This window comes from Alosa sapidissima, chromosome 22 (assembly GCF_018492685.1).
Source record: "Alosa sapidissima isolate fAloSap1 chromosome 22, fAloSap1.pri, whole genome shotgun sequence".
In the NCBI taxonomy this organism is placed as follows: Eukaryota; Metazoa; Chordata; class Actinopteri; order Clupeiformes; family Clupeidae; genus Alosa; species Alosa sapidissima.
The window spans coordinates 20,599,294-20,656,793 of NC_055978.1; the positions used below are offsets into that span (position 1 = coordinate 20,599,294).

The 57,500-nt window shown below is 41.1% G+C and overlaps 1 protein-coding gene and 1 long non-coding RNA gene across 6 annotated transcripts; both read right to left on the bottom strand.

The window, feature by feature from the left end:
- Positions 1–4,580: 4,580 nt before the first annotated feature.
- On the bottom strand, positions 4,581–30,659 carry LOC121697720. The gene is made up of 5 exons (XR_006026535.1): positions 30,115–30,659; positions 16,741–16,747; positions 13,049–13,059; positions 5,149–5,150; positions 4,581–4,591 (listed from the first exon to the last, which is right to left on the bottom strand). It is a non-coding gene; the product is annotated as an uncharacterized LOC121697720 (long non-coding RNA).
- A 1,221-nt stretch (positions 30,660–31,880) lies between these two features.
- Positions 31,881–43,583, bottom strand: LOC121697718. Of its 5 annotated transcripts, none has more exons than XR_006026532.1 (8): positions 43,391–43,476; positions 42,923–43,000; positions 40,750–42,802; positions 40,582–40,617; positions 40,336–40,383; positions 39,784–40,242; positions 32,259–32,360; positions 31,881–32,161 (listed from the first exon to the last, which is right to left on the bottom strand). XR_006026532.1 is itself a non-coding variant. In XM_042079357.1 (7 exons), exons 3-7 carry the CDS (start codon positions 42,356–42,358, stop codon positions 31,947–31,949), a joined length of 2,010 nt encoding a protein of 669 aa, XP_041935291.1. In that variant the 5' UTR covers positions 42,359–42,802; positions 42,923–42,982; positions 43,391–43,583; the 3' UTR covers positions 31,881–31,946. The 5 variants fall into 5 exon arrangements, 2 of the variants coding, with proteins under 2 accessions (XP_041935291.1, XP_041935290.1); XR_006026534.1 differs by having other exon boundaries at positions 40,582–40,642; XR_006026533.1 differs by lacking the exon at positions 39,784–40,242 and having other exon boundaries at positions 40,582–40,642.
- Positions 43,584–57,500: the final 13,917 nt, after the last annotated feature.

The following is a 57,500-nucleotide window of genomic DNA, read 5'->3' on the forward strand; positions in this document are numbered from 1 at the left end:
AAGAGCAGAGATGAAATCATATTGGGCTTGTTGTGCCACCTCAGGTTGGGCTTCAGTGAAAGTGACATAACACACATGCACGCACACAAACACACACACATACATACACACACACACACACACACACACACACACACACACACACACACACATATACACATTACACACACACACACACACAGGGAGAGAGAAAGAGTTGGGAGAGTTGAGAGCTAGAGATAGAGAGCGCGGCCCAGTGCTTCACCACGGTGACAAGTTATTTGTTCACCAAGACATTGCACACACACACACAAACATCCACACACACACACACGCATTACACTTAGTCTTCCGTTTCACCTCACACGCGGCGAGGCAGCGACGTCCATGGATATTTGCGCAGTGGATATCACCGTCTTGTATAACGGGGCTGACCACTTAACATGATTTCATCTCGCGTCAGTTTTCATACATGCAGTGCTTCTCTCTGCCCCATTTGGCTAATATGATGGATATCAAAGTCATTGCTAACCCTGGTGGGAAGAGACACCCAATTTGCTGAATGCACCACACTCGTGGAGAAACCCTTATATCATTTATTCGTCTGCACTATATTTATTTATTTATTTGTCTGTTGTTGATGCTGATATTCTTTATTGCTTCTGGCGGTGGTGAGCAATAGCATCTTGGCTAAAGCCCGACGGCATATTTCCAGATTTCCCATTTACACAGCGAATGAGGAACCAAAGAGAGTTCATCTGACGAAGAGAGTGCACCTACGCTGGAGATATAGTAGTGAAATGTTACACTGGGGGCCGAGAAATGGAATCAAAGGATGGCATATTTTACCTCCTTACTGGGATTGCAGTATGCTTCACTTGTCCATATTTACCAAGAATCTATCTATCTATCTTATTTATGTTTTTTTTTTTTTTTTTTTTTGCTGTATCTGCAGTAATTATTCTGGTAAGAGAAACTGATTGGTGTTTTGGATCAGTGGTAAAACAGCTGTTGTTCGCTGAATAGGCACACACACTTCTAGAATCTAGTTTTTACACAGTGTGTCATGCCCCAAACACCTGTCTCTGTATAACTACCTGTAATGTACATATGCTGCAACCTAATTGAAATGGTTGGTTTTATTAGCCTTTACTGAGGATGTGAAACACAGTTATGTCATACTTTGTGTTTCCAGGCAGATGAAACAGAAGTGCTTTTTTTCCATTGCAAACATCCCTTTGTCCAATCTATAGTCACATTTTCAAAGCTCTAAACACAGTTACCACAACATTCATCCATATTTGTAACACAGTGTTGTTTTCAAACAGTATCCAGTCAAATACGTTTCTAAAATTATTACATTTCCTTTTTATGTACATGCTTACCCAATACCAAAATGAAAGATCTTTCTTGTCGTGTTTACAAATGCTTGTACACAGCATGCACTGCCAGAAATGAAAACCTTACATACAGAATAAAGCCTCTTTTTTCTATTTTTGAATGAACAGATCATTGAAACCTTACATACAGAATAAAGCCTCTTTTTTCTATTTTTGAATGAACAGATCATTGAAACATTTTGAATGAACAGATCATTGAAAGAACTAATTGAAGTTGTGTAAATTAGACCAACCAAAGCATATTTCAATCGCAATCACAAACAAAGAAGGGGGACTTCTGAGATTGATTTTTGTTTAGATTTTTCAGTCTGGAAAGACAACACGAGAAACAGAGTGAGATCATGTCTGGACAAGTTAAAGTGAGAGGAAGAGTTGGACGAGGAAGTTGACCAGGGAGAGGATCAGGACTAGAGAGAGGAGCGGCTGGACCAGGGAGAGGATTAGAACTAGAGGACTTAGGACTAGAGAGAAGAACAACTGACATTAGTCGAGAGACTCGACCCCCACTGAGGAATTATTGCTGTGTTCTACATGTTTAAATGCCACTATTCTCCTCAATGCAGTGGGGGTATGAGGCAGTAAAGACATGGCAGCGGAGGTCTGCCAGGGTTGGATGAGGCACGCCACGTGTTTTAGTCCCAGGTCCACAGCCAGACATGGCTTATGTGGGGGAGAATGTGTGTCCTCCTAATGCTGAAGATCTCAGAGATTAAGAGAGGATTGTTTGTGTCCCTTCTTAGAACTTTGTTTACTGTCTCTGTGTACTTTAGTTGTCCACATTTGGAACATGTTTCATTTATTATCGCTAGCAACAATTTCATAAAGCTTTGACTGCAACATTTCTGTCACTTCCTACATTTTTTTGACTCATTTTTAGATGATGCCAATGTTACCAAATACACACATTTGACACTTAATGAAAAATGTAGTTTACAGTCAAACTGAATTATAAAAAAAGAAATGGATTGGATTTTGTATACTATGCAGGTACGTGGAAAAGTAATGCAGTTTTTGCAATATCATCAGCTGACAGTTGAAAGTTGCTGTGCTCTGATTGACAGTACTTTACACATAAATAGAAAACGTGCAAGTGTTTTGAAAGATAAATTGTGCATTGAGTTGATTTTGGAGTGTTTCAATGAAGTCAGTAGGGAAAGTAGACAACATGGATAACAAAATGAGGTTGAAAATGAATCCCTTGGCTAATTATGTGAAATGTATTGCTGTGGTAAGTGAACTGATGCTATATCAGTAAACGGATGCTATTTTCACATCCAAAGCCAGCTTCCCAGTCTTTGAGTGTTTCTTATTGATGTAAGAGCAACTCTTACATTACGAAGGTAATGTAATTTGACACACACGGATCAACTCACTCAAAGCACCTCACACACACGTACACAGCATTAAAGCCAGTCAGGAAGATAAACAAATCACCCAACGCTGTGAGTTGAAATCTATGAGCAGCGGGGCCTTCCTCACCATGCATTCCTCTGGGCCCTCTCTCACAATCCGTCTCTCTCTCTCTCTCTCTCTCTCTCTCTCTCTCTCTCTCTCTCTCTCTCTCTCTCTCTCTCTCTCTCTATGAGCCTGCTGGGAGATGGATGGCAGGAGACAGAGGCTGATTTCAGAGCGTCGAGGAAATATGAGGGCCGTCACCCCCGAAGCCAGCGCCGACCAGGGTGGAGGTGATGGAGGTCACGCGCTGTGGGAGTTGGCTGCTCCATTTCCCCCCTCACATGCCTGCCAGCGGAGGGCTAGAGGGTGGCGGGTGGGATGGATGAAGGAGGACGAGGAGGGGGGGGGGGGGGGGGGGGGGTCGTTGGACCGTATAGCTCTCTCATCCATCGTCCGCATGCCCAGGCCAATAAGTCACTTTGCGTATACACTAATCTCATCAGCGTATGTGTGGTACGGAGCGGCACAGCGCGGTCTGGTGCAAGCGGTGCTGATTTCTCATGCGCCAGGTTGCTCGTGTCAACCCTGCCCACCACCACCACCACCACCACCACTATCAACACCCACTGCCCTTGCGTTACGTGAGTGTGTAAGTGTAAAGGTGATGTCAGCCATGTGATGACTCACCCCACTGCTTCACATTAGATGTTCACTTTATTTTTAAAACAGGTGCCATCGCGGGATTGTTGCTTTGACTGGCAGTTTTGAGTGCTGCATGCTTCAGTCGTTAAAATGCACATGCCACCCACAAGAGTCAAACACAGAACATTCAAAACATTTTTATTTATATGATAGCTTTTCTTAAGGTCATGTTTATCTCAAACTCATTGTATCTCTTTAGTGCCATTTGTCACATTTGTACACTGTCCTGTGTTGCCATAGAGGAGATGTTTTAAAAAAGTTAATAACATAATTATAATCAATACCCGCAAGGCACGGATCTTTGAGCCGCATTAAGCCAGGATAATAAAGTTTGTGATGCATGTGAGGATGTCCTGGTAAAATAAAAAATAGATGTCCGTAAATGAATAAACAGCTTGAACAATTATTTGTCATTATATTTCCATCCGTCAGAGTAGAGTGCTGCTGACATTTGGTCGTCACTTTTGTGACGACGACTTTTGACAAACTATAAATCACGATTGTTCTCCGATAAATTAATCTTTCCTCTTTTCCCCCCTGAGGCTTGGTTCTGGTGGCGATTACTTTCGGGGCCCGTGGCCGTCAACGTTTAATTGCGCTGATTTACGGCCTCCGACGGCCGGCAAGCCTCTCGATCGGGGGATGGGAAGTCATTAGAAGAGCGAGTTGTTTGAAATGAGCTGTGACCCGCTCGAGTGTTCACCATAAACTAGCAATTAGACACCATAACAAATGTCGAATTGGAACAGCAGGGACTTGGGTTTTGCTAATGCAGCTGAGATACTGTACAGTGATGGATCTATGGCGAGCCCAACTGGGTTCAACTGGATCCTCTCGAGATTAGGAGGGCAGATTGCGTAAAATTCGTGAACGCTTTGTGTGAGAAAGACTATGCTGATGATATCATCATGAGAATTGCTTAACCTTTTCCCAAGCATCTTACTGGGTTCATAATGTACTGTTTCCTTATATTTAGTGCATAAAAAACAAAAAGAAAACACTCACGCACACACACACACACACACACACAATTTACAGTTTTTCTCTATTGCTAAAACGCATTTCTTGAAATTATGCTTCCACTTCCTAAAACTCAAAAACCTAACACACAAGCCCTCAAAAACACATACACCACATAGTCTACGAAAGATCAATTCAGAACACTGCCACAAAAATAAATGTTACTATAATGAGTATATGTTGTTTTTGCAAAATTATTGTAACTCAAATTCAGTGTCCTGCAGTACTGTAAATATATTGTAGAAATATGCAACTGATGCATAAAGAATGTGGAAAACAGTAGCAATATCCAACAATGGGAAAAAGCTATTAATGCACAAGAAAGATCGGTTACACTTGAAGGTATCTACATAAGAGTGACATGACACTGTCATAAACATTATAAATAACGTGTCATAAACATTATAACGCTTGTTTGGTTCAGCAGGAGAAGTGTGAGCTAATTGGGTTTGAGTTGTGGTGACTTGAGTTAATGATATTGAATGTTAGTGCTTTCTAAATGAGACCACAGTGCAGAAAGTTATAAATGGAGGGATACGGGATCAAGAAAAACTGTAATTCAGTCGACCCATAAAAAATAAATCAAAAAAGAAAGAGGAGTGACCAGTGTGTCCTGTGGTTCTCTGACCGGATGCACAACTCTGCATCTCACCACTCAGATGGAGCCCTTTAACCTAGAGCCCCAATCCGCTGTCATGCTGAGCATACAGTGTGTATGGTGAATTCTCTCAGCCGATAGAATCCATCAACAGGAGATGAAAACTTAAAATAACAGAGGAAAAAAATATCAAACCACAGTGTGTGACAAGTGAAGACACACATCTCATTCCAGTCTCATTTTAGCAGGTAATAGACCAAGAGAAGAGGTAACAGTTTTGGAGTAGGGTTCATTTGACTCAGTACAAAGTACAATAGATCCACTCAACAGCATGGCCCGACCGCACACAAACAATGCTTACCCTGTAAGGCTGTGAATCCTAAAATACGACACAAATACACTGGGTCTGAAATTGGATTTATCATGGGAATTTGATCTTGCTCACAAACCTCATTTGTAAGTCATAAGTGTCCTGCCTTCGCACCAAAAACATAGTCACCCTTACTCGGATATTAGTACACTCAATTTGGTTGTGTATGGCTAAGCTTTGCTGTAATAACCGCACAATGGGACAAATTGAGCCGTAGTGACTGTGGGCAACCCAACCCATATGGAAAAGTGAGCGAGAGAGAGAGAGAGAGAGAGAGAGAGAGAGACAGAGAGAGGTAGGGATAGCAAACCATGAGCTGAATCACATCTGGTGGAGCCAAGAGCAAAGGCAATTACATTTTTATGTTAAATCAGCTGCACTGGTAAGTCAGTGATCTATAGGTAATGCCTCTGTGCGTTCCTCCAGCTTTGGCTTCCGGCTGAGTTATCGCCGCAGTGAAAAACCAGGCCATGCTTAAAATGACTTCCAAAGGAAGGAGGGGAAACCATCTGAGGCCAGGTGTTAAGACACATAACAGGAGAACAATCATTAATTATAACTTTTATTTTCGTAAGGACGAAGAAGCCCTTCCTTAAGGATAGCGTCTGGGTTAGATTAAAGGGGCGTCGCCAGAGTGATTGATTGACAGGTGGCTATGTCTGTGTCCCCAAACTGTCAATCATCATAGCCTTGAGGAATGAGCCAATCACAAGATGTCTCTCTTCTTTTTTCTAAAAGGTGAAGGAGAGTGCAAACAAGGGGAACAATCAAAGGCCGACTCATCAAAAGAACTGAGTTCATACACTCTCAAGAAAAAAAAAACAGAAAAATAGATGAGAGGAGAGGAAGAGAGGGATTTAAAACATGAAAGAATCAGACATCTCTGGACTGCTAAAGTTGACTGTTATAAGTACTGCAATACTTTTTTTCTTTAATATAAGAACAATGTTTACAGAGTTGAATGCTGACAAGAAACCCTGTGAACGATTTTGGTTCATCCGAGGTCCCTGGCTAAAACACTATCAAAATGGCTTTGTGGTAGCTTTATTTAGTTATGTAGCTTTATGAAAAGATATTCTTATTATTCTTATTATTACGCAGTAGTTTTATGAAAACATATTCTGTCATAACTGTCTGAGGTCCATGTGGTGAAACAGCAGGGGGTTAATTTTAGCTAAGTTATGCAGCTAGACATTTACCTATAAGGACATGTATGCCTAGAGACACTGGTCATCCTAAGCGGCTGTTCAGCAGGATCAGAGGTAATTAGAAGGAAAATACCTAGGCACATACTGTATGTACTTCCTAATGTGGTAAAAGACGACACAGAATATATTTTCTATTCTGAGTTCACACAAACAAGTGACGACATGAGAAGGTATAAGAACTATGTACAGAGAGTCAAAAGCAGCTTGCTTCGCGAACCAATGCTCTGGAATGCATTAAAGCCATCATCTGCAGTATTCATCTACGTTGTTTGGAATTCTTTTGTGTTTGTATTATTTGATTAAAATAAGCCACCGCAGCTTTTCCAGAGATCTATCTATAATAAACAAATTAAGATCATCCATTGGTATGACTTGATTGGTAGTCTTGGCAAGCACCCTGTTAATATGTTTTGTCTCCAACAATAAAGGTTGGTAAACTGTGTGTCCTACTCCATGGTTTCTGTCGAGACTATATATGGGTTTCCTGTTCACCAACACTACTACGTCTACTACACTACTACTACCGTTTAGAAATACTGCTGTGTCAAAATAAATCACACTTTAAAGCCATTTGGAGCAATGTAGCATGAAATATGTGCTATCCTCTTATCATCAGTTCCTGAGTGTGGATTACATCATTCTAGATAGTTAAAATAAAAAAATATATATATATATTTTTTTTTAATGATAGGCATCAAGCTTGGCTGCAGGTAGAACTGACTTGATGATATTATTAGAAAACATGAGCTTAATGATCAGAAAAGGAGATTTGATGGTGAAGGAGGAACTGCCCTTGAACCCAGCAACACCCTCATTGGGAAGTGTGTGCGTGTGTGTGTGTGTGTGTGTGTGTGTGTGTGTGTGTGTGTGTGTGTGTGTGTGTGTGTGTGTGTTTGTGTGTGTGTGTGTGTGTGTGTGCCTGTGTGTGTTAGGTGGGGGGTTATTGTTTTCCTGGAGGGCCTGGCAATATTAATTCACCCGTCAATCATCCCCAGGACGGTCGGCCACTTGGACGCCCTGTTTGTCATAATTGGAGAGCCGTCACATTCCGCCGCAGAGTTGGAAGCATCACAAGACAATATCACCAAAGTAATTACCATGGACGCCACATATAGTCCGGCCTTCAAGTAATTACCCAGGGTGATTTGTTCTATTTGCGTGTGCGTCTGTGTGTGTGTGTGTGTTTGTGTGTGTGTGTGTCAGTGGGTGGGTGGGGGGTGGGAGTGGATAGTTAGCGATACTGGAGGTTTATTGAGGGCAATTTGTAAACCAATGTCATTGGCTCACTCTAGGTGTTTCCCAACCTTATGTCCATGAGTCCATTTATACAACGACAAAAATGGTCAAGTCAGTGAACTATATGAGACAAATAGTAGATAAATTGTTTGTTTCCTGTGATTTTACAAAGAAAGAAAGACAGAAAGAAATCTTCAGATCATGGCAATATATTCACAATGAATTGTATAGACACACATATACTTAGACACTTAACTGTCCACTTACCTTGGCTGGGATAAAAAAAATATCAGCAAGCGATAATCCTAAACCACCATCACTGAGTGATTGGTGGCCTGGTGACAATATAATCTGTGGTATTTTAGATTTACTGGGAAAGTTTTATTCTGGACATGTTCTGTCCTTCCCTTTTTGTGACGGCCAAATGTATTAAAGGAGAACTCTGGTAAATTGTGTAATGATATTTTGAACCTAGTCAGTGGCTTAAAGTAGCAATTTACTTTGTCGTCGTGAGCTTGCCCTCAGGGCTATGCTATATGCTATTTCCTTGCAAACCCGTATTTCAATCTTGCACAAAACTACTCTGATTTAGGCATTAGAAACGGTTCAAAGAATGAAAACTGGAAACGAACTCAAACCCCGTATAGGATGAATTTAGTCAGATTTTATGAATCAGTGTCTCCCCTGTATAACAGGCTAGACCTACTAGTTGATAAAAAAAAGGATTTTCATATCCAACACTATTTAACCACCTTTTCCAAGAGTGTAGCCTAAATTACTGAAGCATTGTGTGAAATAACATAGGCTACCAGAGACTCTAGGAAAATATCTATAGGCCTGTCATGCAGTTGGTAGCACCACACATAGGTTAGGTTATTACAAGGCTTGAAGAAAGGACATTTTCTGTGCCTGAAGTTTTTTTTAATAATTACAATATATAGACTAATTGTCTCCTTTCAAATCTTGCTCCACGCCTGAGTTCAGGCACGGTGTTTAGTTAGCCTTGATATCTAATGTGCTTTGATTTAAGCTTTAAGGCTGTTGGGCAAAAAAGCCTACTGTACAGTATAGTGTTGTGCCACTGGCCATAAATCAATGCCATTTTTATTTATTTATTTAGTTATTAACCGTGTAAGGGATAATGTATAGAACGCCTGTCATTATCGGCAAAATACTGTAAGTCCCGACAGGGCGAACCGGACCCCGTTTCGTCGTGGCTTTTGCTGAGAAACAAATAGTTCACACCACACGCTGAACCTGAATCAAACATTCAACACAGCTGATCAACTGTCTGCTTTCACTTTTAAATGAAGTTCCATTGCAAAAAGTGACTACTACTTGCGGAGTGATATGAAAGAAGCACAAAACTCGTTGCCAATGACAGCGGTCATTATATACTTTGCAGCGGTAATATATAGTTTTAACAGATCTCCGAACGTTGGGAAGGCCCATTCATGTAAATGGAACTTTTTGCAGCACTCTGAAGAGGCGTGTAATAATCTTCTATAATGTTCTAACCGTTTAGAGCAGAGGCCTTGGAACACAGGAACAGGAACAAAAATATTATGTTTTTGCTCAGAACGAGCCAAAATGAAAATCATTCTGATTTCAGTCCCTGCTCTGATTAACGTAAATTTGGTCACCTAAGTTTGCACTCCATCATTATCCAAAAATTGACCTAAGGTTATTCGTAGACCAGAGTTCTCCTTTAAATTATGTTGCATGCCCCATTTATAAATGTATGAAACTGGCAGGTGTCCTATTTTGGAGGCCTAATTTATTCATGTGGACACAAGTACCCACCCTCCAGTTGAAAAGTTCCAGGGCGATTTGAAAGACACTGAATGTCATCAGTCACAGATGTTTTCAGCTGTGTGTGTGTGTCCAGTCAGGCACCCAGTCTGTGCCATGCCAGTGCCCATGCCCAGATTAGTGGGTCTTGGCAGGAAAAGTGGGCTGCATTCCTCACGGGTTGTAGCCTGCCCCAGATGATCTTTGAAAATAAAGTAAAAATAGTGATGGGTCATTCTGCGCTGGGCTGCATCGGGTGTTGCTGGGTCCGGTCTCTGAGGGGAAGGTCACTAGTTTTCCTCGTCTTTTAATATTGAGTCGATTAATTAAAGAAAAAAGGAGGATCTTTTTTCCAACTTTCCCTTTTTGTCTATAGCCGGTATATACATGGGTGTTAGATTGGTTTGAAAAGTGCTGGGGACATACTGTAGATGAGATTTTACTTTGGCCTGATACTCCCGCATGTCTCCCTGTACTATCATGAGAAGTGTTAGCCCACAAACACATGCACCACATTTTAAATTGAGATTGTGTAGCATGTTGAAAGATGCTAAAGACTAGTAGGATAATTAAGGTGACCATACGCCCACTTTTGTCCAGCCGAGATATCTAAATTGCCTGAAATGCAGGATTCGCTTTTCACTTTTCTGCAGTTGCCAATTGATTTATGCACAGGGTGATATTCCATCATGTAGGCTATGTTTTATATTTCCCTTAATTTACCATTATAAGATGGACTATGTCAAAATATGTTGGCCTATCTGGAAATCAGTGCTTCTTTAAATTCCCTTAAAATGTTGGCTTGGCAACAATATGAAATACAAAATGATCTAAATGAACCTGTCTATTAGTGTGAATGTCTTCTCTCCTGAAAACTTAACAGTAAGAGTCACGCTAGCAAGATTTAGCAAACCGGATGGGTCTTGGCATACTTATTAGCATTCCCGCCTGTGGACTCTGAGGGTGCGGGTTCAAGCCCAGTGCAGAACTGTGCACACTTATACAGTGACCTTAGATGTGGGGACCTTAGATGTGATGACCTTAGATGTGATGACCTTAGATGTGGTGACCTTAGATGTCTTGAGTGTGCATTATGCAGATGGAGAGCAGCTGAGGTCTTGGAGCCTATGAGGTGATTGTATGCTCTTACCAATGAGAGTGCAGTTAGATCATCGATCATTTTGTTGTTGTTATTTTTGTTTTGTTTGTTTGTTTACTTGTTTGTGTAATGAAGCAGGGGAGCCTTTTGGCTGAAAAAGCTGCAACATAAGCAGTAATGGTGGGTCTAAGGGTAAACAGACAAATGAGGTGTAGCTTCAGGCACCCTGTCAGGAGTCAAAGCAAACAAACTAAACTGGCCTATGGTGTCGTTGCTGCAATCTAACCCATGCTGTACTGTAAGGGATTGAGTCCAAATTAACTCTTTGTGTGTGTGTGTGTGTGTGTGTGTGGTAGTTATACAATGTTATTGTTCAGAGGAGGCAAATAAGTGAATTATTACTCATAAGTTTGGTGGTTGTTACAAACATATTATTACACGGCTCTTCATAATGCTGCAGAATGCTCCATTCACTCGGTTTTGTGCTTCTTGTTCACATCGTTCATATCACGTTCGGACTCAATTAGTCCGGTCACTTCTTGAATTGGAACATCATTCAAAAGTGAAAGCAGACAGTTGATCAGCTGTGTTCTAAAGAATGTTTGATTCATGTTCAGTGTGTGTTGCAAACTATTTGTTTCTTAGCAAAAGCCACGATTAAACGGTAAAAAATAAATGTAAAGAGTCATATCATGTGGAGTTTATTTTCTCGTTTAGGCAAGTAGCCGTGTAATAAGCAGGATAATGTGAAAACAGCAATTCTACAACAAAAACACACACATTCTAAATCCTCTCGAATTAGTTTGCAGGAAATAACAAGCCATCCCATAGCCAAGCCACAGGTACACACTAACCGAGGGAGATGGCATTTACATTTGCAACCAGTAGTCTGTCACTAAGCCATAACTTAAACTGTTCTCCAACATGGATGTTGTTAATTCTGTTTCTGAGCGCTACATAGTCAGTCAGCCTTCCCTGGCTCTGTGACTTTAACCAACATCAACAGGTTGTTTGTTTAAGCCCCTCGTCTCTCTGATTTGTTTCTTTATTCCAGGCACTTACCAAGGCTTTTCTGAAAGATTTTCCAACTCACTGTCAGAGACTCCGTCATGTAGATGTTCACAGCACTCCTCTGTGAGAACTGAGAAGCATGAGAAATGTGCTGTGTTGCTATGGACACAAGCAGAGAAGGAACTGATGTGGCACGTGGCAAACCCAGAGATGTGATCACAGCCTACAGGGAAAGGGCCTAAAGAAGGTTTATTTTGTGATGAAGATGATAATGGTAATTGTGATGATGATATTGATAATGATGATGATGATGATGATGATGATAATGATGTAATAATGTTGATCAACCATATCATGCTCCTTGCTTTTGTGTTAATCAATGGAAATCAATCTGACAATACTCTTCTGAAAGTGTATTTCTTTGATTGGGGACGCGAAACAGGCATTTAATCTCCTTGGGAACCACAGATAGAGGCGAATAATCTCACCGTGTTTTTTTTCACCGAGCAGAGGAGACTTGATCCTAATCAAAAAGATTCTCTGGGATTAGCTGCATAATGAATGAGATTAGATAGTTGCCCATGGTGCCTCATAACCCAATCCCCCCACATGTACACACACACACACACACACACACACACACACACACACACACACACACACACACACACACACATACCTTAACTGACAGGCACTCACACAGTCAATCGCAAACAGATACACAAAAACTCACAGACAAACATAAACAAAAACTCACAGACAAACAGACATGCATAGTTGCACAGGCACACACACACAAATGACATTGACTAGCTGTAAAACAATCTGATTTGTATGTGCCACTAAGTCCATACTGATATTTTGAGGCAGAGCATGTCTGTCAGGATGTCTGTCAGGAGAGCCCAGGACATCTGGATTCTTTTCCCAGCCATTTATTTTTGGGTGCTGCAGTAGTACTGTAGTAGACATTTGCATGGGACACAGATAAGCTTTTCCTTCATTAGAGTCTATTTCACAACACTGCAGAAAAATATACTGGCTGCCCTTTTTTTTTGGGGGGGGGGGGGGGGTGTCAGGGGGTTGTACACGAAAGCTACTTTGTTGGTGATTTTGTTTTTGATGCTTTTTTTTAATGATGTTCTTTGGTCTTTGGTTGGGCATTCAGGCTACTGGCAGTGCATGTGGTACCAGAGGAGGGCCTTTACAGATCCTGGGTAAAGCATACGGTGCTTTTGCAACTGCCCAGCCAGCTGTGCATTGTTGTTGTAACTTTCTGCATCATGTCGTGTGAAATGTTAAATAGGTTTGGTTGTTGATTGCCCACTATGGGAACCTATGGGAAACTATGGGGAACCTACAGCGCAGGGAATTTGAAACTTCTCCTGTGTATACTGTATCTGAAATTAAATTAATATGGACGAGTATTACATACATTTTGGCAACAGTATAAAGAGGAGTATTGGACAGACAACAAAAACAGTAAAAGTACAAGTTTTTTTAAAAAATACATGTTTTCTTGTATATTGCTTTAATGGATCATTTCCAGCTCTCCACAGTGACAATATCTGGCAGGGACAAACTGTCTTTGTGGAAGAGAAACACCGCAAAATCAACAGGCCTTGTAATCTGTAAGCACACATACACACAGACACATACTGTACAGACAATACACACACACACACACGCACACACACACATACACGCGCACACACACACACACCCACACACACAAACACACACACACACACACACACACACACACACACACACACACACACACACACACACACACGCATACACACTGACAGCAGCCAAGGTTTTAAGGTCCTCAAGAAAGATCTGGATTTGTCAGTTCATGCTCTCATGTTCTGGAAGAGCATCTCTGAAGTCCAAGGACTAAAGACAAGACGTCACACATGGTGGGAGAGGCATGTGGACCAGGGCAGGGCCAGATCCAACCAAGATGGCAATGATATAGTCACAGCCATTACTGAAGCGGGAAGCTGCATGAGTCAAAGTGAAAGGCACGTTACTGGATGTTCTGAGCAGTGATGCCAGTAACGCGTTACTTAGTAACGCGTTAGTCTATTTTGACCACTTTTTTCGGTAACAAGTAATCTAACGCGCTACTATTTACAAACCAGTAATCAGATTAAAGCTACTTATCTAAATCACTGTGCGTTACTATTTTTGTCATTTTCCTTAGTAAAGAGATATATTCTTTGCTTTCTTCTTGTCTCGGAGGAGTGGTACGTGTGTGCCTGCAAGCGCATCCAAGACAGAGAGCATCCTGGTCTGTTTTGCTAAATCAACCAATCAGTTTTCAGTGTAGGTGGGCTTATATCTCTTTTCTCCCGAACTTAATTAATCAGTAATCAGATTACTTTTTCAAGGTAACTGTGGCAACACTGGTTATGAGAGATCAATGACGGGTTGGTGGGTCTGCCGAGTCTCTGGCTAAAGAGAGGAAAAGAAACAAACATGGCCGCTCGTTTCCTCTAACTCTTGTTTAATCCATCCTAAAGAAACGTATGGTGTGACTGGCTTTCTGAAGCTGTCAGATGTCATTAAGTAGATAAAGCATCTCGGATTAGCAAATGTTTAGTGGTTAATTTCCTCGTCGAGCTGGATGTTGTTTCTTTTTCCCTCCACATCTCCTATGGTGAACAGACTGCAATTTTATTCCTAATGGGACAGCTACCCCACGAGAATACCAGGGGCCATATTGTCCGCCTGCAATAAAATGTAACTGTAATTGTCAATTAATCTCGCCCGCGTTAGAGTTGATTATGCTGCACTTAGGACAAGCAGCTGAAGTAATCGCCAGGCGTCGCATAACAAGCCAGAATGGCTTCATTGGCGGCACGAGTCACCGAGCACTGGTATGCTATTATTCTCCGTTATTATCTGTTTGGCTAACGCAATCAACTTGACGCCATAACAGGGGACCTCCCTGCACTGCCTGCTAACATATCCCTCTCTTGGGATAGCAGTGCTACGTGTCAGATGTAATACTCCATCAACATTCCCCAACAGTAATACAGGGATCAGGAAGATCAATAATATCATATAAGCTATGGTTGGTTTTATGTGATCTAACCTCAATTTGCGGCAATGTTTTAAATCAGATAAGGGTGTGATTCAGACATGTCAAGGCCAATTTCCAGATGTTAAAATCAGTTACAGTAAACAGGGAGTGAAAGACAGATACAGACAGACAGGTCCTCTGCTGCAGTTTGTCCCGAGCATCAGTCACCAAGCTAGGAAACAGCAGCCGGGTTGCTAAGCAACACCTTAAGGCTAGTTCCCCCAGCATCTGACCTGATTAGTTAAGTGTGATGAGAGTAAACAAAGTGATGTGAAGGAAAAAATGCTAAACATCAAAAACGCTGTCTGTTCATGATGGTGTCCTGCAGGGGCGTAGCACAAGATCCTGGGCCCTATGCATAGGCAGTCCTGATGGCCCCCCATAATAAATATAATAAAATATATTCCAGACTTTTCAAGGGCCCTCCCTCCCCTTGGGGCCCTAGTAATCAGTACTGGTTTTACCTTTACGCCCCTGGTGTCTTTTTAAGTTTACGCAGAAGTTAGTCTATTTTTATTTTCCTTTTTTCCCTTGTAGTTGTAGCTTATAGTTAGGGAAAGTTAGGCATTTTTTTCGCCAATCTGCAAAAAAAATCTTACCAATAGCTTTTTTTACTATGTGTTCCTATAGGTGTCTAGTAACACCTCCCAATTTATCCACGGCCAAATCCTCGGGGAAATTTGAGGATGCCCCACAGATGCTCAAAAGAGTTTAGGTCTGGAGACATGCTTGGCCAGTCTATCACCTTTACCCTCAGCTTCTTTAGCAAGGCAGTGGTCATCTTGGAGGTGTGTTTGGGGTCGTTATCATACTGCCCTGCGGCCCAGTTTCTGAAGGAAGGGGATCATGCTCTGCTTCAGTATGTCCCAGTACATGTTGGCCTTCAAGGTTCCTTCAATGAACTGTAGCTCCCCAGTGCAGCACTCATGCAGCCCCAGACCATGACACTTCCACCACCATGCTTGACTGTAGGCAAGACACACTTGTCTTCGTAGTCTTCACCTGGTTCCCGCCACACACGCTTGACGCCATCTGAACCAAATAAGTTTATCTTGGTCTCATCAGACCACAGGACATGGTTCCAGTTATCCATGTCCTTAGTGTGCTTGTCTTCAGCAAACTGTTTGCGGGCTTTCTTGTGCATCATCTTCAGAAGAGGCTTCCATAAGGGACGACAGCCATGCAGACCAATTTGATGCAGCGTGCGGCATATGGTCTGAGCACTGACAGGCCGACCCCCCACCCCTTCAACCTCTGCAGCAATGCTGGCAGCACTCATACATCTATTTTCCAAAGACAACATCTAGATATGACGCTGAGCATGTGCACTCAACTTCTTTGGTCGACCATGGCGAGGCCTGTTCTGAGTGGAACCTGTCCTGTTAAACCGCTGTATCTTGGCCACCATGCTGCAGCTCAGTTTTCTGGATGTTGGTAATCTTATTATTGCCTAGCCATCTTTATGTAGAGCAACAATTATTTTTTTTCAGAACCTCAGAGAGTTCTTTGCCAGGAAGTGCCATGTTGAATTTCCAGTGACCAGTATGAGCATACATAATAAAGGCTAGATGTCTTATGGCGGAGTCTCTAACGGCATCACCAGCGGCCATCTTGTCACAGGCAAGCTATCTGGTGGGCTCTGTGGTACCTGATGTAAGGTATATCTCGTCTTCTACTAAAGGCAGAACATTGCCCCCAGGCTATAACAATGACACCTTCAGGTCACTACCTGTCATTACAGTACACCATTGAAACACAATGTTATGAGTTAGCGAGCTGACTGTGGCAAGATGGCCGCGAGGTGTGGACGTTGACCTCCATTGGCCAGCAGTGAGGACGAGACATCTAGCCTTTATTATATATATCTATGAGTATGAACGAGAAAACACCAAATTTAACACACCTGCTCCCCATTCACACCTGAGACTTTGTAACACTAACGAGTCACATGACACCGGGGAGGGAAAATGGCTAATTGGGCCCAATTTGGACATTTTCACTTTCACCTTAGGGGTGTACTCACTTGTGTTGCCAGCGGTTTAGTAATAGCTGTGTGTTGTGTTATTTTGAGGTAACAGTAAATTTACACTGTTGTACAAGTTGTACACTGACTACTTTACATTGTAGCAAAGTGTAATCTCTTCAGTGTTGTCCCATGAAAAGAATATTTACATAGTGAGGGTGAGGGTGTATTCAGTTTTGTGAGATACTATTATAACTAGTATCAAGCCTGAGAAACTGCCTCCGACTACAAGAGCTGCAGCACAGCACTGTTTGCGAGCATATCTCCAGGCCAGAGATTGGCTACTGCTACAAAGTCCATCACTGGTTGCCCTTGAGTATGGATGGAAACAAGGACAACCCAGTTATGCAGTCCCTACAACAGATCCTGGACTACCTTCTGAAGTTTGTCAGCTGCAACTGTGCGGGGAACTGTGACACCCTCAGGTGTTGCTTTAAAAAGCAAGGAGTCAAGTGTATTTCTGCTTGTTGGAACTGTCATGGTAACTATTGCCAGCCATCAAATAGCCAGATGATAACAGGAGTGAGGGAGTGCAGGGGAGTTGGATTTGGATTACATTTTAAACTGATTAAGGAAGTTTTGTTTTGTAATTGTTCAATAAAACCACTTGTTTTTACACAAAACTAATGGCTGGGATAGATTCAGCATCCCTAAAAACCCCTAGATAGACATCTCAAAAGCTAATATTGGTTTAAAAAAATGTTTTCATTATTTCCGCCCAGACCCTCTGGGCACCCCAAACTTGATGGGCTCTCCAGGTGTTTCCCCGAGGATTTGGCCGTGGATAAATTGGGAGGTGTTACTAGACACCTATAGGAACACATAGTAAAAAAATGCTATTGGTAAGAATTTTTTTTGCAGATTTGTGGGAAAAAAAAGCCTAACTTTCCCTAACTATTAGTTCTTGTCAAGTCTCAAAAATTGTATCAATTTCTCTGTAAATCCAGAGTTGTTGTCTTTACTGTAGATAACTGGAGACACTTTTGGACATTCTGGTGAGCAGCAAAGCTCCACAAATAAGCTAATTATACTTTATGACATTTCCATGATTTTTCATAAATGATGTTTCTTGTGCATCAATCACTGAAGTTGATTGTATGATGCATATGATCATATTGAAAATATATTTACAAAGTCCAAAAGATTATTTGATCTGCACTACTAAGAGATCAGGACTGATGTGTACAACTGCACCTCATACTGCCAAACAACAACTACAAAAACAAACCAATATTAATGACATACTGTACGTCCCACAGGATCAACATAACAAGAAATAATCACTAGTCCACTCTGTGATCATGCAAGTTTCTAAGCTTTCGTTCTTTCCCTGGTAGATAAAGATGAGACTAACTTCAAAAAAATGAGCCAGACCGGGTCCAGCATGCAAAGAAAAATATGGGGCATCGCACTGAGAGACATTCACCAAAACATCCTGTTACTTTTTTTTTCCTTTCTCCTAAAACTGCTCAAGTAACAATGCGATAATGGCTAATGAATAGCAGATGGCTCACTGGTGCTTGTAACACATCTTAATTCCCATCATCTTGATCGAGCCTCTTTCGCTTCTCTGAAACAACTCGAAATACCCGAAAGACTCATCATTAATGTGAGACAGTCACGCACAACAGACTGGTTCCTGCATTGGGCGGTTCACTTCTCCAGATCCAAAGCAGACAATAATTTATGATGGATCATGTTACTACACAAATGAGAGATTATTTTCAATATTGTTTGGCTATTGAGGCTTACTGTTGGTGGCCAGTTGTATTAGTACAAGGAGTGATGATGCAGTGAAGTTAATCGACTGTGTAAGCCAATTACCACGGTGTCCTTCAATGACAGCTTTGCTGAGAGAGTGTAAAAAAAGTGTTTTGTAAATGTTTATCCCTCTCAGAGATGGCCTAAACCCAGATATAATCTTGAGTTCACTGAGGCTATATACAGTCAACTCAATCTGGCCAATACATACAGACACACAAACACATACACAAATACAAACACACACTGATTTCAAATACAAATACAGTAGGTGAGACTTTGCCTTTAGCCATTTCATGACCTTTCGGATAGAGAGGAAGGAGAGGAAAAATGTTGAAGAGAATCTTTGGTAAGTTAATTAAAAGGACATGTCAAACAGATCATTATGGCTTACAACCATCCCATGGCCCCTGTTCAGATTGCTGGATCAGTGACTATGAGATCTTCTCTACTGAGTTTGGGGTCAGGGTGTAGAACCTAATTTGTTACTATGGGAGCAAGACAGGACAGTTCCGGTCTGCATAAGTGGGAGTGTCACCTTACGTCATTAAATAAACTTTCTCTGTTAATAAGCAATAAGAGCAGATAAACATAATTGTGTTCACAGTATTATTGTCTATAATCATGTATGATACCAATGAATCATTCTTTAGGACATGATATGATTCTGACCTTACCACAAATGTAAGGACACAGAGAATTCTATAGCTAAAATTCATGGTCTAAGCCATGAACCCTTGCTGACATAACTGACTTCAAATGTTACATGATTGAGGTTGTAACGGCTCAAAGTAGCAGAAATAGGAATTTCAACAAATGAATTTTACCGATTATTACGTTTTTTGATGTTATGGGGCTTCGTCTGGTACCTCTGTGTTTTGATCTCCAATGTCAACAATGTCACATCACAACTCTATGAAATGTGTGATAGAGCTCAAAAAGTCTATGAGAGAGCCACATGCACATTACAATAAATTGAAATGTGCATTTGGCTCTCTCGTAGACTTTTTGAGCTCTATCACACATTTCATAGAGTTCATAGACCGCCCTAAACCCCAACAGACTTAGCAGAAAAGTGCCTCAGCAATAACAATTGGATTGTGTTGTGCTTGCATGCCGCTCTGTTGAATTTTTGGTTGTAGTAAGCTATTCAATGAGACTCTCCACCTTTATGATCTTTTGAGACTGGGTGGCTTTGAGGGCAAATGGTGGTTGGTGTCTGGTGCGGCAAGGATTGAGGCCCTGAATAGGGCATTGGGAAACTGATGGGAGGGAGGTAACGGTGGCAAAGCCAGAGACAATCCTGCAATAGCAAGACACTAACACCATTAAGACCCTTAACTGTCTCAAGTTGCATGGAACCAGCCAGTCACACACAGCCTCCGTCTTCTTGTCCTTAGCAGCCACCCCCTCTGCACTCATATGATTGCCATGAAGGAAAGTGACTTCTTGCGGCACCGGGGGGTGCAATCTCAGGCCAGTTTGGACTATTCTCATGATGACCAAATCAAGGTTGCTAAGAGTAGACTCAAGCGCTTCTTATGGACTAACAGGTCATCCAGGTGCATCTGCTTTCAGAATGCCTTGCAGCATCCACTCCATCAAGTCACTCAAACATTGCAGGGGAGTTGCAGAGCCCATAAAACATGGTTTTGAATTGCCACAAACCCTTCTCAGTTGTAAAGGCTTGGCATCAGCAGTAAGGCCAATAGCCACTCTTTTGAAGTTGTAGTTGAAGTTATCTATCCACAAGAAACCTCAATGAAACAGTATCCTGACAAACAACAAGTAGCATTTGAATGCCTCTCAGGTGATGGGTGATAGCTGTGTCAAGTGAGAGAAATTACACTGCTTTGATTTTGCTATTTCAAAAAAAATTTGCAATACTGAGACACTCATGTAACTTCTCAGTGGTCATAGAAAGTGCACTTATATCGTAAATTGTTAATTCAACATATGCTCCAAGAGCTTTGATGCCCATGTGTGCCGACACATTTGAAGGAAAATCACAATCTTCTGGTGGAGTTCACAGACACCAAAAAGTCTTTCATTTGCTTAGCCATCTGACATTGTTATGGACGAGTAGATCAGTGTGTTCAGGATTTGTGTCAGCAGTAAAAACTGCATAACGGTAGCCAGCTGGTACGTAGCTGTGCAGTATGTACATTTTTTTTTTTTTTTGGGGGGGGGTCCTTTTTTAGCTCACTAGGGCTATGCATTACTTATGCATTACTTATGCATTACTGAAATACACTGTCAAAAACAGCACTGTTGTCAAATGTAAACGCTCATTGTGTTTTAGAATTGTTGAGTTAAAATAAAAAAAAAACCTTGGATGAAGACTTCATGGAACCCTGACTGAACTACTAAAGTCCATTAATTAGAATGCATGTGTATTTCTTATGATCAAACCATTCCTTATACACTGTACATATAGTGTACATACATATATTTCCTGATAATCCCATATGTATATTTTTGCATGATTGTATTACTTTGTAGGGCTCAGTTCAGTGTAATTTAAGAGCATCATCTGAAGCACTAGACAAGGCTTCACATGTCCTGCATATCATCCGATGTAGCTGCACAATCATGTGCATGCACACACTAGGCGCCAAACATGGTGCCATTCTTTGAGGACTGCCCCACTGGGACAAATAAATAAATAAGCATTTCCACGCACAGATGGCCACACTCATGGCATTCTCCACTGAGGCAGATGGGCAGCCTCGGCTTCACAGCAGTAGGGCCTACCTTTATTTTGCTTCTCCGTTCCAAGTTTTATGTCTGCTTTTGATATTTATTCTCTCCCCTCATCTGACTGTTCAATAGTCACTGGCTGGGCAAGCTCGCATACATTTAAAAATCAATATCTTTAAATACTTCAAAACTACTATCATATATACAGTACATCCTGTTATTACTGATACTGTGCTATAGTATATAGTGTGTGCTGTATGTCACAGTAGGTGCAATGGTAAAATGCCCAATTTGGCTCCGTTATTAATGATATGGGTTTATCCATTGATTTTCCACTGATTTTGCAGTGATATTCTGGATGCCTTTTTTACTGAGCTGTGTTTTGCCTTATTTACTGGGCTGTGTTTTGCTATACTTTTTTGTCTATGTTCTTTCTACAATGGCATATTTTTTGCAGTAATATGCTACACAGATCCCAAAAAAGATATATGAACTGCCAGAAATGATATATGAACAAATATATATATTTGAACTAAGCAGTTCAATCTGCTGGCAAATGACAGGTGTCAACATTTAAACTGTGAATGAGTCAAATGAGCCAATAAATTAAATGCATCCATTTCCAACAATGCTATAACTGTATAATATTGTAATATAATGCAGATTAATGATTTTGCTCAAAATGAGTTTCTGTCATAAAAATGTAACTGTAGTAAGTTGTCGTAAGCTATTTCTCTTTCTAGTCACATCCAAAAATTCTTCTACAACATCTATCTGAATCAATTGATTTGAAAAGCCCCCATCTCAGCACCCAGCAGTCATTCATACTCAATTCTGAAACTCTCTGAAGCTAATGTGAACTTGACAGGAGTAAACTTGTTCTCACTCAGTCTGCCTCTCCCAGGAGTATGTCCAAAGGAACGTTTTCTTAAGAAGGTATCAGTCAAAAAGCCCAGACAGACAGCCCGCGCGTCTTAAAGGAATGCGGGGCTCTACAGGGACAGGCTTGGATGCTAAGCTAAGCTAAGCTAAGCGACAGCCTCACCCCATCACTGCTTCTCCTCTCTCACAGCACACTATGGAGCCATTTTCAGGTTTTCACCTCAGAAAATGCTACTCCATGTTTGACCTTAGAAATGTTAGGAATGCATTTTCCCCACTCTCTTACGGATTATCTAGTCCATTATAAAGTGAGATTGAGCATTAAAACATACAGACTCATCTCTTTCATGTATCGCTGCTATCTATAATTAGTTTTTACCTACATACTTACTTATACTATACTTATACTTATACATTAAAACATACAGACTCATCTCTTTCATGTATCGCTGCTATCTATAATTAGTTTTTTTTCCTTTCTCTGGCATATCACCAGGAAATGGGAGTCCATCTATGGTAAATGAGTGCCAGATCTCAAACTGGAACAAAAGAAACAATTTTAAGCGGGAAATTTTTATTTTCTTATTTTAGAACTCTAGATATGATTTCTGGAATCATCTTTATCTTTGTCTTCATTTGTCTTAACGTGACATCTTCCTCTCACTTCTCACTTTACTGTAACAGTCCCCAAGAGCCAAATTCATACAAATCTGATTTTTTTTTTTTTGCTGTTCATCGTTCAGCACTAGTTTTACAGTAGCTTTCACTTTCCTGATATCTCGAGTCTCACAATGTATCAGCTCAAAAGTCAAAAGTATTCCTGCTGTTGTCTGTAAATGAAGAATAAAAAAACGTCTTCGTTTTCTATTTTTTGTTTTGTTTTTCCCCTCTTTAAATGCCAAATAAACGCAGCTGGAGGGCTTTATACAATACCCATGATGCCGCAGGCTTCTACTGAGTGACAGATGCTGTAATGTTGGCTGAAGTTCAGCGCAAAGGATTAGAGTTAAGGACATTTGAAGCCTCTCTTCCTCCCTCTCGCCCCATCTCTCTTGCTTTCTCGTTTCCCCCCTCGCTCTCTCTCTCTATCTCTCTCTCTCTTTCTCACTTGCTCACTAACTCTCTGTTTTAATTAACAGATACCTCTGATAAATATTTAAACCCACGGCAATGACATTGCCTTGGAAAAGGAGACACTGAGAGGGCCAATTAATCTAGCCCTGAGCCATGGTTTCATACTCCCTTAAACCTCCACTGTGCACAGTAAGACATTAGAGAGATGTCTCTTTCTCTCTCTCTCTCTCTCTAGCTTTTTCTCTCTTTCTCTCTTTTTCTCTTTCTCTGTTTGGTGCTGCAGTGACACACACTTTGGCAAAGAAAGGTGAGGACCTTGGCTTGTGGCAGTAAGCGTGCATTGTTTATGTGTACTTTGTTGACACTAGAACAGACATTAACAAAGCCAAGGCCATAGATAGATGTGGACCAGGAATGTATTAATGTGCCGCATGGAGCTGTTTGCCCCAAAGACATGTCCTTCTGCCTCTGGAGAATTTTTATATTTCCAATTTAAAGACAGATTTTATTCATTATTACTGCACAAAATAGCAATGTTTTGGACATATTATGACTATTATGAAATTACAGTTTTTCTCAGTCGCTTTGGTGCTTTTCTCACATCAATATTAACATTTGCACAGCAGTTTGGTGCATTTCTCAAAACAATTAGTGCAAACTGCAAAACCTAGTGGATAACCTGCAAAAGCACGTCACTTGCTCAAAAGCAAGTATTCATGTCAATGAAACTGCCAGTGTCATCACAATGAGAAGTCTTGACACCATTGCTTATGAACTACATAGTCAAATGGCTTTGTCATGTTTTCATTATGACAGTTTATTCTCTCAGTGTTTTCCAATGCAAAAAAGGTCAGAACTCGGTGACACTACCTGAACATGCCCAAGACAGCAACTGTATATGCTCTTTGCAATTCTACAGCATTGTGACAGAATTTGATAACTAGTTCAACAATTTTGTATGTAATGACTTAAGCAATGAAATGAAGACTATTCGTTTTATTGGGAACGACTCAGCATCCATAAGTATAGTTCATTTTGACTGACATGACATATGCAAATGATAATGTTATAAAACAGCAGATAATTGTATGAAAAAAACTGATACATGTCCAAACGCATTTGCAATTTTTTCAGGAGAAATTGCTACTATAATGGGCACAAATGACTAAATATTGTGGAGGTTGAACTAATAGTCATGATAATTTTCATTCTGATCTGAGAAAAGCACCAAAGTGACTAAGAAAAAATGTAATTAAATGAATCACTATGAGTCCAATTACTATGACTTAAGGTGATTTTGACGGGCACTTTTTGTTAGTATGCAAGGGTTGGCTGTTGGCGAGTTTTGCTATTATAAATCATTACGGGCAAAACTTCATTAAACTACTTCACAAGGACACAGTCCTTCATAGCAGGCCTACCAAATGCTGTGCGTTTCAATGTCTATATTTGAAGCTAATTAACTGATTAGTCTGCTTTGTGAGAGAGAGAGAGAGAGAGAGAGAGAGAGAGAGAGAGAAATGAACGTGCTCGGTTCTGCTTCATCCTCTGCCAACTGTCGTCTTCTCTCTTCTCACAGCGTGAGTGAGCGAACACCACCACACATCACTAGCGCTCATAGCTGCTCCTGGAGTTTTAGTTCAGTTTACCCCCGCAGGCTGTGTCAAAATAAATGCATATGTTGTTACTGTGATGCAATTAAGACAGATGCACAGATCTAGTTTATTTTTCTTTATATCCCACTGCTCTCTGTAATAAATACCTCAGGCAGTGGGTGGCTGGAGACGGAGCTAGACGCTTTAATAGCACAGGACGTGTTGCTTTCGCTACAATTAAGGACAGTGTGACAAGTTAATCATCTGTGTATAAAAACACTTTGACAAAGCGTCTACTTCTATCACCAGCTGTTAACCGGACACTATACATGCCAAAGATGTTTACAGCAGCTTTGGATTGCATTGCATTGTCACACCAAATTAACTTAATTTGTCCTGTCCCCTGTCAATGTGTTTATACTGTACATTTACATAGAGCATCGCATGATTGCTGGGAGACACAGTTTGTTCAGATCATGTGTGACAGTGTGATTGTGGGTAGGCCTGTATGGAATTATATGGAATTGATCCTCTGCTTCTGGAGTCCATGTTATTGAATTTACAATATACTGTATGTACTGCCATGTTAAAGGTATACTATGCAGGTTTAGGTTTTTGGCGACTATAAAGCTCCCTCTAGAGTGCAATATGTAAGGCATAATGGACGACATGGTGCTCTGTTCACAGAAATTAATGCACGATCGAGGTTGTAAAACGGCCCCGACGCGAAGCAGAGGTGCATTAAGTGCATTAACTTCTGTGAACAGACCACCGTGGAGTCCATTATCCCGCTTATTCCACTGTTGCCACTTGCGTTGTGCTAATTTCCCGTTACAATTTAAACGTTTTAATCGCTAAAACTTGTCTTGTTTGTAGAACTACTTTCTTCCAACACATATCAACTAATTTCTCAACTTGCAGGACAAACTACCGTTACTAGTTCTAAATGGATGGTTGCTACGGCCAAAGGCCAGTCGTTAGTTCTATCTCTCCCGTTGTCAAGCGGGCATTTCCCAAGATTCTGATGAACTTTAGCTTTGAAACATTGCTATTTTACTGTCATCCATCTAGCTAAAAGCCACCTCCGTCATATGCTACAATGTTGCCATGTTCTGGATTTGTCAGATTTGTCGGGCCACTGTTCTTGAAGTTGTATGGCTGGTTTTCTCAGTAGTGACTCGCTACATCTATGCTGTATAGTTATGCTAAGTGAACGATCCGCCTATTACAAGTTTGTTTACCATCAACTTGCCTTCGTAAAGGTGAAAATGTTGCAAAGTGTAGGCTACCTTTAAGATGCAATTTTATGTTGAACATGTGGTAATGTCTTGTACAGAGAGAAAGAAATTACCTTATAAAGTCGGTTGTTGTTTTTGCTTTTTCTGTAACTACAAAACATTCTGACACCAAAATGTATGGCATCTTTTTGAATAGCTGGGCAAGTGTATAATTCATGAAATGTAACCCTTTCTATGCTCTAGAAATGTCACAAAGATAAAGATTAATCACAGCTGAAATCACTTGGACCTTGTGGCTATTTCAGGCTGTGAAATAAATCTCTTTGCTACTTTAACTAAAAAATCACAATGGTAATTCGCTCCCTAGCACACCAGATATACCATCGGTGGCAAACATTACAAATAGTCTCAGCTGCTATGGGTTACTGAGCCATTCTCATTCATGTCCACGCGGCTTCATAATCTATCAATGGAATTAAACAATGTTTACTTTCTCTTAAAACACATACAGAGTTGTTCTCGGCTCACTTTTTTTAATCTTGGCAATTTCCTCAGCGGAGGGGAGGAATGAAGGACTTGATTTTCACATTTTAAGCAAATGAAAGGCTTGCCTCTGGAAGTTTCTGGAAATGAGTAGCAAGGCAGGAGAGTGTGGCGCACACACACACACACACACACTGTGCTTTGGGGACCTATTCTTTCGATGGTGGGCAGATGTTTTGCTAAATATAATCAATTGTTGATTACATCATGAATATAGATATAAATTACATAATCCACAGTACAGTGTTGGAATCTAACATACTATGATTAAAATCTGTATTTTCTTGGGTTAAAGGTCAGCAACATGCATCCAAACACATTGAGAGTCAGCAACTCTCTGTCTTCTGTCATCCTCTCACGTTTTGAGTTTTGTTGTTGTTAGATGTTTTTTTAAATGAAATTTATATATAAAAAAAACTGAATGTATTTCCACATCAACATTCAGCATCAGTAGTGCACGAGGCAGGAGATCAGAATGTTTGGGCAGAATGTGTGGACTGTAAAAGACATGGCCTTCAATTGCCCACAGACTCTTTTCACTTAATTTGAAGGAACTTGCTTAGATGGAGTAGGATAACGTCTACAGGAGTAGGATAACGTCTCCTCATTTCCAATTTGGACTGCCGAGATGCCATGGGCATCGAATTCATATTGAATGCCATGGGCATATAGGCTACTATACTGTGCTCTTCTAAGAGTGCATATTCACATACCACCATTGCCCATGTGCATGGAGCTGATTACATATATATTTCATCCAACGTCATACTCACGCCAACCTTGTCGTTTAGCCGCATGTGTCATGACAAATGCTTTTGTGTAGTGGTGGTATTTGCATTAAAAAGGCGGCGGTGATTTCAAGGTAGAATCGGATATGCAACAATTACTTGTCAGCGTCCATTTGTGTGTGCGTCTGTGTGTGTGGGCGAAGGTATTGCGAGAGAATTATGACAGATTGGTCATTTCCCCTCTTTTCGGCAGCACCTACGATGTGACATTTACCGCCTTGCTCATATTCGCCAACGTGTGTCACTGTGTGACAAGGGTATTTCCAGCGCAAGGGGAGTCATTTTCTGGTGCTTTGGTCCGCCGCCTGAACTGAATTTATGTGTGGAGGAAATTATTCTTCCCTGGGATTTTCAACTCGATGACATAATCACAATCAGGATTCTTTGTACCACACAAATCAGATTCTCTTTCTTCTCTCTCTCTCTCTCTCTCTCTCTCTCTCTCTCTCTCTCTCTCTCTCTCACACACACACGCACACACACACACACACTTTAACACTCACTCTGTAAGTCTCTCTCTCTTTTGGAAGTTCATTAAAAGACAAATGTGGAAGGTTTTTCTCTTGGAACTGTCATAGCCCCACTAATACACGGACGCTAATTAGCTGTGCTAGCAAACTAAAAGGAACTTTGATAGAGCAAGGGAAATTCATACTGGTTTAACTCCACTCACGCAACAGCTCTGTGACAGCCCCTTAAGCCATAAATATTTGAGTGAGGATTCTGAACCTGCGTGTGTGCTGTTATTGATTTGATTGCGGACAGTGTGGTGTTGGCTGTGCGGTAGCTTGTCTGTAACACTGTTCGAGTTAGCGCTAGGCTAATTGGAGTCAGTGTGGCAAGGTCATACACTAAGAGGAAATGTTAAAAGCATTTAGCTTTAAACCCAGACAACCCGAGCGTTCCATCCCTGGACAAGTAGAAATGTAACACCATTTACCCCCCCCTGGAGGCCACTGGAGCTTTTGGCCTCTATGTGGTCAGAACTGCAGTTGTACTGCAAGTACTTTGTTTGTGGATACATTTGATGACTCATAATAGCCCAAGACAATGAAAGTTGGGCTATTATGTGTATTACAATCTGGTGGGACTTTTTTTGTGTTATATGTAAGAATAAGATCATGCGAGTTTGAGTATTTTACTAGCCAATCAAGAAATTTAAGAGTTTTAAGCAATGGACAGTGTAACAACTGGTTTAATCAGCCTGCAGCCTGCAACATACTGACCCATTTATGGATTATTTACACTAGCATTCTATATATTATTCAACATGTAGAGCCATTCTGCACTTTGGAGTATAGCAGACTATCTCAAGTCATGTGAATTTACTCCATTCAGAGAGTGCCTAGAATTTCATTTACATACATTTGAAAAACACACTAGCCTGTATGTGTGTGGCATATCACACATGTATATCACAAGGGAGAGCCAACAACATACTCAATGACTGGTTCTCCCCTTATGCTCGGAGGAATACTGGGCTGTTGTTGTTTGTTGATTTTCACACTTTCCAAATTGGTAAGCAGAGGTTCCCTCCAGTATTGCATTAAAACGTGCCTTGTGCTGGAACTGCAGAAAAGGTGCACATTCATCACGTTGGGTCCTGGGCAGTTATTGAGGCAGGCTGTACGCTTAACCCCCAAAGGGAGAGAGGTGGATGCTGGGAAGAGGCTTAGCGGTGTGTGGTGTGGTGGCTAATTTTATAAGAGCCCTCATGTGGCTCATATTAAACAATGACTAGAGGGTACATATTCACCCACACATGTGCACACACATAAGCACTACAGAGACACACACACACTCTCCCACATTTCATGTCACTTTCCAAGTTCAAGTAAACCCCTCTCTCTCTCTCTCTCTCTGCAACATTATGAAAACAACCTCACAAACAAACCACAAACAACCAAGAAAAATAAAGCACACAAATACACCCGCTGCTGCCACAGCACTTAATTCTAGACATGTGCAGCCGTCGCTCAGAGACTCATCACCTGTGGCGTGGTGGCTTTGATGGTGGCGTTTCATTTTGCTTAAATGATTTTAATTAGCTTTGCAGCCGCTCGGCTAATTGGCAGAGGATTGTGTGTAGCCAATGTGGCGCCGGGGGCAAGGCTTTGGACTCGGCGGGATAAAATGATGGACACTAACGCTTTACAAATGCGATTTAAGTAATAAGTAAGTCGAAAAGGGCACCTGGCAATCAGCAGGAGTTTCTCGGCTGGTGCCTGACCTTTTGCGGATGGCAAATGCAGTAACGCGTGATAAACATGCATAAGCCTAAACATCCGCGAAATAGCAACCGACAGTTACATGTTCAAGGAGTCGTTATTTTATTTTTTATTCTCTTTTTCTCTCGCTTTTCCTCATTCTCCATGCATCAACGTCATCTAGGATTATCCTGTGTGTGTGTGTGTGTGTGTGTGTGGTAGACCGGAGGGGGAAAAATGCAATCAGATCTTGCATGGTGACAGCTTCAGGGAGACAGGTTATTTGTGAGTGGTTTTATCGTGGGGCTGTCACCTGTGATGCACAGCGCACTCCGTCTGTGTCACGAGCCACACGATCACACACACACACACACACACACACACACACACACACACACACACACACACACACACACACACATACTTGTCTTTATGCCCTTGTGGGGCCACCTGACTAGGCCATGCATTGTGGGAACCACCCTTTCTAAAGGACATACAACACTGAATAAAATCAGGCAGCAGCCTTGAGTGGATATAGAACAGATATGTCACTTCCAATTATCAATCAGACAAAGTAGAGGTTTTTGACCTGACAAGAACCTCCTTTGTGGGGATCTGGTCAGGTTTTTAGTGCTTTGTGGTGACAATATGTACACACCATCTGGTTTACTATCCTTCTGGGGGCCCTAAACACACATTTCAGGTCTTTCTATTCTTCTGAGGAACATCTTAACACACTTCTCAGGTATATCATTCTTCTGGGGAACAGCTGTTCTGACATCACTAGACAGGACCAACAGTCAGACACCTGCACCCCAGATTGACTGCTGTCTAAACGTGAAGGTGATATGGCCTACCTACGGTCATAAAATTAGAGTTAGGTGATAGTCAGTTTGGATTATGTATGCTGCAGGCATTATAGGACAGGTTTGTATGCTATGCTATGCTATGCTCTCCCTCTCTCATATATATATATATATATATATATATATATACATAGATGCCCCCATGGTGAGAGGCGGCTGGGGGGTTCTAAGACCATGTTAGACCACACTGCAGTAGAGCTTGCTGAATGTTCTCATGGCGCAGCTCAGCAACTGCTTCCCTCAAATCCTGTTCAGCCCCAATAGAGTTGGTGCCATTATCTGAGATAAAATGAGACACCTGACCGCTGTGACACATGAAACGGTGGACGGCATTTATGCACAAATCTGTGTCTAGTATAACCCACCTCAACCCTGTCCTATTGCGTGCAGAGGAAATCTGAAAGACAACCGATTATCCCGCCACTCGGACTGAGCACTGCGAACGGTGAGTGCCCAGACCCTACATTTTAATGTGGGTCTGGCTCGTCAGGCTAGCCTTTTGGGGCTTGCATGTAAAATCATTTCATAAAGGTTGATTTTTTTTTTTTTTTTAAATTGATGATGCACACCATCAACCCACACACGGTCAGAGATATACGAGCCACAGACAGACACACAGATGCATGTTTCTATATAGATAGGGTTTCTACACATGAAGCAGAACTATCACCTGAACATACTTTAAACAAAGCTCTTTACTGAGTGACAATACAATTACAGATACTGAACAAAGAATCCAAACAAAATACTGAACAAATTAAACTCTCAACCCTTTCTCTCCCTCTTCGCTTAACCCCCCCCCCCCCCCCCCACACACACACACACACACTCTCGATCCCCTCTCACTCCCTTTCTCCCAGTCTCTCCTTCTCTCTCCATGCCCCCCTCCCCCCAACACTCTATTCCCCCCCTCCCCCAACACTCTATCCCCATGCCCCCCCCGCCCCCCAACACACTCTCGATCCCCTCACCCTCTTTCTCCCAGTCTCTCCTTCTCTCTCCATGCCCCCCCCCTCCCCCCAACACTCTATTCCCCCCCTCCCCCCAACACTCTATCCCCATGCCCCCCTCCCTCCCCCCAACACTCTATCCCCATGCCCCCCCCCCCAACACACTCTCGATCCCCTCTCACCCTCTTTCTCCCAGTCTCTCCTTCTCTCTCCATGCCCCCCCCCTCCCCCCAACACTATCCCCATGCCCCCCCCCCTCCCCCCAACACTATCCCCATGCCTGCCCCCCCCCCCCCCCCCCCAAACTCTACACCCTCTCCTCTCTATATGGTACCCCCAAACTCTACCCCCTCTCCTCTCTATATGGTACCCCCAAACTCTACCCCCTCTCATCTCTTTCCTGTCTATCATCCTTCCTCATTTCACATTTTCCTCTTCAGTGCAGTAATTCGATTTTTTATGTAAAATTTGAGTGCCTTCCAGTCTCTATTTTTTAGTGCAACTGGCTCTGATTTAAGGCACTTATCACAGTCACACTTTCTTGGAACATTGCAGGTCAAAATGAAGTTTCTCATGTGTTTTTCCACAGCAGCTATCTCCTCGGTTTCCCAGGGCCTCCTCTTCTGTGGCTTGTGAACTAAGTAAGAAATGAATGACAAATTAGCTTAGGATATAAATGGACAGTAATTGTGATTCAACTAAAGTCTATTGTACAACATATAGGATATCCTTACTGGTCTTGGACTTTTTCTTCTGGACACTTTTTCTTCTGTCGTCTCCATCTGAACTGCTTTCCCGTTCATTTAGCCGTAAAACACTCTGTGTCCGCTTTTGTACTGAATGACAAGGTGAACATTGTTATTGTTAAAACTTAATTCACATAGAATCCAAGCTGATCTGAGAATCACATAGTGAAGGCAATACATTGGTGGATTTTATTCTATACAACAGAAATGCGCCGGTGTACTGCTTTAAGGTAGTCTCTATTTAGCAGCTGCCTGTTCAACTGGTTTGAGAGTTGTGTAAGTGTTGAGGATGTATCAAGATCACAACACACTTCTCGGGTATTGCTATTCTTCTGCACACTGCTTGTTAAACAAAATCCTTCAGCAATACAGTCCTCCTGGGTATCCCCTTGTCACACCCTGCTTGATCTACATGTTGCAGTGGGGACAGAATGAAAATAACCCTGAAAAACACCTCATCTATGATGAGCTGTGGCAGATGGGGAGTACCTTCAACCATAAGCTTATCCCTCCAAAATGCAAAACAGAGCAGTTCAGGGGGCACATAGTGACAACCGCCATAAGACTGTCCAACAGTACAGGAACAACCCCCCACCCCTTCCATTCTCAAACTGGTGACCACCAGTGGTCAGGTGTAAGACTGCATGTCGCTACAGGTATTCCACTCGTGCAATGACAAAGTTGAATATAATGTAATTCCTACAGCACGGGCAAGAAACTAGTAATGACCTGGGAAAGCTTGGGCTGAGTCTAATGTGCAACTCTGATTGCTCACCATGGCACACCTCCACACCCACTAGACACACTTCCACACCCCCCCAGGCACACCTCCACACCCCCCGGGCACACCCTCAGGCACATCAGGAACACCACCACACCCATGTTGAGGGGCAACAAGACTTAGCTTTCTCAGCTCAACAACTTGAATGTCACTATACCATACCTTTGCTTACGACGCGGTTGGCACATGATGATGCCCGTAGGCCGCCCGGGCGATTCAATCAGCATAAATTGTACATTTTCAGAAAGCTGATGATGTGGGGGATGTCATTTCACCCCCATATTGAGGGGGAACAAGACTTAGTTTTCTCAGCTCAACAGCTCTGGCAGACCTAGTATATGACTCGGTACACACACAGTATGGCCTGGTACCCACAAAGGCAAATTTGGTTTAAATATCTATATATATTCTGAAAGTACATGTTATAAGGATTTCATTTCACCCCCCTTTTACATATGCACAACTTATTGTTTTCAGAGCCACACAATTTGAAGTTCAACAGTGTATGTCAATGTGAGGCTTAGTATGTGACTCGGTAGAGAGTTAGTATGGCCTGGTACCTACAAAGGCGAACTTGGTATAAATATCTATATATATACTGAAAGTACACGTTATAAGGATTTCATTTCACCCCCCTTTTACATATGCACAACTTATTGTTTTCAGAGCCACACAATTTGAAGTTCAACAGTGTGTGTCAATGGCAGAACTAGTATATGACTCGGTACACACTTAGTATGGCCTGGTACCTACAAAGGCGAATTTGGTATAAATATCTATACATATTCTGAAAGTACACGTTATAAGGATTTCATTTCACCCCCCTTTTACATATGCACAACTTATTGTTTTCAGAGCCACACAATTTGAAGTTCAACAGTGTGTGTCAATGGCAGAACTAGTATATGACTCGGTACACACTTAGTATGGCCTGGTACCTACAAAGGCGAACTTGGTATAAATATCTATATATATTCTGAAAGTACACGTTATAAGGATTTCATTTCACCCCCCTTTTACATATGCACAACTTATTGTTTTCAGAGCCACACAATTTGAAGTTCAACAGTGTGTGTCAATGGCAGAACTAGTATATGACTCGGTACACACTTAAAATGGCCTGGTACCTACAAAGGCGAACTTGGTATAAATATCTATATATATTCTGAAAGTACACGTTATAAGGATTTCATTTCACCCCCCTTTTACATATGCACAACTTATTGTTTTCACAGCCACACAATTTGAAGATCAACAGTGTATGTCAATGGCAGAACTAGTATATGACTCGGTACACACTTAGTATGGCCTGGTACCTACAAAGGCAAATTTGGTATCTCTATCTCTATCTCTCTATATATATATTCTGAAAGTACACGTTATAAGGATTTCATTTCACCCCCCTTTTACATATGCACAACTTATTGTTTTCAGAGCCACACAATTTGAAATTCAACAGTGTGTGTCAATGTGAGGCTTAGTATGTGACTCGGTAGAGAGTTAGTATGGCCTGGTACCTACAAAGGCGAACTTGGTATAAATATCTATATATTATACTGAAAGTACACGTTATAAGGATTTAATTTCACCCCCCTTTTACATATGCACAACTTATTGTTTTCAGAGCCACACAATTTGAAGTTCAACAGTGTGTGTCAATGGCAGAACTAGTATATGACTCGGTACACACTTAGTATGGCCTGGTACCTACAAAGGCGAACTTGGTATAAATATCTATATATTATACTGAAAGTACACGTTATAAGGATTTCATTTCACCCCCCTTTTACATATGCACAACTTATTGTTTTCAGAGCCACACAATTTGAAGTTCAACAGTGTATGTCAATGTGAGGCTTAGTATGTGACTCGGTAGAGAGTTAGTATGGCCTGGTACCTACAAAGGCGAACTTGGTATAAATATCTATATATATATATATACACTGAAAGTACACGTTATAAGGATTTCATTTCACCCCCCTTTTACATATGCACAACTTATTGTTTTCAGAGCCACACAATTTGAAGTTCAACAGTGTGTGTCAATGGCAGAACTAGTATATGACTCGGTACACACTTAGTATGGCCTGGTACCTACAAAGGCGAACTTGGTATAAATATCTATATATTATACTGAAAGTACACGTTATAAGGATTTCATTTCACCCCCCTTTTACATATGCACAACTTATTGTTTTCAGAGCCACACAATTTGAAGTTCAACAGTGTATGTCAATGTGAGGCTTAGTATGTGACTCGGTAGAGAGTTAGTATGGCCTGGTACCTACAAAGGCGAACTTGGTATAAATATCTATATATATATACTGAAAGTACACGTTATAAGGATTTCATTTCACCCCCCTTTTACATATGCACAACTTATTGTTTTCAGAGCCACACAATTTGAAGTTCAACAGTGTGTGTCAATGGCAGAACTAGTATATGACTCGGTACACACTTAGTATGGCCTGGTACCTACAAAGGCGAACTTGGTATAAATATCTATATATTATACTGAAAGTACACGTTATAAGGATTTCATTTCACCCCCCTTTTACATATGCACAACTTATTGTTTTCAGAGCCACACAATTTGAAGTTCAACAGTGTATGTCAATGTGAGGCTTAGTATGTGACTCGGTAGAGAGTTAGTATGGCCTGGTACCTACAAAGGCAAATTTGGTATAAATATCTATATATATTCTGAAAGTACACGTTATAAGGATTTCATTTCACCCCCCTTTTACATATGCACAACTTATTGTTTTCAGAGCCACACAATTTGATGTTCAACAGTGTATGTCAATGTGAGGCTTAGTATGTGACTCGGTAGAGAGTTAGTATGGCCTGGTACCTACAAAGGCGAACTTGGTATAAATATCTATATATTATACTGAAAGTACACGTTATAAGGATTTCATTTCACCCCCCTTTTACATATGCACAACTTATTGTTTTCAGAGCCACACAATTTGAAGTTCAACAGTGTGTGTCAATGGCAGAACTAGTATATGACTCGGTACACACTTAGTATGGCCTGGTACCTACAAAGGCAAATTTGGTATCTCTATCTCTATCTCTCTATATATATATTCTGAAAGTACACGTTATAAGGATTTCATTTCACCCCCCTTTTACATATGCACAACTTATTGTTTTCAGAGCCACACAATTTGAAGTTCAACAGTGTGTGTCAATGGCAGAACTAGTATATGACTCGGTACACACTTAGTATGGCCTGGTACCTACAAAGGCGAATTTGGTATAAATATCTATACATATTCTGAAAGTACACGTTATAAGGATTTCATTTCACCCCCCTTTTACATATGCACAACTTATTGTTTTCAGAGCCACACAATTTGAAGTTCAACAGTGTGTGTCAATGGCAGAACTAGTATATGACTCGGTACACACTTAGTATGGCCTGGTACCTACAAAGGCGAACTTGGTATAAATATCTATATATATTCTGAAAGTACACGTTATAAGGATTTCATTTCACCCCCCTTTTACATATGCACAACTTATTGTTTTCAGAGCCACACAATTTGAAGTTCAACAGTGTGTGTCAATGGCAGAACTAGTATATGACTCGGTACACACTTAAAATGGCCTGGTACCTACAAAGGCGAACTTGGTATAAATATCTATATATATTCTGAAAGTACACGTTATAAGGATTTCATTTCACCCCCCTTTTACATATGCACAACTTATTGTTTTCACAGCCACACAATTTGAAGATCAACAGTGTATGTCAATGGCAGAACTAGTATATGACTCGGTACACACTTAGTATGGCCTGGTACCTACAAAGGCAAATTTGGTATCTCTATCTCTATCTCTCTATATATATATTCTGAAAGTACACGTTATAAGGATTTCATTTCACCCCCCTTTTACATATGCACAACTTATTGTTTTCAGAGCCACACAATTTGAAGTTCAACAGTGTGTGTCAATGTGAGGCTTAGTATGTGACTCGGTAGAGAGTTAGTATGGCCTGGTACCTACAAAGGCGAACTTGGTATAAATATCTATATATTATACTGAAAGTACACGTTATAAGGATTTCATTTCACCCCCCTTTTACATATGCACAACTTATTGTTTTCAGAGCCACACAATTTGAAGTTCAACAGTGTGTGTCAATGGCAGAACTAGTATATGACTCGGTACACACTTAGTATGGCCTGGTACCCACAAAGGCAAATTTGGTATTAATATCTATATATATATATATTCTGAAAGTACACGTTATAAGGATTTCATTTCACCCCCCCTTTTACATATTCACAACTTATTGTTTTCAGAGCCACACAATTTGAAGTTTAACAGTGTGTGTGTCAATGGAAGAACCAGTATATGACTCGGTACACACTTAGTATGGCCTGGTACCTACAAAGGCGAATTTGGTATAAATATCTATACATATTCTGAAAGTACACGTTATAAGGATTTCATTTCACCCCCCTTTTACATATGCACAACTTATTGTTTTCAGAGCCACACAATTTGAAGATCAACAGTGTATGTCAATGTGAGGCTTAGTATGTGACTCGGTAGAGAGTTAGTATGGCCTGGTACCTACAAAGGCGAACTTGGTATAAATATCTATATATATACTGAAAGTACACGTTATAAGGATTTCATTTCACCCCCCTTTGACATATGCACAACTTATTGTTTTCACAGCCACACTATTTGAAGTTCAACAGTGTGTCAATAGAAGGCCTAGTGACTTGGTACAGACTTGGTATTGCCTGGTACTACAAAGGCGAACTTGGTATAAATATCTATGTGTATTCTGAAAGTATATGTTATAAGGAGTCCATTTTACCCCCTTTTAAATATGCACAACTTATTGTTTTCATAGCCACACAATTTAAAGTTCAATAGTATTGTGTATAGTATGGCAGGCCTAGGGTAGGCTATATGAGTCCGTACAGAGTTAGTATGGCACCTATAAAGACAAATTTGGCATAAATATCTATTCTGAAAGTACAAGTCCATTTTAGCCTACGGTAGCACTTTATTTTAATGTGTCGCTGTTACAGTGTACCTACCTGATTAGGTACAGTGGTACAACCTGTGTAACAACATGTACTATCAGGTACTATCATTGTACTTGCATTATGTATTTGTGGGTACCTACATATAGTTGTTACATTGTAATACTGAGTGCTTTTACAAAACTTTGCCAATTTGCCAAAATTTTCATCAGAGGCAAAGAGCTGACCTGAGACCTGCTGGATGGGGTAAATCTGGTCATGGTAGATTTGATATACAAACCATTCTTAGCTCCGGTCAAGGCCTCATTGTCTTCAGTGTACATGTAACAGCTGTGCTGCTACAACCTTGTTACTCTTTGATACAGTGGAATAAACGTATTAAGTGTACCAGTTAATTACTTACATGTACATATGACATGTATGTTGTGTCTTTGATGTCTTGGAACAGGTCTACTAATTCACATGTACTATGTGGTGTAACAGCAGACACGTTTCAACACATCAATTACACATTACAGGATGCATGACATCATTGACAGGATGTATATAATTTGTACATGTAAGTACTTAACTGGTACACTTTATTTTAATGTGTTTATTCCACTGTATCAAAAGAGTAATAAATGTGTACCGACACAGTTGATACATGTACTACAGTATGTAGGGTAATGGCAGACATGTTCCAAGACACCAATGACACAACATACATGTAATATGTAATTGTAAGTACTTAACTGGTACACTTCATTTTAATGGGTTTATGCCACTGTATAAAAGAGCAATAAATGTGTACCAACACAGTTAATATATGTACTATGTAGTGAATTAGTCGACCTGTTCCAAGACATCGAAGACATAACATACATGTCATATGTACATGTAAGTAATTAACTGGTACACTTAATAGGTTTATTCCACTGTATCAAAGTGTAACAAGGTTGTAGCAGCACAGCTGTTACATGTACTCTGAAGACAATGAGGCCTTGACTGGAGCTAAGAATGGTTTGTATATCAAATCTACCATGACCAGATTTACCCCATCCAGCAGGTCTCAGATCAGCTCTTTGCCTCTGATGAAAATGTAGGCAAATTGGCAAAGTTTTGTAAAAGCACTCAGTATTACAATGTAACAACTATATGTAGGTACCCACAAATACATAATGCAAGTACAATGATAGTACCTGATAGTATATGTTGTTACACAGGTTGTACCACTGTACCTAATCAGGTAGGTACACTAACAGCGACACATTAAAATAAAGTGTTACCTAGCCGACCACCTAAGTTTGAACTAAGTGTGGAAGGATTACCTTTTTCATGAACATGACCTAAAATAACACTATTATCAAATAACAATTATATTAATGCAAAGTATAATCGTATAAAAACATTAACTTTAAATAAATGTATAGTACATTATAATCCCCTTTTTTCTATGTTAGTTTTTGTTCCCCTCTTTTAATAGTAGCCTACATCAGGAGATGGCGACGTTTGTCCAGAGAAAGTCCGTAGACGGGCTCTGGTTGGTCTTGCCTTGCATTGAGAAAGGTGTTGCGTGAGATCACTTCCGTTCAATTTCAAGGATGTTAGCAAGACAATTCTGCTACAATTACAACATTTGCACAGGCTAAGTTTCAGCAACATGTTTACATTTCGTGTAAACCTTTGAAATACACTGAAAACCGAATTTTAACCTAATTTATCTGATCGTTCGTACCTTTATTTTGACGCTTTTCGCCGCCATATTGCCCGCTATTGTCGCGTACTGTCGCTTACTGTCGCTAGCTCCACGGAACTTAGTCTGCTCTTCTTCAGCTGTGCTTCTACTGACCAAGAATCTGCATTGCTGCCCTCTACTGGTCTGGGGTGTACCTATTCACATTGCACATATTACCTTAAGTTACACTGATCTTCAACTCCACTGTAGCACAATGGCCAAGGCACTTGCCTCACAAACGGGCAACCCAGGTTCAAAACCCCCCATCCAAGCAAAAGGGAAAGAAAACTAGTTTTCTTAAGGAAACATATGAAGAAAACTATTCTTGATCAAGGCACACACATCCAAACCTGTCTAAGACATAGTTATAGATTACTTCACTCATCTTTTCCAACTTAACCTTGACCTCTTTCTCCATCAACCCTTCTGTACTCCTCTCTCTCTTCTGAGACTGGGTTTCTGATTGCATACATACATAAATACATACATACATACATACAAGTATTTGGAACCACATGGGAAAAAAAAAAAAAAAAAAAAAAAAAAACGTACCTTGTGTGTCAGACTCACGCTGTACCTCAGTGTCACTGTCTACATTCTCTGAGATAAGGAAGGAGATGGAAATGACAAATCGTAAAGTGGCAATTAATTTGATTGTCTGACGTAAACAACTGTAGCTGAAACATGACTTAAACCTGTTAATTTTTCTATCTAAAGTCTACACTTTACACAGAAATATGTGAAGACAGACATCAGTCTTTGTAGTATGAAAATACATATCTTGTGTGTCAGACTCACCCTGTGCCTCATGGTCACTGTCAAGGTTCACACTCTCTGAGATGAGCAAGGGGATGAAAGTCAAAAGGTACCAATTCATTTTATAATACATGATTTGACCTGGACATTTTTTAAGCTTAACCTTTTACCTTTTACACAGAAATGTGTGAAGAAAAACATCAGAAATACCTTCTGGACCGATTGTGATGTCATCCAGGCCTTTGCCTTTGAATTCTGCCAAACGCCCCTGTTCAAGAGCCAAGAGGACTTTGCTAATTTTAGCAAGTTGAAGGGTCCCTTCAGGCAGCCTGTAAAATTGCCGATGGACTCTGACATCATGGCCAAGGAAATTGGCTAATTGGTCCAGCTCTGTATTACTGAGGTTGAGAACTTGAGAGAGTGTTCCGGTTTGCTTGCGCAGTTTTGTAGAAGTGAGACTTGTGTAGTTTGCAATACCACAGACCTTGGCAAAATCTCTGATACAATCAGAACCACGGTAGCAGGTCAATACAGACGGCCTGGCAAATAGGTAGCCATTTTCCTTAAGAATCCCACACTCAAGTCGCTTGGCAACAAGGAGGTCCAACGATCTCTGCATTTCTGGAGTTAGGAGGACAGGGACCTTTCTTCCTCTTTTTCCTCGTATCTCCAACCTCCTGAAATGCTGACAGAGTTTTTTCTCTAGCTCTGAAAGCGCCATACCCACATCTTCCTGCAGATCTACTGGATTTGGAGCAAAATAGGTAGAGAGGGGCATTTTTGAAACTTCTCCTGTTCTACGTCGGTTGAACATCATGACTTGTGTCAAAGTGATTTTAGTCAGATGTACCCAAGTGTTTTTAGACGGCTCTGAGGACAGTTCGTTGTAAAACTGTTCCTGCTGCATGTCCAAATAGGAGTGGAGTTTCTGAACATCCTTAGTGAACGGAATCAACTGAGGAACATTCCATTTCGATTCATGCATTGTTCTCAGTGATGCAGCTGAAATGAGTTCGTTCCATCTGGCTTCGTACACTGAGCGGAACCTACGAGCATCTTTTGCTGCTGGTTGGTTGTTTTGCATACTTGCACGGGCTTCAAGAAGCAGCGATATCTTCACCAGACTATGCCCAATTTTTAGTGCAAGACTTGGACGCTTGTAGGTGCTGGATTCAGAGACAAAGCCAGCCACGAGTTGCACAGCTTGCACAACATGCATGAAATTTTCAGGCTTCATGTGATCTTCGATGGTCTTCAAGGGAGTGGTTTTCCTCGAACAAATCAAAAGCCTTCCCAGTTCCCTCATTTTCTGACGGATATATTCATGTTTGCCAACATCATATCCATGCTTGTTATGCAAATGCACACCATACTCCATGATCCAGACATCAGATTTAACTGCAAAGTAAACGTCATCTTGAATCATATGGTTTAGGACCTTCCAGAATTCTGCTTTGACTCCAGGTGGTGGTGGTACAGCAAAAGCACAAAGTGCTTGCACCCGTGTTTTGCCAGGCTTCGTAGGGCCACTAGGCTTAAACTTGCATATCATCATGTGGCGCCACATAACTTTCTTTGTGAAATAGCCTTGACAATATATACAGTGATCAAAATCTCTGGGTTTAGAATCATCTTTTGGTTGTTTCCGAGGAACAAGCTTTCCAACACCAGTATTTAAGACCTCAGAATTGTGGGCGAAGTTGCCTCTATTTCTCAAATGTTCCAGATGCAGTCTTCTTTGTTTAGAACCTTTTGGAAAAGACCCAGCCTGTGCAACTTCTTTCTCGTTTTTATGAGCACGCTCTAAATGCCTGGCCATTTTTATAAATCCCTTTTTACAGTATAAACAGTACTGTTTTTTGTTATATTGTCGTGATCCATCCTCTTTTTTACAGACAGCAGGTACGGTAAGTAAGTCGTCAGCTACATCTGAAGTGGGGGAAGTAGTACTGTCAGGACAAACCAGTGTCGAGCTTCCATGAGGGTCTTCAGTGTATGAAGTTTCTGATGACTGTCCACCAAAAGAATGTGTTCGGCAACAGGATACACTTCTGGAATGGTGCCTTTTCCGTTTCAAAGCACTGCCCTTTCGTACGAGTGAGCGTCCCCTTAATGTAATTTTCTTCTGATTGGATGTTTCAAAAACTTCACTGGTGTCCGTTTCATCAGATGAATCCTCGCTTGTATCAGGAACATATTCTTCTTCACTTTCATCTGATGTCTCAAAAAGCTCATAGGAATCAAAATCGGTTTGTCTGTTAATCTTTGGGGGGGGGGGGGGGGATAAAATAAATAAAAATAGCTCAGTTACTTAACTTTTTCAATGCAGTTTTATATCAAATGAACCAACTATAATGTCCATCTTCATTAGTGCCTTGATTACCTGAATGCTTTTGGTCCTCCTCAGTTTAGGGACATAAGGTTGGTCTTGGTCTGAGGACTCCTGAATTAGATTACATCTCTAGAGTATCACAAATCAACAGCACATTGATAAATAAGAACAAAATAAAATAAGTGATAAAAAGAAATATAGAATATAGAAAGACAAAGGAAAACACAGGAATACTTAATGGTAACGAAGGTTACTTTTTAATCTTTTTACCTAAGTGGTAATAGATATTAATTATAAGTCAATGGTCATGTTCAAATTCACATGTAAAATGTGTAAAAAAAAAAATGCATAGAAATAAACTGCGGACTGTAAATCATTTGAAAACATTTCAATGACAGAATTTGGCCATTGTGGTCCACAAATTTCCATCAGCTTGGTCATATGTAATGACTATCGTTCTTTATAGAGAACAAGAAGTTGATCTTTTCTACAATAGCAACTGAAAAGAAAATTCCATACCTTTTTCTTGGGCGAAAGCAGACCACAGTGTTCAGGTGTTTCATAACGGTCAGCTAGTCCAGACTCAATCACAGTACGTTTCTCTCCAATCTAAAAGACAATGTTTAAGGAATAACTAGAAATGAACAAATATTATTTATGTGCACAACCAACAACCATTAAAGCCACAAAACTGACAAAAATGGAGTGGAATGGGGAAAAAAGGAATGGAGAAAAAAAAGCGCAACAATTTCAAATGTACCGAATTTAGTCAAACACTGTTTTAGGAAAACAAGGTAAAGGGTAGTTAACTCTTCAGGCGCCAGAGGTTTTTGGGAAAATTATACGATTTGGGCAGCAAGACTTCAAAAGACTGGCTTAAAAGTGGCTAAAGATAAAGACTTGGTGTATATGAGAAAAATGTTCTGTATGGCCTAAAGTTCATGTGTAGTGTAATTCTGGGCTAATTTGCATATAGTGAAGTCATAGGCAGAGTCACAAAGGCAGCCACTCCAAAGCGCACAGCTCCCCATTTTGCACGCAAATCAACTTACCATTTCCATTCGATTTTCCGAGCTGGCATCCACTGTCGGCTTCAGCCAAAAATGTCTGTAGATGTGATCACGTGTAAAACTTTCCCGCGGTTCATGATCTTCCGAGTGCGTCACAGCATAAACGTAACCAGGCCAGTAAGTGAATATGTCACGTTGTCCTGGCAACGCGATTTCCTGTTCTAAACATACGACCTGCAAATTAGGCTAGTGACAGATGGTCAGAAAGAGCTTTAGTTTTTGAGATACCCCTACCGGAGGTAGAACTAGGCCTAAACCCAACAATGTTTTTCCTCATCTCTAAGGTCTCCCATATATCAAATGGATTCTTGGCTAAAAATATTTTACTGCTAAGATTGTTTAATTAACAGATATTGTTATACACCCCAAAACCAAAAAAGGACTAAAATATAGCCTGTCTGTATTGGAGTTAAAGCATATAAATTAGTGCAGATCAATCACACAAGCTCTGAGAGCTTTGAAACTTTGCATGTTTATAGTCAGGAAATTGCTTTACCTTGGCCTACTAGAAAAGACTGGATGTGAATATCTTGATGTATGGAATGAATAGAGGCATGTAAACATACACTTAAAATAAGCGGACATGCAAAAAATGAATATATGCAGAATGTTTTCATTTACTTTGTAGCTGTAACCAGGGATTATCATAGCAACACATATAAAGGCATGTGGGAAAGGTGGGGTTGTACTGAATCCAACAATACCAAATATGTAAATATAGTATGACGAATCACCTTTGTTCTGTCACTCAATGTATGAGGTGTCCAAAATGAAAGAAAACCGAACACTGGCAAAAATCCATTGTTACTGCAAGGCAAGTGCTGATCTATATTACATTTAATAATGATACATATCATATGAAACACAGATCCAATTGAATCAGGTTAACATTGGAATGTAACACCTTTATTAAAATATTTACATTCACTTGAATTTTGTTTTGGTCAAGTCATTACTGAATAATGGAAAATAATATTGTTAGCTTTTGTCTGTCCAGACCAGCAGTGGACAGTAGAGCCTACATTGCTTACTTCACCCCTAAGTAGCTAAACAGTTGTAGAAACTACTTTCCCTTGAAATGAATCATATCCATATCCATAGCTAAGAAAGTACTTAGCCCTCTGACTAATGTTGCATGTGTAATTCAACTTGAAAATTCTGAAATGTTTCCTTTTCACTAGTCACTTGAATTATAGAGAATGTCTTACAGACATTGGATCCAAAGCTTGTGGAAAACATTTTGAAAAGGGCAAGAAAAAAGATCTCTATGTCCAAAACCCCACAGTAGAAGGCCTCCAACGCTTACTTACCCTTGCTCAGCAGAGAGAGAGATGGCGATGTCCATAAAACTCTGGCCCCATATACAGATGATATTTCCTCCAAAATCAAAGTTTCATATCATGCATCATGTATAGCGAACTACTGCAGTAAGACAAAAATCAGTGAGCAGCAGCAAGTTACAAATGTTGAGAGTGAGAGCACATCTGCACCAAGAAGGCTGAGTAGGGCTGATACAACATCATTTCAAATACGGAGAGATTGTTTCATTTGTGGGAAAGCCAGCTCTAGATCAGAACCTCTGACAGCCATTTCAACTGGAACAATCGTAAGCTCATTTTCATATCTTTGGACAATACTGTTTTATCAATGTCTTCAGTGAGCTTAATAAAGGCTTTGTTATAGACATTGGTCTGCTTTTTTATTCTTTTCTATGGCTGCTGTTATATTTCGTTTAGAGATGTAGTGTGCAAGGCACATTTTAAGGTATTTGACATCATATGCAAAGAGATCTGGGCATGAAAGAATTTGAATGTACATCTTCATCAAGCCTTTCAGAAGCTGCCCGAAGGACCTTGTCTCTGGTACTGGGGACAGCCGTGGCCTACTCATTAGGGGTTCGGGCTTGTAAACGAAGAGTTACCGGTTCGATCCCCGACCCAGAAGGGAAAAAAGGTGGGGGAAGTGGTTGAGCACTGCTCTCCCATGACCACATGCATGGTGCCCTTGAGCAAGGCACCTAACCCCTCACTGCTCCCCGAACGACGCTGTAATTAGGCAGCTCACTGCTCCGGGTTAGTGTGTGCTTCACCTCATTGTGTTCACTGTGTGCTCTGTGTGTATAGGCCAAGTATATTGTACTTGGCCTATAATTTACATTGCCCCTGTACCAGTCGAAATGGCTGTCAGAGGTTCTGATCTAGAGCTGGCCTTCCCACAAATGAAACAATCTCTCAGTATTTGAAATGATGTTGTTTCAACCCTACTCAGCCTTCTTCACTCTCAACATTTGCAACTTACTGCTGCTCACTGATTTTTGTCTTACAGCAGTAGTTCCCAAAGTCAAAGTCAAAGTCAGCTTTATTGTCAATTTCTTCACATGTTCCAGACATACAAAGAGATCGAAATTACGTTTCTCACTATCCCACGGTGAAGACAAGACATATTTTACCAATTTAAGTCCACAGACAAACATAACATTCAAGTAAACAAAAAAGTAAGTAAATAAGAGGGCACATATAATAATGAAAAAAATAAGAGCAGCAAAATTTGGTTGAAATTGTGCATAGACAGTCAATAAAATACTAGTGCAAAGTCAGGCCAATAAAAGGCTTGGGTAGTTCTGTTTGACCTAAGTAAGAAAGAAAGTGACATAGTGGTGCAAGTTATGTAAGAGCAGCAGAAGTGTTGTGTTTTCAGGACAACAACAACAAGTTGTAAAGTGTACAAGTGTGCAAGTGTGCAAGTGGAGTAGTGCACGCGGCCATTGTGGGTCCAATGTCCAGGATGTTATGTAGCTGAGGGTGGAGGGGGGAGAGGAGGGAGAGAGTTCAGCATCCTTACAGCTTGGTGTATGAAGCTGTTGGTGAGTCTGGTAGTGCGGGAGCGCAGGCTTCTGTACCTCTTCCCAGAGGGCAGTAGATCGTTCCCTCTACATGATACATGATATGCAACTTTGATTTTGGAGGAAATATCATCTGTATATGGAGCCAGAGTTTTATGGACATCACCATCTCTCTCTGCTGAGCAAGGGTAAGTATGCGTTGCAGGCCTTCTACTGTGGGGTTTTGGACATAGGGATCTTTTTTCTCTTTCTTGTGTCCCACAAATGATACAAAGCTTTGGATCCAATGCATGTAAGACATTCTCCATAATTCAAAAGACTAGTGAAAAGGAAAAATGATATACATTTAAGAATTTTCATCAAAATGCAAATCAAGTTGAATTACACATGCAACATTGGTCAGAGGGCTAAGTACTGTAACGTTCTGTGCCAATGAAGAGACCGTTTATCATAACCGGGTTTAATGTTGACTGTTGTCGGCCACAGTCACGCCACAAGAACAAGTTTTACACTCACGTATAGGAGCCCAACTCACACACCTCATCGTAATTTTCCTTACTGTTTTTCCCCCCAATACTACACACATTACCCCCGGAAGGGGGCGGTACCCCAACCCTGGCCCAGGTAACAGAGCCTATCATAACCATACACACATTAGAAACTTAGACCACTACTTTTAGGAACTTAAGACACGCTACAGTACTTTCTTAGCTAGGGAAAGTAGTTTCTACAACTAACTGTTCAGCTACTTAGGGGTGAAGTAGGCTAAGCAGTGTAGGCTCTACTGTCCACTGCTGGTCTGGACAGACAAAAGATAACAATATTATTTTCCATTATTCAGTAATGACTTGACCAAAACAAAATTCAAGTGAATATAAATTTTAATAAAGGTGTTCCATTCCAATGTTAACCTGATTCAATTGGATCTGTGTTTCATATTAATTGTTTAATACTGGGACATATGAAATGTATCATTATTAAATATAAATATAGCAGCACTTAGCAATTTATATGCCTTAACTCCAATACAGACAGGCTATATTTTAGTCCTTTTTTGGTTTTGGGATGTATAACATCCCAATGGGTTGGATTTGTAATGAGGGTGTAATTGAGGGTTTTGTCATAATCTGTAAGTGTTTGGGATCATTTCAAGCCTAAAAGTGTAATTTTCTAGTGTTCAGATTTGTAATAAAATAACTTAATGTCAGACCATGCTGCTGCCAGTTACTGTCCGGTTATTAGCATGCTAGCTAGCGTTTAGCTAAGGTAACATTTTAAACAGAGAAGTGTAATTTCTTTGAAATGACAACTAGCTGAATAACATTACTGACATTAGTTAAAGTGGATAGTTTATACTCAAGTGAATTTGCAACAGTATATTAAGTTTAAGCAATGTCCTTCAACTACTAGTTGTTAGCACATAGCTGTATTGCCATAGCTACTCCCATCTACTTGTATAGCATTTTAAGCTAGCGTTAGCTAGCTAGTTAGCTCGGTTCACCTGACTAATTAAATTATTCATATCATGTCCTAAAGAATGATTCTTTGATATCATACATGATTATAGACAATAATACTTTAAAAACAGTTATGTTTATCTGTTCTTATTGCTTATTAAGAGAGACTACTAGTTGTTAGCACATAGCTGTATTACCATAGCTACTCCCATCCACTTGTATAGCATTTTAAGCTAGCGTTAGCTAGCTAGTTAGCTCGGTTCACCTGACTAATTAAATTATTCATATCATGTCCTAAAGAATGATTCTTTGATATCATACATGATTATAGACAATAATACTGTAAAAACAATTATGTTTATCTGTTCTTATTGCTTATTAAGAGAGACTACTAGTTGTTAGCACATAGCTGTATTGCCATAGCTACTCCCATCCACTTGTATAGCATTTTAAGCTAGCGTTAGCTAGCTAGTTAGCTCGGTTCACCTGACTAATTCAATCATTCTTATCATGTCCTAAAGAATGATTCTTTGATATCATACATGATTATAGACAATAATACTGTAAAAAGAATTATGTTTATCTGTTCTTATTGCTTATTAAGAGAGAAAGTGTATTTAGTGACGTAAGGTGACACTCCCAATTATGCAGACCGGAACTGTCACACTTACACACTCTATCTTCGTCAAGCACACTTGCAGTACCGTTTCCTGCCACTAATGGCCGATACTGAGTTAATTTCTCCAAGCACACTTAGGCACACCAAATCGGTTTTACTTACATTTTGGGGTAAAAAAAATTTTGGCCTGAAAATTTTACTGGGCATCCCTCTGACATCCTTGTCATTGAATCTACATTAATCCTGGTGGGGTCCGGACTTTTGGTCCCCACCAAAATTTTGGTCCCCACACTGTGAGTGTGCTGTCAGGCGATGGTTCCCACAATGGTATAAAGACAAACACACACACAGATGGTGGTGGATTTTGCAGAGCAGGCCCAGATCTGGTGCGGTGTCGGCTGTGCCTTACTCTCACGGTGAGGCAGGTGTTGACAGTAGAGGGACCCCCCCTCCCGTGACAGACAGGAAATGAGGGGACATGGCGGCACACACACGGCGGACCACCTTTAGAGGAACATTAGACTTTCATCCTCCATCACATAGCCATGCACAGCCATACGTCTGCCGACGCGTGGCTGGAAGGATTAAAGAGCACGGGTTGTACACTGAAAGCAATAATGCATGGCTGGACTGACAAGAGCGATCAACGTATTTGCCAATTTCACACGCCGCAGTGAAAATTGGATAGTGCAGGCACTGGGATACAAAAAAAGGGGAGAGAGAATTTAAAAGAAAAAAAAAAAAAAAACAGAATAAAAGCCTGAATGAAAAATAATTAGTTGCAGGCCTGGTGTCTGGCCTGTCCAGTAAAGATAGCAGCGCATTCCCTTTCATGCCGCCAATGCGGTAACCATGACAATACGCATTAATGTCACTGAAGTGCATTCGATATGCTGTCAGATTTCCAAGGTTTTATTAATCCCAATTGTTTCCATATTAGGTACCGTGGTGGCGTTCCACTATGTACAGCCCATAGGCTCCAGTATTCATTCTTTTTCACATGAATTGATTATTTACATATTTCTGTAGTGCAACGAGGAGAGCAATGTACTAAACCACACAGGTTTAGTTTCACGCGTATCACACATACTGGACAAAAGTATGGCCATCTTATTAGTCAGTTTATAGTCAGTTTAAGTCAGTTTATATAGATAGATAGACAGACAGACAGACAAACAGAAAGAAAGTCAGAAAATAGATATATAGATAGATAACATCAACAAAATCTGATGCAAAAAGAGACGCAAGAATGGCATCTTACACTTCTTATACTTTACTAAGGTGCACACAATGCACCCAATTGACTATGTATGAGGCCATTGCTGTGCAGCGGGCAGACAATTGGATGGAGGGCTCCTGCATGGACATTGTTCAGCTGCCATGTTAATGATGTTCACAAGCAGCCACTCGTACATGGCACGCGCGGTGACACACAAGAATAACGCGTGGGGGGCGGTTGACCTCTGCCGACACAACCCCTGTTTTCATCTGGAGAAGGGGACAGGAGAAAGGGCATCGCAATGAAATTGGAATGATCTTCATTGATTAACAATGTCTGTAGGGTTTGAGAGCGAGAGAGAGAGAGAGAGAGAAAGAGAGAAAAAGAGAGAGAGAAACAAAAGAGAGAGGAGGAGAGAGAGAAAGCGAAGGAGATGGGAATAATAGAGAAGAGGTCATCCTGTTTTATCTGTAATCACATCGTAGGGGCCCGTTGGTGGCCTGCAGCAGGGCCCATAATTACATGGATCCAAGAGAGACGAACCACAGAAGGCACAGGATGCAACCTGGGTAGAACAGCAAAGGCACGGCACAGAATAATACCAAAAAGAAGAATTAGAAGAAGAGAGAATGATAAGAAACGATAGAATTAGAAGAGGAAAGAGTTCCTCACATATATGAAACACACACACATTACTGTATGATGGTTCTGGCTTGTTTTTCTGAAAAGAGTGGAAGGCATATAGGTTATCACTCGGGTGCAACAGAATGAACATGATGGGAAACACATTGAATGAAGTAGACAAAGAAAGAAAGAAATTCAAAAAGAAAGAAAGAAAGAAAGAAAGAAAGAAAAAAGAAAAAAAAAGAAAGAAATGTGGTCCAAAGTGATAGATCTACAGTATGAATATATATATATATATATATATATATATATATATATATATATATATATATATATGTCTGTTATATGACTACAGGAGAAAAACACAAAGCCAGGTGAATGAAAAGGAAAATGTGTTGAAGAACATTTTCTATCAGGGTTGAGATTTCCCACGTTTACTCTCTTAAAAGTGTTGGATCTTCAGTGGAAATTCAGTGTAGCCGCAATGTAATGGAGGTGATTTGTTATTTTTTTTTTCATTCTGGGCTGTTTTGACCAGGAAGAAAGGCTCTCGGAGCTTAATGCAAGCCTGATTGGATGGTTTCCACTCAGGGTCGCGGATCTGTCGTCACACTGCATTTCGGCCGCTAACCCCCATCACTTCTCGCTAAGCGGACACACACATCGCATGCGAAATGGAGCAGGCGGTTTGAGGCGGGTTGGGGATCAATATTCCATGGTTCTTATTAGGGGAATCAGGTCCTGAACAAGCCTGCTTCATTAAAACGAATTTCTGCCAGGATGTACGGTTGGAATACTGACCTCGTTTGGAGCTGTGGTGTTCCACTTCATTTACAGTCTATAGAAGGGGCAAGACCCTAAAGGGCTTAAGGGGAGCTGCTAGCAGTAATCCATTAGGAAATTCAAGTTAAAGTTGAAATAATTTTGTTAAACTATTAAACTTTCAATTATTGTAATGTGTGCCACACGGTCATATGCTTGCTGCAGAGCCCAAACTGCTTATCCTTTAGTAGGAAATGATAATAGTATTAGTGACATTATCATAATACATTAGAATTCTACAGCATGTTTTAGAAATACTAGATGTACCGCAGAGCAGTACAAAATATGACCGCCGCCCAGTCCAGCACATGTTTTCCACAAAAATAAGTCACGCTAAAAGGCATATATGATTCTAACTGTCTCACTGAATTGCATTATGCACACTCAATTCTCACTGGTATCTGCTAGACAACAAGTACCAAAACAAACGTACTTGTGTGTTTGCCTGGTTATGTGCCTGTGTGTGTGCATGTGCATGCATGCGTATATATGTCTACTGTGTGAGTATGTGTCATACGTAGGATTACAGTGAATGTTTGTGTGTGCGTGTGTATCTGTTTATGCACATGTGTGCATATGGAATGGGTTTACATGACCCCTGGAGGCAAACATACGCAAAAAATTGGTCATCCTAGGCCCTACGGTTCTCAAGATATTCACAGAAAACTGTGTCTGCCCTACCCTCCTTTCGGGGGGTCCAGTCCAGCAGGAGGGCTACAGATCAAAACGAAAAGTGATGGTTCCATGCTATCCATGTGGGGTTACATGCCCACCAAGTTTCGTGTACCCCGGTCTTTCAGTGTCCCGGGAATCCTTGTTGGTGTACGGTCACTAAATGTACACATACATTATTTTACTGTAAGGCCCCCCATGAACGAAAGTCCACGAAACTTGGCATGCATTCGGAGGGTGTCATAATGATCCTACACTTTCAATTTCGTGCAGTTTTGATCTCAGCCAGAGATATTGTGATTAAAACACCTAATGTTTTGCTTTTTAATTTTTAACTAGGTAGCGCTATACATGAAATACGTGGTAATGGGATAGGTTGACATGCCCCCTTAAGACCAACATACAAAAAAAAGGTGGACCTCCTAGGCCCTACGGTTCTCGAGATATTCACAGAAAACTGTCTCCGGCCACCTACAGGCCAGTTGGTGTATAGTAACATAAATTAATTTATTGTGTGGCCCCCCATGAACGGAATTCCACGAAACTTGACGTGCATTCAGAGGGTGTCATAATGATCCTACACTTCCAATTTCGTGCAGTTTTGACTAGGTATATTACAACACCTCATTTTTACTTTTTTGTGTTTAACTAGGTGGCACTATACATGAAATGAGTGGTTATGGAATGGGTTGACATGGCCCTTTGAGATCAACATACAAAAAAAACGGTCCTCCTAAACCCTACGGTTCTCGAGATATTCACAGAAAACTGTCTGCCCTACCCTCCTTTCGGGGGTCCAGTCCAGCGGGGGGGCTACAGATCAAAACGAAAACAGGAGGTTCCATGCTATCCATGTGGGGTTACATGCCCACCAAGTTTCGTGTACCCCGGTATTACAGTGTCCCGGGAATCCTTGACGGAAATTTGGACATGCAAAAAAGAAGAAAGAAAAAAAAAAAAAAAAAATCTGACTAAACCTATATGACCGTCATAATTAAGGGCTTAGCCATTGGTCTGTAGTGACAGTCTGCTATTATTAGGAACACTAGTTGTTCATCTCCCATTTCTGCTGAATGAGTTTTGATGTTGCACTTTTTTTTTACGGCACATCCAACAGGAAGTTTCATGGCCACCTACCCAGTCAATGCAGACAGAGAATATGTGGTGAAGAGCTATGAGCTAGTTTTTAAGCCAAACTGTATTGGCAATAGCAATATCCCTGGGATAGCCAAGAGAAACTTAGACCATAACTCAGCTGCGATGTTGTTTGATGACAACAAACATGACACCGGTGTTGATATATCCTAAGGCATACCACTTCTTTTGAGAGATTCTGTAATAAAAGCAGCTATGGCTGTAATAGAAGTACATCAACTTATCTTGAGTACCCAGTACCCCAGGTGCATCTTACCTATACATTGTGGTAAAATACCAAACGGAGCAACTCATATTAGCAAAATTGTGTGCAATTGCATGAACAGTGATCAATTGCATAGACAGAACATGGTACAAGGCACATTGGACTTTCTGAGAAAACAGGAAATGGGCATTACTTCATGGTGCATTGAAGTCATTGGATAGAGGCATACTCCTTTGTGGTCCTCCATATGTAGTGTTTTGATGAATTCTATCATAATAATATGTGAGCCGATCTGGCAAAATGAGTCACAGTGACTCATATCAATGGACAGAAGACACAATGAACTTTAAAACGATCAGGTCAGGTCACATATCTATCCATGGATATAGATATGGTTGTAAACCCCTTTCATTAGTAACCCGATGTGAGGGTGTGGTTAGTTGCAATTGTAGTATTTGCTCTACATCTATAGCTAGAACCCTAACTTATTCCACAATCCTAAGTATACAATAGTACGTCTGGCTTGCACTCATAACATTAGACAAACTTATTATTGAAGAGTTGTTATCAGTTTAATAAAACACAAGATTTTTTGTGTCATTAGATGGGGGATATAAATGGTAATGTGAACATGCTTTTAATCTGGGGAGAACGGGCCTGGAGATGTCTCCTCTATCTGCCAAGCTTTATTTGATCTGCTCACAATCTCTTAAACACGTCAACTCCGTCTTATTAGATGGGACAATCACATTACAGCCAAAGCAATAAGAATAGACTTGCTCGATTCAATAAATATACAGTGTAACAGAGAGATCTCTGGGGATGATTGTGCCTTTTGAAAGGAGAAGTGTGTGTGTGTGTGTGTTTGTGTCTGATGCAGTCAGCCGAGTGTGCTTATTGCTTGCATCCGTACACAGAACCTCTGAAGTGTGTTTGCGAGAGACTCATGTTTAAAACAGAGAGCTTCATGACGTTGACACGCCACCGTACTGGCGCACAAACAGACACAGACAAATGACAAAGACACACATTACTGTGGGAAATGAAGGTCGTTGAGATGGTATCCAGTGCTTATCAGGGAATCCAATTGTAATGTGGCAGGAGGGGGGAAAAACAAGCAATGTCCTGGTCCCGGAGCTTGACGCGGCCTTTTGATACTGTCAGCGCGGCATGCAGGCGCTCAGGAGACTCTCTGAAGACAGAGCCCAGACGGGGAACAATCCCACCTGTTATCGCACCTTTGTCTTGACAGTGCTGCTACTGACTGCAACTGTGCTGTGAGTGTCTGAGGTGCGACGTGGGGAGGAAGAGACGCGACTTCATCGCATCGGAGCACAAACATAGTTAGATGTTGCTCACGAATGCATGCACACACACACACACACACATACACACACACATACACACACACACACACACATACACACACACACATACACATGCACACACACACATACACACACACACACACACACACACACACACACACACACACACACACATACACATACATACACACACACACACACACACACAAATAGATATTAGCAGTAAATGCAATCATGACCCGATGACATGAAGACTTTCTCAATTGGACTGACTTCTTGCACAGCATTGATTATAGGGAGAGGAAGACTGTGCACCACAGATTATTGTAGAAATCAATATAAGTGTGCATATATACTGTGCGTGTGTGCGTGTGTGTGTGTGTGTGTGTGCATTCTTTGCAAAGCTCATTTGGCCTCAGAAGGACCTCTCTTCTATAATCAGTTGGATAACATTTGTTCTGAATTGTTCTGGATGAATGTGCTCCCCTCTCTGTCACCCCCTCCCTCTCTCCTTGAAGAGTACACATAACCCATAATGAAATAAAACATGAATACTCCTGCCGTGGCCTTGCCGTGTCCATTTGAGGAGAGGCGGTCATTACCTGTGAGGAGTTTTCGCTGGTCCGACGGCACTCTGCGTGTCTGTGGGGGATTGCCGGTGGCTAAGTGGGACTCCTTCCCTCCCACTCGCCACCGTCCCCAGGGTCTGATTATCCGGCAGTAGAGAACTGGGGCCGCGGCAGCAGCGCCGAGACGAAAGCGGCCGTTTGCCACGAGACGCTGGTCGAGCAGAAACAATGCCCCTCGTTCTTCTTTTCTTTTTTTTTGTCATTTTAAAAACATTTAACCTGACCGGTGCTCGACTCTCGACTCTGTGTCGTGGTGGAGCCCAGATCAGGAAGTTTGGTACTACTGAAATTCAATTTTGAAGAATGGGACTTCAGGTGAGAATGTGAAGCACTACAACCATTTTAAAAAAAAAAATGCATATTCCCAAAGAGATCCAACCAAGCCGGAATGAATAACGCCATTCCAGTGATAATTTCTTGTCTCTTTGTGTTTTTCAGGAAATCAGCATTTCATTCAACATTCATTCAAAAGAGTATCTTAATTAGTGGCATAAATAAAAGATGTGAGTAGTTGGGTTTAGCAGTAGAGCTGAGAGTATGGGAACATTTCTGCTGGAGAACAAGTGTCAGAGAGAAAGAGAGAGAGAGAGAATGAATGTGTGTGTGTGTGAGTGGTGTGTATGTGTGTGTGTGTGAGTGGTGTGTACTGTATGTGTGTGTGTGTATGTGTGTGTATGTGAGTGGTGTGTATGTGTGTGTGTGTGTGTGTGTGGGTGGGTGATGTGTATGTGTATGTGTGTGTGTGTGTGAGTGGTGTGTATGTGTGTGTGTGTGTGTGTGTGGGTGGGTGGGTGATGTGTATGTGTGTGTGTGTGTGTGGGTGGGAGTGGAAGAACGAGAGGAAGCCACACGGAAACATGAGTGATGGCATGTAAATGCACCCTCTCATCAACATCGTCGCTGGATGCATTACACACACACATGTAGCCTTCCTTCTGTGCGTGCCTCGTAGTAGAACAAAAGATGCTTGGTGAGCGTGAGTGGCTTGGCACTTTGCATTATGCCAGTTATACGCTCACGAATCTCAGCCCTCTAATATCTCATTTACAGTTAAAGCAGTGAGATTTGCCTTTGTGCATAGGACATTTACTTTTCCTATGGGAGAACTCCCAGGCCATGAAAGCCTTCTCTCTCTCTGTCTCTGTCTCTCTCTCTGTCTCTCTGTCTCTCTCTCTCTCTCCCTTGTGTGTGTGTGTGAATGTGTCTGTAATTGCTTTCCTTCAAATATACCTTCCCTTTTACTAAACTAATGCCAGTCATTGAGGAGTGCAAATCGTGGAGCTCGTCTCTCGGCCGCATGCACTCAAAAGATTACCTGAATGCAGGAAATCCATCTGCCTGTATGCTCAGGGACAGCTCGCAAAACCGTCGTCTGTGACGAGACGAGAGAGACAAATTCAATGCAAGCAATCCTCCTATTCACATCAAGATTGCACACTGCTCTCTTCTATCTTGTTCCGTGTGTGTGTGTGTGTGTGTGTGTTTGTGTATGTTTTTGAACATATGTACATATGGGTGCTTACATATTTGTGAGATATAGAGAGATAGATTCTGTTGTTCATCCATGATTGCACTTCCTCTGCATTTGAGCTGTCCATGGTTAGTGAACACACACACACACACACACACACACACACACACACTAGAAGCAGTGAACACACAGTGAGTAGTGAGCACACACACAGACACCTGGAGCAGTGGGCAGCCATTCCTGCAGCACCAGGGGAGCAGTTGGGGGTAGGTGCTTTGCTCAAGGGCGCCTCAGCCAAGGATGTGGACATGGCAGAGAACTATTCAATCACTGCCCCCACACACATTTTCCTACTGGTCGGGGGTCAAACCTGACATCCTTCGGTCATCGGTCTGATTCCCTAACCAGTAAGCCACGACCTGTGTGTGTGTGTGAGAGAGAGAGAAAGAGAGAGAGTGTGTGTGTGTGCGTGCGTGTACAGTGCATTGCAATGCTCGGCTCTGTGTGTGTGTGTGT

Bases quoted from the DNA above. Each gene is read 5' to 3' on its own strand.
- LOC121697718 (XM_042079357.1), bottom strand. From the start codon at position 42,358: ATGGCCAGGCATTTAGAGCGTGCTCATAAAAACGAGAAAGAAGTTGCA. The intron at 40,384-40,581 runs GTGAGTCTGACA...TCCTTATCTCAG, and splicing joins CAGTGACCATGAGGCACAGG to AGAATGTAGACAGTGACACT. The intron at 32,162-32,258 runs GTAAGGATATCC...TTTCTTACTTAG, and splicing joins GAAGAAAAAGTCCAAGACCA to TTCACAAGCCACAGAAGAGG.